The 69,887-nt window shown below is 56.1% G+C and overlaps 2 protein-coding genes across 2 annotated transcripts; both read right to left on the reverse strand.

Annotated features, from left to right (window-relative positions):
* Window positions 1–15,647: 15,647 nt before the first annotated feature.
* AAR2 (AAR2 splicing factor) lies at window positions 15,648–22,450 on the reverse strand. The gene is made up of 3 exons (XM_050907151.1): window positions 21,675–22,450; window positions 19,938–20,167; window positions 15,648–16,862 (listed from the first exon to the last, which is right to left on the reverse strand). Exons 1-3 carry the CDS (start codon window positions 22,429–22,431, stop codon window positions 16,695–16,697), a joined length of 1,155 nt encoding a protein of 384 aa, XP_050763108.1. The 5' UTR covers window positions 22,432–22,450; the 3' UTR covers window positions 15,648–16,694.
* A 3,200-nt stretch (window positions 22,451–25,650) lies between these two features.
* On the reverse strand, window positions 25,651–55,484 carry EPB41L1 (erythrocyte membrane protein band 4.1 like 1). Its single transcript, XM_050907150.1, is given in 22 exon segments — window positions 25,651–26,498; window positions 27,729–27,845; window positions 28,812–28,892; window positions 29,970–30,065; window positions 30,987–31,049; window positions 31,242–31,322; window positions 31,758–31,844; window positions 33,246–33,644; window positions 44,802–44,828; window positions 44,831–44,992; window positions 47,627–47,775; window positions 48,232–48,407; window positions 48,556–48,653; window positions 49,441–49,593; window positions 49,919–50,006; window positions 50,112–50,330; window positions 50,639–50,714; window positions 51,390–51,432; window positions 51,510–51,614; window positions 54,528–54,550; window positions 54,553–54,691; window positions 55,405–55,484. Coding segments are annotated over 22 exon segments (2,400 nt in total). The 5' UTR covers window positions 55,414–55,484; the 3' UTR covers window positions 25,651–26,489.
* Window positions 55,485–69,887: the final 14,403 nt, after the last annotated feature.

Below are 69,887 nucleotides of genomic sequence, written 5' to 3' on the forward strand. Positions count from 1 at the left end.
ACTTGCACCCTTAGCCGCTTGCCTAGCCCATCCAAGGGGCACACATGTCATCGCTGGCGCTGCGTCCCCGTGGGGCAGCCCTCAGCACCTGCAGGCAGTGCCTCTGCAAAGCTGCTGTCACCAGGCACCACAGCACAGCCGCACGGGGCTGCGATTGCTGCGTGGGGAGGGAAGGGTGACCTTGTCCTATATTTTAAAGGCCACTTTTCATCTACAAAAAGCAGCCAAATGAGGGCAGCAGCAGGGAGGAGGAGAGAAGAGCAATGCAATGCGGCCGTGAGGCAGAGACAATGCCTCCGTGCTCAGCAGCGCTCGCTCCCCTTCCTGACACAGCGGGTGGCTAGAAAGGGGGTGCCCTGCTGACCCCATCTCTGCTCCCCCTCCTGCTCTGCTCTGTCACAGCGAGGGATGTGTGGGGAACGGGAGCTGTGGGGTGCATGGAGAAGGGCAGCAGGGCTGTGCCCGAAGGGGCAGAGCAAGGATGTTTGAGCGCAGACCCACGGCTCTGAGTCAGGGTCCCTGAGTCGCTTCAGGCAGGGATCGGTGCAGCCCCCCGGCACCCCAGCACACCCTGCCAGCAGCCACAGCCCCGCCAGGTCCCGTGCCAGTGTGCCAGCCCTGCACTGTGTCTCTGACACCTAGGGAGTTTCAAACACCAGCAGAAATGTGAACCAGGACCCCAGCACATCCCATACATGTCCTGCATGTGGCAGTCTTTATTTTCTCAATGGAAGGTAAGAATTCTCTGCAAGATCACCTAGTTGGACCATCACAGTCCAAATGTGTCCCCCACCCTGGTTCAAAACATCAGGAGATAAATGGAGAAACCCAAGTGCATGGTCAGCTTTGCCAGGGAAATACAAACCTGACTGCAACACACAGACACCTCCCCACTCACTTCCCAAGGCTCCTCCAGGGACACGTCCTGTCCCCGTGAGCAGCACAAGCCCGAGGGAAGGGGCTGGACTTTGGCCGTGGCTGTCCAGGGCCTGGAGAGGAGGCATCCCGGCTGTCCCATCTGCTGGCACAGAGCTGGGGCAGGAGAGCTCCTCCAAGCATCTGGTGGGGCTCAGCCTTGTGCTGCAGCTGTGAGATTTCACTCCAGGCTCTGGAAAGCACTTCAAAGATATTCTTAAGCATTTTGCTGCTTCAGAGCTTTAACGATAGTGCATCACTTGGTTGGCAGGACCTGAGAGCTTCCCTCCTTACTAGCGACCAAGCATTAGCAGAACAAAAGAAGGTGGCATTATGGGTTGATGCTCTCCGTTCAGTCTCCCATTTTCTGGGAGGAAAGATTGCTCAAGTGCAGCCATTAAAGAAGGCGGCAGTTCCTGCATTCCAACCCCAAAACTGGAAGGCTTACTCAGGTTTAAACAATTCAAGAGTTTCTAGAAAAAAAGGCCAAGGTATCTGCAGAGAGGAAAGGACAGGGAAGGTCAGAGCAGGAGTGCCGAGGGGACACGACTGCTTCACCTTTAATCCCTCTGACAGAGGCAAAACGTTGCGCTGTGCACAGGGGCCTGCTAACGCCCAACCTCACGCACTGCAGAGCCCTCTCCGTGCCTTTCTACCACCTTACGTGCAGGTACATAAGTACATTGGAAGCGGCATCTGAGCATCAGTCTGGGCTGGCCTCCTGCCTTCTTGGTGTGAGGGCAGGCTGGAAAGAAGCTGGTGCATTATCCTTCCCTCAATCCCTCCCTCCCATCCATCTCCTTCCACACTGCCAACCTCTCCTAAACTTTGATGGTGCCACAACTTGAGACATCTTCTCCCAGGCTGCTGGGAGCCCCCGTCACTGGATGAGGGAGCCAGAACTGGGGGAATGTTTCCAAAACACCAGGCTGCTGCTCAGCAGGCACAGGCAGGGAGGTCAGCCCATGAGGCTGTGGCTATTCAGTGGACCAGGCTCCCTGGAGATGCTCTCAGAGAAGTTCTCAGATGCTTTTGCCTCCAGAAGGGGCCACGATTTGAAACAATTTCCAAAAGGGTATTGTCCCCTTGGTGGCACAGCCACTGGCTCTGGGGTCAGACCTGGGCTCCACTTCCTTGGAACCAGCTCCTTTGGGATGGACTCAGGGCAGCAACCCACGAAGGTCTGAATGGAGCTGAACATGGGAATGGAGGTTCATTACAGGAGACATCAACCTGCTCTTAGTGCCACAGCATTGACTCACATACTGTACTGTGCCAGCTGAGACAGTTTGAATGGTGACTATAAAGTAATATACAGCTGCTACACAGCAGCAGGGTGGCAAAGAGGCATCAGGATAAGCTGGGCCCAAGAGGGAGGAAAAAAAAAAAGAAACTTAGTCACAAAGCCACTTCTGCGAAAATCTACCCCATGTCTGGAAGGAAAGGTAGGGCAAGGAGTCCTGAGGCTGCGCTGAGCATCAGAGGTACAGGACAAGCTACTGTATGGCCCTGGAGAGCAGCAAGGAGCCGTGAAAAGCTGCCTTTCATCGCCTCACCCGGCACTGAGGGAGGAGCTGGGAACCCGAGCGAGTGCGAGACAGAAGCAGGAAGAAAGCCCCGCTGCTGCCGGTGGAAAAATGAGCCCTCCATACAGCTGCAGGAGCAGTTTGGTTGCTGATTGTTTTTACAAGGGGTTAGGCTAGGTTGGTCATTAATATTAATGTCTTGGTAAATTATGCATATTATGCATTTGCATGAAGCATCCCCCAGTGATGCTTCCTGCATTGTTAGCCAGCCTCCCCCTGAGCACCAGCAGCCTGCTCACAGAATCGGTGGCTGCGTGTCGAAATGTTTTATTCTATTAAGAAAACAAAACTCAAAGCAAAAATGAAAACAGCCTGGCACGGGGAGCCCACCCCTTCCTGCCAACAGAGAGCAGACTTCAGACAAGAGGGGCAAACCGACACCGTCACCTTCCTGCATGTGTGACAGAGTAGCCAAAGGTAGGATCCCTCTACCAGGTGGAGGGTAAAGGAAAGGGCCATCTTCTGCCCACTCATCCTCTCCCCAGGATGGACAGATTGTAGCCCCAAGCTACAGGCAACAATCCTATCGCAGCCTAGATCTAGTCTTCCCTATCTGCTTCCCACTTCTCTCTAGTCCTTTTCTCACAAGATGCTTTGCTTCCTGAATTCTGCTCCTGTCTCTTGTTACTGCTTGTATGAGCCCAAATTGTATCATCATATCATTATCAAGCCATGCACCTGATTTTCTGGTACACTGTGTCCTCAACAGGAGGCAGCTCCTTGCAGCTCAGTGCTTCATTCGGTACAAGCCAGACAAATTGTGTTGCAACGAGCAAAGCAACACTGACTCTTACCTGTCATCTGCCATGTGCTTTCCAACACCCTGCACAGCACCACGCACGTGTGTGGACGGCTGTCTGCACTGGCCACTTTGAGCCTTCACTCTCAAGCCACAAACAGAGATTTACTGCTGTTAGGAGCTCCGGGTGAGCTGCCGGGCGCTGCTCCTCTGCTGCATGTCCCACACACCACCGCAAAGCCTCATCCTGAGCTACCAGGGCTGGGCTGCTGAGCTTGCTGAGCAGCTGGGAGCAGCAAAGGGAACTCCGCTCCTTCCCCTTCCCATTATCGCTGTGACTGTGTCCCTGAGGGGCACCTGCGAGGGACCAGAACCAGGACACACTATATGGAGAGCAAAACACCTCTGGGGTACCCCGTTGGCCCCCTGCCCACGTGGGGCCACCCTGCCCCACACTGGATGTGGTCAGGAGGCCACATCAGGGCCCTGGAGCTCCCTCCTTGCTTGACCTGCAAGGAGGATGCAGGCATAGACCTCACGGTTGAGGAGGAGCAGCCTCTCATGGGCTGTGTCAGCGCTGAGTGGGGAGGGACTGCGCCGAGAGCCACAGCTTGTCTTCCACCACTCACCCCAAATCCCCGAGTCAGTGCCAAGTGCCATGCTTTGAGCACAAGCCCTTTAGCCAAAAGTCAGTCTCCAACCTCAGCGCCATGTTTCCAGATGCTTCACGCAGGTGGAAGGATGTGGCGAAGGGTATCGACAGATGATTAAGAAGCAGAAAATGCAGAGGAAAGAGAAGATACTTGTGTGGGACTGAGGCATCTAGAAGAACCTGCTTAGTCCATAGTGGACAAAGCCACCTTTCAGAAACAGCCCTCCTGTTCCACCAGCTCCCATGAGCACACCTAATAGGGAGGGACACGGACTTATCACTGTCTCCTGCCAACCCCACAGACTCCTCTCCACCAGGGCCCATAGCACGGGAATGAGACACGTTACACTCTCCCTGGCCAGCCACATTTGGGGTGTTTCTTCAGTCAGAGGTTGCAGATATTTGCCCAATTCTCTTTCAAATATCTTTTCATAGTTCTGGTCTTTACAACACCCTGTGAGAAACCGCTTCACAAGCAAATCGGGTGCTGGGTGGAAGGATGCTTTCAAGGTCATCAGGCACTTCCCAGCAGCTCTATGGAAGCCGTCCCAGATCCCACCTCTCCTCCACACCTCTCCGGTTTCTCAGAGAGGGTGTTCGGCAGTGGCTGTTGTACCTGAGACACAGACACACCCCCACCATCCCCAAACATCATCCCTTCACCACCCACAGCCCCACCACAGCCCTGTGTCACCGCAGAGCGGGTGCACGGACACTGACACCCATTGGGTCCCCTGGGATCACAAGGACGTGCTGGCTGAGTAGGAGACAGACCGACTGACAGCACAGAGCGAGGGGGACGCATTGGCAGGGCCATGTGGGTTGCATGGTCAGATGCGGTCATGAGAGCTCCTGGAGGACCACAGTCACCCAGAGCTGAAATCCTCGAAGCACTGAGGTCCCTGGAAGGCCCCGCGGAGGACAGCTGTCCCAGCTGCCCAGCCCTGGCAGCCCAGCACAGGGATAAGAGGGGCAGAGAGCCCTGGTCCTGCCCCACGGTGGAAAGGCCAGCAGAGCCCCCCCAGCAGCGGGCCCAGACAGCCCTGCCCACGGTCACTGGAAAGGAAGGGATGAGTCAGTGCATGAAGGCCACTCATGCATGGTGTGGGTGGAGCAGAACAGCAATTTCTTCCCCAGGAGATTATATTCTTTGCAGAAGTCCTTTTTATTTATTTCTTCTTATGGAGCACAGCAATTAGCTGCTCCTCAACTCCTCCGTACCTGGGGCTGCTACACGTGGGAAGGGGACACTCGCTGTTCCTCCCGCTGTGCCAGGCAGGCAGGCACGGATGACAGCACAACACACACCCAGGGCCAGGAGCTCCTCTCGGGACCGATGTGACACTGAGGGGGGTCAGGGCTCGACCACCCAGCCTCACCCCTCGGCCACAAGCCGCTCCCCTCTGCGCCCCCAATGCCACCAGAGTCCTGAGTGCACGTGGGTGCTGTCACTGTGCCTGTGCCGCATATCTCGGCACTCTCAACCACCACACCGGCTGTGGCAGACAGCCAGGTACCAGTGTTGCCTCAATAGTCAGATGCAGCTTTGGCTAGGGCGTATGGTGGCGGAGAAGCAGGAGAAGCCGAGAAGATGTTTGAAGAAGCCTTAGGTCTCCTCCTGGCTCTGTCGTACTCTCGCTGTGCAAGCTGAGATCACGCCACCCAGTTTCCCTGGGTGAAATGCAAGCATAACTCTTTGCCAGCTACAGACAAACAGTACTTTTAGTGCTTGGGTCACTTCAAAACACTTTCCAGGACAGCTGTGAACTCCATCCACCTAACAGAGCCCACCGCAGCTGGTGCCAGCTCATTGGATCTACCTGTGGCCCGTAAAGGGGAGCAGCCCTCACCAGGCTCTGCAGTCCTACCCATGCGGACGTGGCCACCATCTCCTTCCAGCTCTGCCAGGCCTCACGTGTGCTGGATGCTGCCTTGCCTGGTACCAGGGTTCAGGGACAGATAAACAAACGAACACGTTGTGAAGGCGCTTGCTGAAAAGGCTGTCAGAAGCGGCACTGTTCACAAGCTGTGCTGTCCTTTGGGAAGGGGACCAGGCTGAGTAGAGCACCCAACTCACGCTGTGCCTTACACCGCACTAAAATATTAGAGCTGGCTCCGATCAGCATCACAACAAGAGAATGCAGCTCTCCTCCAGTGAGTATTTTCACGCCCTGTCTCTGCTGCGAGAGAACAGACAATCTGACAGATGTTGCCCAGGCAGGATCAGAAGGAAAACAGAACTGTTCCAGGAAAGGTGACCTCAAGGAAAAGCTCCTCCTGTTGTCCTCCACACTAGCTCTCCTTGCCTGGAAGGACACAGGGAGAAGGATTATTTCCTGAAGCCTTCATAGCACACGTCAACTGCATGGGGAACTGACGGGCAGAGCACTGCCCGGGGGGGACTTTGCTACCCAGCAAAAGGGTGATCCAACCGACAGAAGGCACAGGGAAGCATCGATGCCCCCCATATGCTAACAGGAGGTGCTCACCCCATGGAAGACTGCACGCCTCAGACCCAGCACAGCCATCAGCCTGCAGGACAGATGGGGTGTTCTTGCTTTTGCATCCATCTCCTCCACAGCATATAGTGGAGTTCAGGACAATACCGAGGTGCCTGGTGCTGCCCCTGGGCAGGTCACTCCTTACGCACACGTTACTCTCCAGCCAGGCAGCTCAGGAGCACATCAAGCTGCCAGGGCTGGAAGAGGGATGTCCCTGCAGCTCTGCCCCAGCTCTGGGCAGGGCTGCACACACAGCAGCGCAGGTTCCCAGCCACCCCTCATCCTGCTGTCCTTCAGGGGGAAATCCTGCTACTGAAAGTCATCTTCCCACCAGCACATTTCCAACCCATGTCAAGTAGTGACTGCCAGATGCTGGTTGGGTCACTTGCTGTAGAACTGGGACCTCCCACAGACACCCACACGTGTCCCTGCTGTGAGTTGCAGACACCTTTCCCTGGCCCCCACTGAGGTCCCCCCAGGGAAGTCCTACTGCTGGGGCCCTGCCCGAGGCACGGGCATCAGCGCTGCCGGCAGCCCCCAGCGCCCGGGGCCGGTGCCCACGGGCAGGGTGTGCTGCCATCTGCCTGCACTTCTCCACAGCCATGCACGGGCCAAGCAGCAGAGGAGCACTCGCAGCCCTGGGGCTGAGCTCTTCACTGCTTGCACCCCTAGCCCAGCACATCACAGGGAGGAAGAGCTGCGGTGTGGGGGGGAGCGGGGGGCAGAGGTCTTCTTCCTCTGTCCCATCTCCCCAACCCTCCAGCTCTGTCAGATTTTGCTGTCATTCCTCATCATACCAGAGGCAACCTGCCTCGCTTCCCCCAAATCCCATGGTCAGCTACCCATCCTACCTGCAGCACCCCTCATCTTATTCAAACGTCTCCCAAAACTGTGCTCCTAGTGTCTTCCCGCCAAATCCAAGCAAGCATTCAAATGTCCATCTCCTAAAACCCACTACTGACTCATCTCCTGATGACACAGGCCACCATCCACACAGGGGAAGGTCTTCAGAGCAAACCACTGCTCTGCTCCCTAAAATCTGCAGGGGTTCAACCAACACAGTGCTCTCATGGAGATCCCACCGTGTGTTTTCTTGGACCCAGCAGAGCTGCTGGTGCCACACAGGGACTCCAAAGCTGGGAGGGAGCTGGATACTTCCAGCACCTTCTCAGCCCAGCCCGTGGCCCCTCCAGTCCTCAGCCCCACACACTTCGCCTGACCAGCAGCCTGCTCAGCATCTCCACACCTTCTTCACACCTCCAATGAGCCACGTCTTGCCAGATCTAACTGGTGCCCTCATCACTAGCAAAACAGCTCAGGCACAGCCTCCATTCCTGCCTTTGACTCTGCTGGTTTTTCAGGGCAAAGAGCTCTTCCACCGTACGCTGTGTCATTGTAGGAGCAGCCCCACCATCCTGGGCACTTCGCTTACACATCTGATGTCCAGGCATACAGGACACGTTCCTGTCGAGTCTCGCGTTACAGGTCTGGACAGCCACCACACAGCCAGAGGAAGGGCTGCCCTGCTGCTGGTGCAGGCAGCCAGTGGTCGAGGGCAGGTGCCTCGGGCACTCATCCACCCACTCATCCCCATTCCCTTCGGGAAGCGACCAGGTCAGGGAGGCAGGAAAGGCATGCAGAGCTCTCCTCCACTGCATTTTCCCATCGATTCACAGTAGAATCAGGAGAGGCCAGGACAAGCAGCAAAGGGGAAAATCAGTGGGGTGGGGAGGAGGAGAAACAGCTTTGAAACCCAGGGCACAGACACAGGACTATTGGTGAATAGCAGTCGTCAGGCAGCAGCCGAGCAGGAGATCCTGCTCCTCGGCTCTTCCCTCACCTCCACTAACTGCAGAACAAGCATAGATGCTGCTGGCTTAATTTCATGAACACAAGCCTTTGACATGGGCAGCGCAGTCAAGGCTCTATGGGTCCTGTCCCGGCAGCCAGGTTGGACGCAGCAACCCTCTGCTCACATGCCAAACAAACCGATCTCATTGCCTTGCAACAGCGCTTTGATTACCAAGACATCCTCAGGACATCCCAGGCCTCAGTCTCACTTGCTCCTTACTCCACGGAGCACTTTACACCTGCTTTGCACCAGCGCACGCTCAGCACGTTTGGTGTGCATTCAGAGGACCAAGGGCTGGCTGCAGACCGAGAGCCCTTTCCTAGGCATGCCTCTCTTCAGCACCTCCCATCCTGCACTGCAAGAGCAGAAACAACACAGGCTTGAGCCCTCCCGTCACCTGCTACGTGACAAGAAGGAGAGAGAAGGTTTTAAGAGGCATTGGCAGTAACCAGGGGAAGAAGCAGAGCCATTACTCGAGGGCCCAAACCCACCCAGCTGCTCGGTAACTTCAGCTGCACGATGCACACACTGGTAGCTCAGCTCCGCGTGCACCCACACATCTACAACTTCGCGTACACGAGCTGGTCATCCAGCTCTGAGGGACCCTACCTGGTGGCACTGGTAAAGCCAGCCAAAAGATGCTTTTACTGAGTGGTGACCTGAGAGGAACATGGAAAAAAAATTGGTTTACTGCTGGCACAAGACAAAAACTGCTGTTTCCTTTCAGGACTGAAGCATGGGAAGACTGATGGAGTTAAGTCGCGTTAGAATTGGACTAGGACCCCTGGCGCAACAGGAGAAGTTGTCTGGTGTTTTGAAGTAGCAATAAAGTTTTGTCACTGAAGAAGCAAAAGAAGAGGGAGAAAAAATGTAAATCAAAGGTAACATTTTATTTGGGAGTTTAAAAGAATCTTTGCAGGGAACAGTGGATAATAAGGAAGGTGGAACATCTCCTTGCTAATGCGGGAGAGCTCTTGACCTGCCTGCTTCTGCTGAGGAATGAAGTGAATGAGAGCCCCAGAAGGAACATTAGATCACACTGGTTATTGGTCTTGTTAAGAAAATAAGTCCATTAAATGAACACACTTGGGCAGTGTGAACTTCAAGCAACGATGAACATGCACAGCCCTCCCCAGTGAACTCTTGCTAATGAAATAAAGCCATCAGAGGCCCCGAGTGACCACACACCAGAGCTGGGTGATGTGTTTAACAGGTCCCTGCTGGATTGCACATGGAAGGTCTCTCACAAGTCTCACAGCAACGATCAGCAGACTCTCAAGTGATGCTTTTTAAATCCTGAAGTGGCTGTTTGAAAAACAAAACAAAAATACCACCAGACAAGAGGCCGTGCTTAGCACAAATGGAAGAATTGAGCCCAAGGGGCCACCCAGCACTTCTCCTGCCTGAATCGTCTCCTCTCCCCAGTTGCTGCGAGGTTTGCCAGCTCATCTCTGCTCCATCACCTCCTGCCCAGACGCCAGGAATTCACTTCAGCAAGATTTGTGAACCTCACAGACGCGGTCAGGCGTGCATGATGCGAACAGGAGGTCCTGCGGCAGGAGCCGGGCTGTACCCCGTGTCACTGCTCTGCTCTGGACCTGCTAACCACAGGTCTCCCTGGAGAGAGCCATCCCCATCCGCAGAGCAGCCGACTGCACCCCAGCTCAGGGTCCCCTCGGCGCACACATGGGTTCGGGTGACCCACCATTTAACGTGTTTGAGCAGCTCACAGCAGTCTGAAGGGCACAAGAACTTAGACAGAGAAGGAACAAGCAGCATTGAGTGAGTAATTATTAATGTAGCTACATAAAATCCTCCAGCAAACCTTATTAAAAGAACAACTCACCTTCCTGTTGCTGGGAACAGTTCCCTTGGAGGGAACAACCGCAGAAATCACAATATCCAATGCCAAACCTGTGAAGATGGAGCCACCCAGAGGTCCCTCTCCTTCACTGAAAACCCCTTCTCTGCAAAGGAGCCGCTTTCTCGAGCCAAACGAATTTTAATGCTAAAATTTGTTTTAAAACACATGATGAAGCCTGTGCTCCTGCCAGTGATGCTCTCCTCATAGGAGCCTTCACAGAAAGGGCAGAGCAAGTGGCCCCTCCCTCCCAGAACACAAGTAAAGATATTTTGGGGGGAAGCTGTAAAAACTCACATCATTAACAGGACTGCTCCTGGAACATAACTCACAAGCTTCTTACCAGTTCAGTAAAGTTATGAGCAACTTTCACAGTAAGGGAAGAGTCCCACAGGTAACTTGTGCCACTGCTAACCTTCCAGCTATAGAATTAGCTTGGGGTACCCAACATAGGCTCCTGAAAAACAATTAACAGGAACTCCCACTGTTTAAACAAAGATAGCGTCATTAAAAAAAAACCAACCAAACCAAACAAACACAAACCCACAGGATGAAACAGGTCAGATTCTCAAGGAAATTCATGTCCCTTGGAGATCCTTTCCCAACAGACATGGCCACCTCTTTGCTTGCTCAAGTGCAAGAAGAATCCCAAATTGTCCAGTCAAAAGAAACAGCTCTTGTTTCATGCAACATCCGATACCTCCAAAGCAAGGACAAAACCATGCCTACTTCAACGCTGAGAGGGAAGGTCTTTTCCAAACCTAGCTTTTTCAATAACAACATCCTTGATGTCCCTCATTTCCAAACCTCAGCAGCCTCCTGTGAGACCACAGCTACCCCTGGGTTAAGCCTTCCTGGATGCCAGCTGCTCTTCCTCACACTTCCACCTGCTCCCCAGCTGAGGGAGAAATCAGGGATTTTTGAATATAAAACAATGACCATTTCCTTTTAATTCTTTTTTTTTTTTTTTTTAGAAATACCTTTAAACTTGAAACTTGCCATCTGTATTAGGGTTTAAATTTACTGTAATGTATAAAAATCATAGTAATGACTTCTATGCTGCCTTCTTATCCTAATGAATGCAGGCACAGTGATCAGAGCTGGAGGGGAGAAGCAACTTTTGCTTTTAAAAATCAGCTTCTGCTGAAATAAATCAAATGTGGCTAAACCTGCCTTTGGGAAACAAACAAAAAAAAGTGCTGAAACCTGCAGCACAGGATAAAACCAACTCCCCTTCCTGTGAGTCCTGCACATGCCCCAGGCAAACACTGGCCCCAGACCTCCAGCCCAACCCAGGAGCTTTGAGCAGCTCCAGCGGCCAGTGCAGCCGAGAGCTGCTCTGCCTTCTGCTCCCTGCCCACCATCTCCCCGCTCCCTGCTCACCACCTGCATTTTTCACCACTCTTACTTGACAAATACCAGTTGATTTCCTGAATTATTTAATGACTATAGTGGGAAGAGACATAATTTTTACAGGCAAAGGGACACTGCAGGAGCACTCCTGGTTGCTGGCACCTTTCTCTTACCAGGTCAGCCTTGCACGGCATCTGTAAGATAGCAACTGAGCTGCAAACTCCCTCGCAGAGGGGCAAAACATTTGAGTCTTATGGCTTCAGGGACCTGAAGTCTGGAAAACTTCTCTGCACTTCAGCTAAGCATCCCGTTTGATCCCATGCAGGACACGGGAGTCACCACCTGCCAGCCAGGCCACTGACACAGCCCTCGTGATGGCTGCATGAGATGAGAAGTTAACCCTCTCGTCGTTTCCTTCTCCCTCTCGCTTCTTGCCTGCCCAAAGCTGAGACCTGGCAGGGGCTGCCTCGGCTTGCAACCATGCCGGGACGAGCACGAGCACAGCCTTTTTGTTTCAAATCCGTGGAGCCCCTCAAGCTGAGGTGGACAAGCGCCGCTGGAGCACGAGCTCAGCTCTGCTGGAAGCGGGCAAGGTGCAGACCTGGCACCTCACCGGCCAGGCTGCAGCGGCGTGGCCCACTTCTACTGCGCCCTGACAGCAGCTCCTTCCTCATGAAAACACAAAGCCCTCCGAGCAAGCTGAAACAGAGCCACGGAGGCAAGCGGGGCAGGGAGTTGGAGCAACGCACCCAAAGCAGCGGCTCTGACAGTCTGTGTCTATGGATTTTTCCTCCTATTGATTAACCCATTTGGAGTTTGTTTATTTGTATTAAGGCTGCCTTGCAGCTCATTTACGCTCTCTTAATGAGGCCCCTGCAGAGTTGCTGCATCCTGTGCCTTAATTACAGGCTCCAGCACAGCCCATGCTTTACAGAGCATCCTCCCACCCATGCTCCAGCTCCACTCTGTGGTTTGTACAACACTTGCCGTCCGTGGGACAGACTCCTGCACTGCCAAATCCAGCCCTGGTCTGCCCAGCGGGACAGGAGGTGCACGTTCTCGGAGGGGGAGCAGAAATAGCTATGAAATAGCTGACCACATTGGGAAGGAATGACCATTCACAGCACATCCCTTTTATAGTAACAGGGCTGCAGCAGAAGCCACTGGCATAGCTTCGTTCGACAATGAACAGCAATATCAGGGGAAAATTATTTCCTTTTGCAGAGAAAGGAATCAAGATGTTCCATATCATCTTTTTCCATATTCCAGGAACTCAGTGCCAGCCACTCCATCTGCAGCAGCTGGCATAGTCTATGTCCAGCTGTCAAAGCAGTAGCAGAAATAAATGTTGCTCCAAACAAAGGTGGTATATGTCTTAAGAGACCCTGAAAAATCCTGTTAGTTATTAGAGGCACAAATGCCAAATGGAAATCTATCATTTGTTATTTCTGGATTAGAAAAATAAGGGTACTGTGCTGGTTTTGGCTGGGATAGTGAGCGAGCGGCTGTGCAGTGCTTAATTGCTGGCTGGGGTTAAACCATGACAGTACAATACTAACAAGCACTAGAAAAGCCTAATAAAAATAGAAAAAGACTTGAACTGAAACAAGACACACACAGAAAGGCTAGGGTTACTGTAAGAAAACATTGAGCAAATAACCAAAAATTCAACTTACCGTTAAGCAGTAAAAGTGAAAGCACCAAGGAAGAGTTGCTGGTTCAAATAATAATTAACCCTGAGCTCACTTCAGATTTAAAAGCACAGCACTAACAAGCTACACAGAGTGACTGATCGCTTTCTACAGCTCCCCCACCTCCTCCCTTTCATCTTTAGTTTGCATTTAAAGGACAAGAGCTGTAGGACAAGAACACCTCTACATGTCTGGGTAACATCTAACACTATACGAACTTGGTGCAAGCATTGCTGTCACAGGAGTTAAAGCATTGCTGAGAGAGCTGCCACACAAAACCAATTTGAACTGCAAAACTACCCTGTGGATGTTCATCAGTGACATGATGAAGTCATCGGCAGCAATCCACCTGAAAAAAAGACAGAACTGGTCGGTCTGCTTTTTTGGCAGCTGGGGAGAAGGTGGTGGAAATCGCAAAGGAAGCCGCATGAACTGGCAGAGCAAGACGTGCCATTTCTCTTCCCAATAAAAAAAGGCTGTACTACAATAGCGGGACAGGAAGGCAGCTTTCTACAGCCTCAGGCGGCACATTCCACATCTCTGAATTTGCACGGTCGATGAAACAAGAAGCGACTCTCTTCGGTGTCGTGCAGGACAACACGGAGGCCCCACACAAGATAAATATCACTGAGTCTCAAAACTCTGGTTTGGCTAACGTTACCGAGCCTATGGGGAAAGTGAAAAAAAATGGAACAGCAGCTCTCAGGGTTGAATACAGTCACACTGGGCTTTACATTGTAAAAGTAGCGTGCAGTGCATCTTTGGGGGTATCCAGTGGTCAGCTCATGCCACTGCTGATTCACAAATGATTAGCCTCACCTAGGGCTAAGCAGGGCCCATGCTCCAACACGATTTGCAGTGAAAGCACATGTCACAGGACAGGAATGATGCCAATTTGCCTCACTTGCACAACTCTGGCAGCTGGACAACTCTCCACATAAGCAGGAGGCCAATGTACCTCATGCTTCAGTGCCACTGTACAACGCACCGAAAGCTGCTTGTCCTGACCCTAATTCATTGCTGAATCAGTGTTGCAAACACATCACATATGACACTTCATTAGCTTGCAGTAATGTGTATTTACACACACAATCCCTCTTTCGCTTTCAGATCATTATATTCACCTTAGCTGGAAGAAGGGGCAGTGTTATCATAGCCGTAGCTGGCCTAAGGCTATATAAGGGCAAGAAAATACTCCTTCTATTATGTGTTACCACTTTCCTTTTATATCCTCCTTCCTGCTGACTTCAACGGGAATAACAACACTCTTTTCCCCCCCAAATTTATAACGCCTCCCTTGCAAACACCCAACGTATGTTCCTTCGTATGGGCCAACTTCCCTTTTCCCTCAAAGTGTGCAATTGAGTCATATAATGGGGTTGAATTCTGAACACCTCCACCTGTATTTAGTTGAAAGTTTGCTGCTTCTGTTTCATGTCTAACAAAGGGACTGTGTCCCCAAAGGCCTGTTTCTTCCCCACCTATTTTGTGGGTCTAATAAGAGATATTACCTCTCCCTATTACAACCTTGCAAAAAGAAAAAAAGCACAATGGAAGTACAATTATATTCTCTTTTCTCAGTTGCTAAAAGTGTAGTTCATTATGGGAACCTGACTATCACACACTTCTGAAGTTAATTTTCAGTTATTGTTTTTGAGATTTAACAAAGACACGCTCAAATTAACCTATCCATCAAACAAGCGGGAGCATTGCCAGGACAGCCTGCAAGGCACTGACACTGCCTGGCCAGCCTGGACCGCAGCCACAGAGCACTGTTCCTCTATCCCTTCCAGACAGGCAGGTCCCCAGGCTCCGTGCTACCTTCGCTACTTACTACTTACATCAGTGATTGGTGTTCTGCTCCAAAGCAACAGAACCAGCCACCAGGTTGGTGCAAAGAGCCAACAAACTGAAAAGGCATCTTGCATCAAAGCTGGGACCATTCATTACAAATGATTTGTCCAACCGGCAACTGGAAAGACAGCACTGCCTGTGGGTACAAAGGGCAAGAAGACAAGAGGAGAGCACAGTCACACTACCGTACAAAAGATCTCAAGGGTGTTAAGGACAAGAAAGCATGGAAAGATTTAAGAACAAAACACTTGCCAAATCGGAGTAACCTCCCCTAAGGGCCTGTGGTCAATACGGAGTCCATTTAAAATGGACAAACCAAGATACCAGAGTAAGGGAGCACAGAGCCCTTGAGGAAAGGGAGAAAACAGCACCGAGCAGTAGACGAGGGCTTCTGACAGCTGATTCCTGTGGTAAGTTCCTGATTATCTGGAAACACGTCACCACATACCTTCTTCCCAGAACATGCTGCGCTGCCATGCCGTGTACCGTTTTACTATGAGTTGTCCTTGGATGTCACAGATACCATTGTGAGGTTACTTCTGGGGACACTGGACATCCCGATGAGAAAGAGAAGGCAGTGTCACTGTTACCATAAGCTTTGGCTAAATAACTAAAAAACATTCGTACAGACGTTTTCTGTAGGCAAGGCTCTCTTGAGATTTATTTTGAACTATAAAAGACTAACAAACAGCATTATCTTGTTAGACATGCATACAGACAAATTCCTGAAGGAGTCTAACAGCCGAGAAAGTAACAAGCGAGTGGCAGGACTAAGTCCCTGTGCAGCTCTGAGCGAGCACCGCAAGTTTCCTTACAGCCTACCTGTGGGAAATGGGCAGAAAGAAGAGACTGTCGCCAGTGAAAACATGTAAGATTTCCCATTATAACAAAACAGAGGATCCAGTTCACATGGAAGTCTGACCTTTTATCTCATGCTGGCTCCCTTCTTCAAGACCTGGGTGACTACTGTCCAATAACTCTGTTTCTTGTTACCAAACTGTTAACATTCTTTTATATCACGCTAAACAGAGTGTCAGCAGTAAATACAAAAGGCTTTAACAGAATGGAAGGAATAAGATACCTCAGTATTAGGGGTATGAAATAGGAGGAATTTTGCCGTGGTTTTGAGTCCTCCTCCACAACAGATCATTGCAATAAATCACAGTAAGCAGCATAAGCATCCAACACAGTTTTGAAACAGTTGTGGTTACATCCCTGTAATGCAAACCTAGGAAGAGCAGAACTTCTCAGTTCACAGCCTGGGTTCGGGCTGTCAAAAGCTGCAATGACCAGTCACGTGGGCTTACACTCCTCGCTCAGGAAGCATCAAATCAGAGCAGCAAAAGCTTCAAGTGTAAACCACAGATGCTCTCCAAACAGGGTGTCACCTCCAGCCCAGGAGGACAGAAGGGACCAGGGATCTAGAGGTCAGCTGAGTACAGAGTGAGGAGATGCTGCAGAAGAGCTCGGGGGGCGCGGGGAAAAAAGGCGTCCAAAGCAGCCACGTGACACTACTCAAACTCCTCCAATAGTTCTGGTCTCCTCGCAAAGTTAGGAATCCTCCTGGGTTTTCCACATCTGCTTCTACAGCAGAAAGAGGAGTCAGCTTCAGAAACAGACTTTAGGAAGCTGGCAAGGTTGGAGAAGATGTTCTTTTAAAAAGCTGTTTGTTTCTCAGCGAGCATTTTGCTTAGTCCACCTGCACGCCGTCAGGAAGTTCTACCACTACAGGAGCACAGTCATCAGGCTCTGCCTCAAAGTCCCATTTAAATTTCTTCGTTAGGTGAGCCTTGAATTTTTCAGCCTTTTTCCTCAGGGTCCCATCAACAGCAGCACTGCACGTGCAGGAAAAAAACACCTAAAAGAACAGAGTAGAGGTCAGTAAGAATTCAGCCATGGCACAAGCTGTGCATTTCTTTCCTACAAAGACGTCATCAACAGGGTGCATCAGGAAAAGTTTCAGGTTAGGCCACTGGTAAGGCATCTACCACCCTGGAAACCACCCCAGCTTTGGGGCTACCAAAACAAAGCCTACACTTCTGCTCTCATCCCACAGCCAAGACAGACATCCTGCCTTCACTCCACTGAGTCAGCATTAGAAATATTTGCACTGAAGTAATAACTTTGTTTCAAGCAGGAGTATATAGGTAATAAAATATGTACTATGGAATTCTGAAATACGCTTAAGTGTGAGCAAAGAAAAATGTCTGAGCAGAAGGGGGGGGGGGGAAGGACTATCAGTTGTCATTTGCCACATAGCCAGTTTTACAGCATGTGTCAAAAAGGCCAACAGGTAACTATACCCATCTTTTTCATGGCTGGATGGACCAGGAGATTCCCCAAAGTATTTTTGTAATATGGTATCACCAACACCTTAGGATACAGAGGAAACTTAATAGAATTACCTTGAAGGTAAGAGAGGAATGGGAGCTCTCTGGAAAAAGTCCAGTTATCCCCAGCACAGCCATTCCCTTGAGCACAGGGCACTGAATCCGGACTAACCTCTAAGGGTGGCTCCCCTCCATCATCCAAACATGCACAAATCTATTAACTTTTCACAAATTCACAGCTCCTGTTAGCACTTTGAGAGTTAAAGCGCCTGTGTATGATTAAACAGGGCATTTAGCCTCACAGCCCATCTCTCATCGGTCTGCTTCTGCTCCTCTTCTGAACTCGTGATCCAGAATTCATTTCCATAGGAAGAAACTTATATTTCAAAGCCAAAAAAAAAAAAAAATCATTGCACGATGGAAGTGAAGGGAAAGCCCTCTGGGGAAAAAGCATGCTCTTATTTGGGAGAGACCTACTGACAGCTGGATAAAACACTGACAATGAGCAACAAAGTTCTTTGCTTTGTTTATTATCATTTGCCTTTTCCCTGTTCATTCTACCATGAAACTGCCTCTTTATAACAGAACTCTCTTACACAGCAAGGCTGCTATTAAAAAAAAAAAAAAAAGATTAAAAGATTATACTTCCCACTTCTCCTCAATGAATTGCACATTAGTTATTTCATCTTTTTTTTTCTTCCTTTAACCATTGTGAGGGCTGCATATTCAGTGGAGGTTATGCTGTACTCTTCTTGCCTTGGATCAAACTCCACAAATAAAGTTGCTGCATTCAACGCTGAGCAAAAGCTAACACAGATAATACACTCCCCCCCACACACACACCATTTTGCACCTGCCCACATCCAGTTGAGACTGTTAACTCTGATGGCTGTGTACCTAAAGTGACTGGGTAAGGCAAGTCCCAGAGGTTCCCTGGCACTATTTCAGCACAGCAGGGAAATCCCACAGGAGCAGAGAAACGGAGAACTTTTAGCAAGGAGAGGCTCAGTTCAACCATAAGGCAAATTTCTTCTTTGTTACTAGGAATGTAGTGAGCCCTGCTAGGGCTTAACAGTGATCGCTGAAGCCAGCACAGCCATCTAAAGGCATCAGCTTGTACTGCTTAAGTAAAAAACACACTGATGAAATCCAAGGGCGTACAAGACTCAGGTATCCAAAAAGGAAAGATAACCAGCAGGACAGGGTGCTTCCAAAATTCCTATCAGATGGAAAGAATGGCTGGTTGACGCATTCTGTGTACTGTTGTAAATTGACAGCGCAAAGTGTTGCCCTGCGAGTGTGCTGCAAATACATCTAGCTTTTCCAGTCCTGTAATGGGATGGAAAAAAAAACACCAACAAAAATAAAATAAATTTTTTTAAAAAAATTGAGACTTTTATGAATCCAAATTCTGAAAAAGTGAAGAAAGTCACTTGATTAAAGCAATGCTTCCCATAACATTTTACCCAGCAAATTAAAACCAAACACCTCCACCCTCCCCAAATCTACAGCAAGAACTTGGAGAAATGCAACCACTCCCTGAGAAAGGAGAAGGCACTACCAATTTGCATCAAGCACCTGCAACATAACTTACTACTGTTTCTGCTGGGATTAAGTTTCCATTCCTGAGCTTCACCAGTGTATCTGGTTCTGGCTTTTTTTTTTCTCTCCTTTCTTTTTAAACCAAGTTTTGCTTAGTCTGTTTGCTGAACTGTTAGCACGGTTACAATCAGTGGGAGTAACTGGTTTTACTAGTCCTGAATTACAGATTTGCCCATGCCTGTTTCAGCAGAAGCAGTGTTTTCTGCATTTTGGACTAACCATAAATTCCTTCTGGATAAGAACTCGATTATAGGAAATGTTCAGCTTTGCTTAAGGCTAACAGGAATGGAAAAGCTTCTTAAATACTATCAATGCCCTAAGCTTAATAAGGTTTCACTGCAACTTCTCTGCGTACTAAGCATACCTTTCAAGCCGACCAAAACTCAGCATCAGCCTTTTATGCCAAAGTTTCAGGGTTTTTTTTTTTTAAAAGAATGAATGGCATTTGGGAAAAAAATAAACAAACAGACATCATCTTGCACTTGCTCAGCCTCTCTCATCGCTGTTTAGCTCAATGTAGTTGAACACCTTAAAAATTTTTTGAAAAAATACGCTGGTACAGTCCAGTCGCATGAGACGCGCCACTCCAGAACTCTAAAGCCATGCCAACGTAGCAGGCTGCTTTCAGCACTATTTGCAAGGAAAACATAATAAAAAAGACACAGTCCCCATTCTCTGTTGCAGCCATCTTCATTAGCCTTTCCTCTTGTTGCCTCACTTTGCTGGCCTCTCTGCATGCGGACTAACTCAATTTTATACTGCATTAGACTCTTCTAGGCATAGCTTGAGCAGATCAGACTCTGAGATGACAAGCAAATGACATTCCTTTGTAAATAACACAGGGAAAAAATATAAGAAAATATGCGTGTGCTTAGATAGGCTCACTATCTCCCATGCAGCTCAAGAGTAGCTTAATTCCTTTTGCAGCCTCTCCCCAAATCTGATGTCCTGTATGCCCTCTCCTCCCACTCCCATTTTTCAAGAGATAGCCAAAAACGTACCTGTAAGGTGCTGGTTAAAAAGTTGTCCTGGGAGACAATGTCCACAAAAAAATCAGCTGGGATTTCACTGAGCTGGTGATACAGCACAGAAATTAGATTGATGTAAAGGTCTTGATACTTCCCTATAGCATCTTCAGATCGGCACAGGATGTTTAAGAGTCTTTTCCAGTGCTCAAATGCATCATATACATTCCCGATCAGGAAGCAGATGAAAGCAAACTGCAGCTCAGCTGTGCATATTCAGCAAAGGAAAACAAAACAAAATATACATAAGACTAAAAGCATATCCAAGGTATGCGTCCTCTCAAAAACTCTGCAAATGATTGCATAAAACTCTGGGCTTGCCTTTTGCACATGCATTCTGCCCTTCCAGCAATTCTGCTAATAGCAATCAATACTCCAAACTGACTATTTCCTAATGCGCTGCTCTTCAGCTGGAGAAAAAGCAAAGCATAATCGGGCAGGTCCACCTGTAACTGTAATTATCATCTTTGGAGAGTGACTTTACAGGCAGAGTGAAGAGCCACCTAAGGACTTCCACTGTCATCCATATTCTCAAAATGACGCCCAAATAAGTCAGACATTGCTGTTATTCTGCAAGCATTCAGTCCGCCTGTGCCTGGGTTTCCAGAGCCACACAGGAGCGCAAATGCTACTGCCCTTGAACGCAAGGGCTGTGGGAACATTGGGAGAGGTGAGCAGCACATTAACAGATGTTTTTTCCTCGTTGAATTAAGAGCCAGGGTTCGTCTCACCGGACACTTAACATCAGCTACTTTGCCAGAATGATGGCGTCACCATTTCCTAAGGTCACCTGTTCTTCATATATCCTAAGGCTGTCTTTGATAACTTTGATAAAGAGTAAATTGTATAACATTAATATAGAAAAAATGGAAGAAGGGAAAAACTTATTCCAGGCTTATTCCAAACCTCAGTAGCCTCGAGGCTCCAGCTCGGCTGGGTTCCCAAGCCCTCCCCCCATCCTGCCACAAAACAAAACTACGCTCCAGGACCTCCACAGATTTGATATTTATTCATATCACAAGTTGTCAAAAAAGGCTGGCAAGTAATCGAGACCCTGCGACCGGGAGCCGCAGCCCTTGCTGTGGATGTCTCCTGCAGCAGGGCTGGCAAACCCCAAATGCTGCCACAGAGAGTCGCCAGCAGCACACAGCGGAGCTGCCACCGCTCCAGCCAGGGAGGGGACCGGCCACTGCCTGGGGAACTGCCTGCTGGGAGACCCGATACCACCTCACCACCGACACGGGGACAAGAATCTGGAAATTACGATGTTCAGCCCCATTCAATGCTCCCAGGAGTCCATGAGCTCTGTCCTCAAGAGATCCATTTAGGCAAATTGCCAGGCTGGTGCCAGACGACAGGCCCCCTTTGCACGAGATGCAGCTCGCGGCCACCTGCAATTGCTGCTTTTGACTTAATTTGAGGCAATCTGGGCTCCAGGCGCAGCACCCAGGAGCGAGAGAGGCAAACGTGGCAGGCTGGCAGCTCCGGACACCGAGCACCATGTCCTCACATCAGTGCAACTGGAACAGGCCCTATAGCTGTTAAGAAATCCACAAACTTCTGGCCGGCAATTAAGAGAGATGCCTCAGGGTGCCAGGGAATGGGGCCCACTGGACAGCTGCAGGTTTCATCCCGGGGCTCTCGTTTTACAGAGAAATGACTTTATTCTCCCAAAGCACCCGAGGACTCTACCGGGCGATACGCGGCACTCACCGAGCAGATCCAGAGGCTGGCTGGCGTATCGCTGGTTGATCACCTTCTCTAGAGCGTAGCTGAGGTCCATGCTGTGCCTGGTTATCTCCTCCGGAGTAGCACCATCGGGGTACATCTGCTTCGGCAGCTCCGTGAACCTGATCTCGGTGCCGGCTTTCGGCTTCATCTGGGGCAGCCGCGCCATGCCTTCGGCGTAGCTCTGGCACTCGGCGTCGAAGGGCGGCAAGCGCTGCTCGGCCCGGTCTCTGGTGTGCCTCCCGGCCACGACCGGCAGCACCTCCGAGAAGGCGCAGATCTGCCCGCTCTCCGGCTGCAGCTTCTTCATCGCCGCTTCGCTGATGAAGCTGGTGAGGGAGACCCACTTCTTCAGGGTCTCGTAGGGGTAGGGCCCGAGGAACTGGTCCAGCTCCGGCAGGTTCTCTCTGAAGGCCTCGGCCTCCCCCGCGGCCCCGGGCGCCAGGCCCACCGCCTCGCTGGCGGGGTCCCACCGCAGCACCCGCACCTCCCGCCGCTGCAGGCTGAGGAAGAAGCCGGTGCGCGGGCCCGTCTCCCGGCCGCCGGCCGCCCGCCCCGCGCTGCAGTGCAGGAAGTGGACGCCCGGCGGGATCATCTTGACGCCGCGGAACCTGGGGCCCACGGCCCAGGTGCTGTAGTCGATGCCGAACTCGGTGCCCTCGGGCACATCCAGCACCACGACCGCGGCCCCCTCGAAGAAGAGCTGCCTGGCCAGCTCGGGCTCCAGCCGCGGGCCCGCCATGGCCCGGCCGCGGGCAGGGCAGGGCAGGGCAGGCCGCTACCGGCACAGCCGGCGCCTCCGGCCCGTTCCTCACCGCCCGGAACCGCCGCGCCGCCGCCGAGGCCGCCCGGTCCTCCCCGAAAAGCGCCCGGGCGGCACAGCCGTTCCGGGCACGGTGGTTCCGGGCGCGGTCACCTCCCGCCCGCGGCCAGCGGGGGGAGCTGCCGGCACTGCCCGGCCGCGCCCAGGGCCCGAGGTGGGAGCCCCGGGGCCCGGGTCCTCGCTGCAGGCGGTCGTGGCCACGGCCCCCAGCGGGCAGGGGTCCCCGCCCCCCCCCCCCCCCCGCCACCCCCCTGGCTCCCAAGACCCCAAACCCGGCAGTTGTTCCCCTTTGCCCTGCCGGGGTCTGCCATGGCTGGCGGCTGCTCCACTCCGACCCAACGTCCCCCAAAGCCGGTCTCACTCCCCCAGACCCCCCCAGCTGGCAGCCATTCCCCTGGGCCCCCAGTCCTCCCAGTCAGGGACTGAGAGCCCTGCAAGCGGGACAGACGGACAAGAGCCCTGCCGTGGGACAGATGGACCCAGAGCCCCACAAGCAGGACAGACACACGGAGACCCCCGCAGCGAGACAGATACACGAGACCCTGCAGTGGGACAGATGCCCTCACAGCACCACGTCCTCCCTCCCAGGACAACAGACAGAGTCAGGCCCCTCAGGGACAGCTGCCGCCTCCTCTCTCTGCGTTTTGAGCATCCTCACAACCGCCTTCGCTGCCCCACGCATGCGTACGAGGGTCGGCAGCCACCGCGTGAAGCTGCTCCCAGCTCCACCAGCCGCTATACCCAACCCGGCGGCATCTTCGCTTTAGACAGAGCAGAGTCCAGTACTTCCACGTGCAGAGACCCTGGTTGCAAGGTCTCCGCTTCTCCATCTGCTTGGTAGGAAAGAGTCCACTGAGGCCTCAAGCTGATTTAGCATCAAACACATTTATTTCACTTTTATTGAATACAAGAACAGTGAGCACACACGCATACACCACCGAGCACTGAAAAGGAGTATGACCAAAAGGGGGAGAGGGAGAACAAGGGAAGAGAAAAGGAGAGTTAGTGAAGGAACAACAGAGCATTGCAGTTGGTTGGTAAGGTGCTTCTCAAATAAAAATAAATATTATTATTATTATTGTTACTGTTATTATTACTCATGCAATCGCAGGCCAGGTTGGAATGAATTTGTGGGATCAGGTAAAAACAGGCACTCGTGTCTCCCACCCCTTTCAACAGAAAGGCCCCTGGAAGAAAACAAGCAGTGATCAGCTATCTGAAACGGAGCACGGTGATGGGCAGGCTGGGGGAGCTGAGCCCGTGGGGGCCTCAGTTGTTGCTGAGCAGCAGAAACCCACACCTCGCCAGGTGAACAAGCAGTGAGCTTTTTTCTTTCCTTTTTTCTTTTTTTTTTTTTTTTTTTAACATTTTTAAACACTGCCACCCATTAAACACGCTGCGGAAGCCAGGGACTGGATCTGCTCACTCCAAACGTAACTCATTTCAGTCCAAGCGCACATCAAGTCTAACTCTGTAAGGCCACTAATTTTAACAGTAACCTTCAATTTTATAACTGTACACAATGTCGAAAGCAAGTACGTAGTTTCACAGTAGCCTCGGGTGGGTTGTAAAGGTGTCAAAGCCAGGTGGGCTCCTCTGAGTACGAAACACGCAGTGTGCTGATGAACACCAGCACTGTGTGCAGACCGCAAGTCCTCCGCCACCCCACCTCTCTCTCTGAAAGTGCCACTGCTGATTACAGCTGGTTTGGGTGTATTGAAAAAAAGAAAAAGAGAGAAAAGTGGCCTCTTTGCAACTGCCTTAACTCTTTTTTCGGTTGGAGGTCCGGTCTCTAAAGGTAGCTGAAGGCGCTCAGATGGAAGCTGGGGAGACCCTCACAACCTGGCAGCACTGGCGCCAGCTAGCAGCTCTGTTCGTTTCCCAAGCAGCCTGTGCTCATGCCTGTCACGCTTGCAGGAGAAACCTCTCTGCTAGAAGGAGAACAGACTTCACGGGGACATACTAGAAGCAACCAGTGAACCACAGCTGCCAGGGAGCAGGCTCTCTCCTAGGACAGCAAAGGCGGTGAGCGGGGTCTGCCCACAACATCCTTGCGGCGCAGGCTCTCCTGCTCGCTGTCATCCTCCAAGCCATTGCAGGACCTGGCAAAACGCACCTATTTCTGGGCACAGTCTGTGTGAGGGGTGGGAGACTAAAGGCAAAATGGTGCAGAATCGTGGGCCCTTCTGTTTCCGCAGGAGCTAGAGATGATTCCAAGAAGGAAACCCGCTTACTTCCCTTCCTTTCCGATTTTGGTTCCAAGTCTACCCTAACTGCCTGGTTCACAGTGTACGAGGCCCTGGGCTTGGCCCATGATCCCCTTCCAAAGGCAGCTGTAGAGGAAGCCTGTGGCTAAAGGCCGAGCTGGGATGAGTTGGGGGAAGGCAGCTCCACTGACATCTCCTCGACATGCGCCTTCTTATGCAGAGGGCCTGGGCTCTCTCATCCAGCCTGGGATGCTGGGGACGCTCTGCGGTGACGGAGACAGCACGGTCTCTCCACTGCCCATCCCTAGGCAGGTCGGGGGAAGGACTGCCATGGCCCCACCATCACCGTCACCAGCCCGCAGCGCCTCGGGCAGCCCTTGCCATCACACCCCAGGCAGCGGGGGAGGCAGGGCAGAAACAACCCCTCTGCCTTCGACCCTACAAAGCTCAAGTAACTTCATTACTGGGATCCAGAAACAAAGCAAAACCACCCCAACCACCGGCACGGCTCAGTGGGCTGGAGAGGAGCGATGAACGCAGTCCTGCGGCTGGCACCTTGCTCCCAGCTGACTCCCGTGGCTCTGGGTGGGGGCCGGGGAGACGATCCTGCCTACAGCTGCCGGAGCCGCAGCCTCAACTTCCTTCCCTGCCCCTCCAAGTCACCACTGACCCTCCAAATCCAACCACCGTACACTGCAGATCAGCCGGCGGGACATCTCCCGTCTCTCGCCCTCTCCACCTCCCCCCAAAAAGAGCAGCGGCTGAAACCTTCCCCGTTCTCTTCTTGCAGGACTGAGAGTCCCACGTGTGATCTAAGAGTCTCAAAATACACCAACCACAGTCAATCAAAGAGTTAATAATTTAAAAATGTCATCATCATATGTACCAGCACTGTTGAATTATTTCAGTATTGTTCCCTCCCTCCCCCCTCGTTATATATAATAATATACATAACTTAAATGCACATCCATATGAAACCCCTACAGGCTGCTTTTTTATAAATGAGAAACCATATACATATCATTTGTTTTGTTTGAAATGAAATCCATTCTTAAATACCTTCAGAGAACAAGAGGTTGGACAAGTGCACAGAGAAGAAGATAAGGAACGGAAGGGGAAGAGTTAACAGAACCCCAAAAGATGCAAAAGAACCAGCATGGAATGAGGAGAAGGGCGAAACGACACTTGCAAATCGGAAAATAACTCTAAGGTAATAAATTCAATGTTTTTCTCTCTTCTTTCCAGAGGTGGGGAATGGTTTTGCTTCTGCTTGTGGTTTTTTAATTTCAGTTTGCTTATTTCTTGCTTTGTTGCAAAGCAGTTTTCCTTTCCATTCAGTGTGCAACAAATGAACTCATGATTGTGTATCCTTTAATGTAACATGCAAGATGGTGGCTTATTGTATTGTTAACAATATTATTGTTATTATTAGGATTTTTTAAATCTTATTTTATCACCAATCCAGTAAATTCTTCAATTTATCTGCAGAGGGTTGGCTTTGTTTGTTGGTGGTGTTGTTTGCTATTCATTTCCAGCATATAGCAGCAGTGCAAGGATGCATTTTGTTTCCTGTTTTTATATATATATATATATGTATGTATGTATATATATATATAATATATTTGCTATTCCTTTTTTAAAAATTTTTGTCTCTCGCCATGAACATTGCAGCCAGGATGTCTATGTCTTGCTGACAAATCCAGCACGAAGGCTCCTTTTCCGCTGTTCTCCAGGTTTGAATACAGATGCCGACTTCCATGAACATGTTGGTCAAGATTCCTGTACAAGGCAGACGGAAACGACCAGTCATGGGGTGCTGACTTCTTCAGCTGCAAAAGGGCTCCTCTTTGTATGAGGGCACTGGACAGTAAATTTGCAAACACTTGGGGCCACAGTTTGCACTTAATTACCAGGACCTCTGGTAATTAGCAGGAACTCTTAATTCACTGGGCTGGTGTTGGTGTATGGGGGAGATAACAGTGAGTCACTGCTCCCTTACTTTAAGCCATTCAATTAAAATTGGGTGGCTCCCTAAGTGATGCAGAAGTGTCTGGGCTTGCTTGTTTGTACTGTGCGATAGGAGGTAAGATTAGGCAGATGCAAGAGCCTCTTCTGACCTTCCAAGCTGCAACGGAGCTGGTCGCTTTTCCAAGCTTAAAAGCTGCCAATCAAAATCTTCATATGATAAAGAAACACAAAATCACGTTTCCAAAGAGGTCTCTCGAAATGCACCTGCAGCCTGGCTGGTGACAGAGCTCCTCATACATTTTTCAGCAGTGAAGCTGCCTTCGGAAGCTCCCCCTCTCCTTTCCACCACGCTCCTCTGCCCCTCAGCTGCTCTGACACACAGGTCTTGGGCTGTGCCACCATCGAAGAGCTGCAGCAACGCGGCTGATGGGGGAGCAACGGGGTCAGAGTAGGGGGGTAAGAGTGGGGCAGGACTTCTCAAGGCAGCTTTGCCCTGAAGAAAAATGTCTGGGGCTGTGACTGCTTTGGGGCATCTGCGGGGAAGTGCAAACCTCGTGTACTGCTGCCTGCACCTGCGTGTGTATAAAAAGACAACCTGGAGATCTGAACGGGACTAAAGAAACCTCTTTTTTTGCAAACACTGGCTGATACTTTGGACTGGCTTTGCAGAACCTGTAGCCAAGTTTCTCAGCCCATCCACAAAACTCGGATCACCTCCTTCCCTCCCCGCCCCGGGGGACAAGTAGGTCCTTTCTTCTTTACATGCCAATGACTCTGACCCCTCTGCTGAGCAGGACAGCAAGGTGACATCTGCAGAATTGCTTTTGGTGGCATGGCACTGGCTTTCTAACCACAACCAGGTGGCCATGCCCGGAGCCACCATCACACTGGAACTGCTGGCCGACAGCTGCCTCCTCTCAGCGCCGAGGAGCAGCAATACCTACCAGCAGCTGCCGCTGGTGGGGACCAGCGACGCTTGCCCAGTGACATCCACCCCTTACACAGCAGGTATAAATCCTACCTGGTCCCTCCTCCACCTACCTGAGGTTTCTTGTCCCTTTCCTCTGGAGAAGGTTCTGTTTCTCTGTATACCACAGCTTTGGTTACCAGCATGTCGGGATGCTGTAGTTTTGCCTCTTTGATTGCTAAAGCCAGTGCCTAGAAACCAGAAGGATGAAAGCATTTATCGTCACTTCCCTGAAATGTGGCACGTTGCTCTCAGCCAGAACCAGCGGCCAGAAAGCAGCTGGAGCTGAGTGGGATTCCAGGAGGACACGGACGCAGAGGTTCAAAGCTGAACCCACAGTAGCCTGGCAGAAGAGGCTGGAGCCCACCACCGATCGGGGATTCGTACACCATTGGGATGCCTCACGCACTGCCTTTCTCTTGCTGTTTTCTTCTGCAGAGATGTGCTATGTTCCAGGCTCCCTACTGAAACCCAAGGAAAGGAACAGCAGCAATTCTCTCTGCAGCAAAACCCTAGAAAAATCTACAATAACAATCATCTAATTAAATTTTTTATTATAATTCTAAAAAAATCTAAAAATTATTTTAGAGCCTTTTAAATACTTTAGGCCTTTAATTTTCCTCTTAAGCAACAAATCCCAAAGGGTTAGGCCACAGGAAAATGACCCTGTGGCCCTAGAGATTTGTGTCAATCATCTCTGTTATTTCATCATAAAAGTCTGTCACTTTTTGTTCCTCTGTCACGGAGGCAGATGCAAAACACCATCACTTGGAGTGAGTCAACCTGTAGTGAGACTGTGCTGGAAAGAGAGGAAGAACCTGGGTCACTTTGGAGTATTTCAACAGAGAAAGGGCAACTGGAAACATGTTTTAAGAAAATAAAAAGGTGATCTCATCACTGGGCTCTGTGCTGAGATGTAACCTTTACTGCTGCTTCACTGCTGCAGCAGGCACTGATGGGAGCTGGGCTGGGGCTTCATGTGGGTGCCACTGCACCCCGTGGGGACCTGCACTGCCGGACAGAGCTGGTAGGTTTGGGGCCTCAGGGGTCAGGTTTTGGAGAGAAGGAGTAAAAAGGTACGAGCCAGAACCAGAAGCATGCAGTGCTGCAGCCAGGGGCAGCCACAGCCGGGCAAAGCCAGGGTGTCCTGCTCCTACCTGGTCCTGGTCCACGTCTTCATCTCCTGTGATAATGATGCGCTTCTCTATTCGGGTCTCGGAAAACCCTCCTTTCACAGTCTGCACAACAAGAAGGAAAGCAGTCACCCACAGCTGTCTGACAAGCCAGCTCCTGGCGGATGTAGCTCTGCCCATGGGAGGAGGGATGACGCCAGCATCACCTTAGGAACTCCCCTCGTAATTTAGCGTATCACCCACTACCCTTGACTCGGCGCATGGTTAGAACTGGCAAAACACAGGTGGCCACAGGTGGGGAGGAAAGGAAAAGGGCCGGGTAGCAGGTACCGAGCACCCCTCCTTCCTGCTCAAGTCCCTCACTGAGCTTCTGCTTTCATTTATGTGCACTTAATTTGGGAATGAAATGGCCATGGGCGAGGGCCTCTGATGCAGCCTCGTCTCTTTTTTTTCCTACTGTCACTCGCCCTTGCCTGCACCACTCCAGCTCTAATAAACCCAATACACCCCACGCTAACACAGCTCCCATAGCTGTCACAAGGCGAGATGCTCCAGTACTGGTGCTGTGGGCTTCTTGGGCCAGGGGGACCTGGGGTCTGGCTCTAGGTACACCAAGGAACACCCACCCCAGTTGCATGGGCAGGGACTCGCATGCGTGCTGCTGGCAGCCTAATTCAGAGTCCCTTCCACCCCTGCAGTTGGCTTCAGGAGGTCAGCAACACTGCGCGCTGCTCTTCCTTCTCGCCCCGACGACTCCATGCCCTCCCAATCTACCAACGAGGAGCGGTGGGCACAGCATGTGTTCACAGTCCCCGTAGGTGCTACGCAGGTGATGAACACCCGATGCCCGGCTGTCCTTGCTTGCAGACCCCAGCGGTCATGCCTGGCTGGATGGGACAGGCAGCGCAGCAGGGCTGAACCGGGCACGGGGCGCTCAGAGCGGGGCACAGGGCGCTCAGAGCAGGGCATGGGGCTCTCAGAGCGGGGCACGGAGCCCTCAGAGCGGGGCACGGGGCACCGTGCTGGCTCGCCATCCCCCATGGGACAGCATACACTTTTTCAGCTTGTAAGGAGGAGAGGGGCATTTTCTGCTGTACCAACCACAATATAAATCCACCCATCCTCAAATTCCAGGGGCTTCATCAGGAACCCCCCGGCTGCCCCCTCTGGAGCTGCTCTTACCTTGGTAACGTGGGTAGTGGTGGAAGTGGAGAGGGTTTCTGCAGTGGCACTGAATATGCTGGTGAGCACTTCCTTCCCAGTGGAGCCGCTGGTGATCTGCAGGACACAGAGCAGTGGCATCAGCGGGGCTACCACAAGGGAGTCCCCAGTGCTGGCTCCCAAAGAGCTGGGACCTTCCCACCGGGATGCACCTACTCAGCCAAGCATGGGAGGGGAGAGAGCAGCAAGGGAAAAAAAGACACTGCACTGTGCTTCCAAGTGGACCTATGTCTTTTGGGGGGGCCAGGGAGAGGTTTCCACAGCTACCCCAAGCCCAGAGCTGCAGGAAAGGGCCTCTGCAGCAGGAAGATGATTTCATGGCTGCGTTTTCGCCCTTCCCCATCCATCCTCAGGGCCACCCCCAGTGCAGAGCTGCCAGGCTACCTCTAGCTTTGTCCGTCCCGCTTTGCGTGGCGAGGGCTGGGAAGGCTGCGCTGGTGCCTCAGCCACACAGTGCCGGGTACGTTCTCCCTGCTGCACAAAGTGATGAGCCTGGGGCAGCACGTGGCGTTTGGCCAGGCGTGACTCCATCGAAATGAGGCAATCGAGTAGGAAAACACTTTACACAGGAAGGCCTGCGGCTGGGCAGGGCTGTTGATGGCCATTACCTCCACTGGGAGTCAGAAGACTTTGTGTGTGGCCTTGGGTGGCCAGGCAGGACACCCAGGGCTAAAGATATCTCAGCCCGCTACGGGACTGGGCTACTTTTTAGGAATTATCCCCCTCCAGCAGATGCTCAAGGTGCGTATCTGGCACAGGAGAAAGGCCACGGGCAGGGGGTCCCCTGCCATCTCGCTCCCCAACCTTCTGAGCATCCTTCTGCTCTTCCCAGTACCAACACACCAGCCAAGGGTACCAGTACTGGGAACATGGGAGGGGGCCTTGTGGGACCAACCCCAGCCCACCCCCAGCCCCGCAGGCTGCCTCCCTCCCTCCCCACCACTTGGCCTGGCTGGTGGTGCCACGTCCCCCCCTCACCGGTGAGAGGGAGCGAAAGTCTGTCGTGGGAACAGCCCCTTTCCCAGCCTTGGTGCTGTGATCCTGAAAGAAGAGCAGATGGGCGCGTTGGCTCAGGCGCAATGCAGGGGCAAACACGGCAGGTCGCCCTCCACAGACATCCCCGGTGGGGCAGGGTCCCTCCCCAGCACAGCCAGCCCCAGTCACCCTTGTCGGAGCAGAGGGACCGCAGGGGACAGCGGCTCCCCCATCTCTCAAAGGGCCAGCCCCACTTACTGAGGTCACCAGTGCCATCTCTGCGGTGCCAGCGTGAGCAGTGGCTGTGGTGTCCCTGCTGCCCGGGGTGCCTCCTTCCACCTGCCGGGGCAAAGGAAACCTGGTGAGCCTGGAGGTGCCAGGGAGGGGGTGACACTCACAGGGACGGTGTGGCCGTCCTTGCTGCCAGAGGAAGCTGGGGAGGGCCGTGAGGCCACGGACATGCACGGTGCAGCATGTATGGTGGCTGTCACCCTCTGGAGACGTCTCCATGTGCCAGCGCTGCCCAGCGGCATGGCAGATGGGGCCAGGGACGCACACAGAATATCTCTAGGTGGGCTTTGCTTTGATGTTTTGGGGACTCCAGCAAGACAACGGTGAGCAGAGGCCCCGACTGCCCCACGCAGCCACCCGCCCTCCCAGTGCTGCTGCCTGGGGACAGGTTTTGCCGGACTGAGGCTCGGCTGAGCCATTGGGGACCAGGGCCACACAAGGACGGAGCCACCATGTCACCTGGGCTGCGTCTCTGATGCCGACCTGGTGGGGAGCGGAGCCATCTGCTTCAGGCTTCTTCATGCCCGGCCCCAGGCTGACGGTCACAGCATCCATTTTCGGGGCTGATGACTGCAGAAGAAACATAGCAAGTCAGGCACTGGGACACGATGCCAACAGCCCTGAGTGCTCCTTGTGCACCAGCCCCCACGAGCAGAGCATCCCTGCCCCACTCCTCTGCAAGTGCCACACACGTATGACGTCCTTCAAGCGTCATGCCGAGCTCTACCTGGGCAAAGAGCAGAGGCCAGGCTGCTGCCCTGGGCAGACGGCCACCATGCAAAGCGTCCTGTGTGACTGACATACCCCAAATCAGACCTGATGCTCTGTCCCTGGGGTTTTCAGGGATTTTTTGGATAGATTTATAGACACCATGGGTTAGGTCAAACTGGTCTTCAGAGGGTGGGCAAGACCCACCAAATCCATTTCACTTGTGCCCCACAGCAGGTTTATGATCTGCACCAGCTCCCGGCGGCTGTAGTTACACCCCGGGTGTCAGAACCTCGGGGGAATGGAGACAGGTTTCCAGCACTCCCCCGCTACAGGCAACTGGAGCTGCCAAGGGCTCCTGCACAGGGGATGCTTAGCCTGTGCTCAGCATTCCCGAGCCAACGGCCTCTCCTGCCCAGTGCTGGCCATGGGGCACCACAGAGCTGACCACCCATGCCCACGGTCCTGCTGTGACTCTGGAGCCCACGGCGTTGGATGCTCTGCACAAGGGTTTCCAGGCTGGCTCAGAGAAAGCTCCCTCTAATTCTGCAGCTTTTTCCTGGCTCGAGGTCTGGACTCACCCCAGCAGCTCCAGGCAGCATTGGGGACTTACCTGCCAGGGCTGGAGGGCTGCCCCGGTGCTGACCGGGCAGGAGATGGCCCTCATCCGAGCTGGGACTGGCTCTACTGTCCTCTCCCTGTGGTGTACACTCAACTTCCATACGCATGCCGCATGCATTTTTCTTAGCCCCGTTATAATCCCTCCCGGCATAAGAGTGACCCTCCACGAGCTTTGGAGCGGCTCCCACAAGCTACTCCGTAAATCCCTCCCAGCCCCGGCACGACCAGAGAGGTTAGTTGGCAGCACATTTCTCTTCACTACACAAACTGGTCACTGACTTCATGCAAAACACAAGGACAGAGCCGTTGGTTAGCGACACGTGCCCTTCCCAGCTGCTGACATGCTGTAGTGGTGCGAGGGCCAGGGTAGGCAGCCAAACGCCGGGGATTAAGAGATGACGATGACTTCTCCTGGTTAGCAGACGCACGAAACACACGACAGAGCCATGCAACACAGACGACAGCGTGCATCGGGGGAAAACAGCTACACTGGACAGGAACTTGGGGATGTTTGAAAGCTAGCATGCTCTTCCAAACCAATGTGGGAGTGCACACCAGCGAGGCAATACCGGGCACCAGGACAAGGAACGTGGATGCGTGATGGCACTGAGACAGTCTCGGTGGAATGGCGTCCCTGTGTACCTCTAGCTGGGAGACATCTGGGCTGGGCTGGGAGACCTTCTCCCCGCCTTTGACATCCTCTTCCAATCCGGGAACTACTTTGTCAGTGTGCTGGAAGGAAACCAGGCCTTCGTCTTCCGTTTCACTCTTGTCCTTGTCCAGCTCGGGCAGGCTCCGGGAGATGTCCTCAAAAGCTGTGCCGTGGAAGTCACCGATCACTGTGAAGTCCACCTCTGCTTCCAGGCTGGAGGTTGAACTGACCGTGATGCTGGAGCACTTGCGCTCGATGGCCAGGTGGTTGTCCTTCAGAAAGACTGAGTCCTTCTCCTGGTCCTGCTCCTCATCGCCGGTGTCACTCTCGGGAGCCCTGTGCCGAGGCGGCTTAGCTTTCTCCTCGGCGCCCTCCCTCAAGCCCGCTCTCTGAATGAGACACAATGGCGGAGAGAGACGGACACAGTGAGCACCGCATGGCGCGGCAGCGCTGGCAGTGCTGACGGGGGAGAGGGGAGGAGGAGGAGGAGAAAGAAGGCTGCAGCAAACATCACAGAGTAGAGTCAAACACAACTCAAGCATGGAGACTGAAACCTTTCTGACAGCAGCGACTTTGCAGGGGTGGGGTGGAGGGAGAAGGGTTATTCAATCTGATTTTGCCAAAAGTCTATTGCTAATTAACCATCTCAAAAAAGGGTCAGTCACACAGAAAAGCTTGGCCAGCTTGGAGGCACGTCAGTGCACCCGGTGGAAGCAGATGTATGCAAAACAACAGGTCTGTTAAGAGACATTCAGAAACAGCTCAGACGCCAGTGCTATCGTATGTCAGTAAGGTTGGGCACTCAAAAAAAAAAAACAAACAAAGGGAAAGAAAGAGAGAAGAGTTTGAAAGAAAAGGGCCCCATCAGCCACGCACGGTGAAGGAGAAGTGAAGGAGCGTGCCAATTCCACTGAGCATCCGCATGGGCCCTGCTGAGCATCACCCCAGAGGGAGGAGGACCAGCCCCGCCGGGGCCACCCACCAGCCCTCCTTGCCGGGGCGGCTGCCTGCGCCGGGGGAGGAATCTGCCCCACCAACACAACGCTCCCCCTCCAGAGGCCTCAGGCAGCCAGGGGCGAGTCTTAGGGATGACCTGGTTGAGTGTTTGGTCAGTGTAATTGACAGCACGATCAGAGCCAGGGGATGACCTCCCTCCGTTAGCTCTTCTCCAGACATGGACATACCTCTCAACTCCGCCATCGGAGGGTACATTTCCCCTCGCCACACTTTGCCATGAAACCATGGGAAATCTAGACCCATTGCTGGACTTTGGGAAATCTAGACCATTGCTGGACTTTGCATGTCGCTCTAGGCAGTTCTCCCTTAGGAACAGCTCTAAGCCAGAGGAAACCCACCTCCTGGACTCTGGTCCAAGTGTTTGCAGCCAGAGCCATCCCCTCAACGGGCCAGGCTGTGCCGGCACAACCTTCCCTTGGCACTGCTGGGAGGTTGAGAGGTATGAGAAACAGGGTGCCAAACAAACTCAAGAGGAACACACCTGCATACATGTTTTCGTGTGTGTGTATGTATAAATATATACATAACAACTCTGCAATGGGGAGAGGAGCTGGAAGCACACAGCCCTCAGCTGGTTAAGGTGAGCTTTCATACTACTGTAAGAAGCAGTTAGTAAAACAGCACTGAGACCTGGAAGACCACTGGAACAGCAGTCTTTAAATTCTCTTCTTTCAGGCTGGATTTTACTGACGGGTCAGATAAATCCTTTTCTTCCCCACTTGGTTCCTGAGATTTGCTCTGGATTAGAGAAAATGGTTAGTTGTAAGGAAATGAACTCTACAGGAGCTGATCTAGTGCTTACAAGAGCGAAGAAAGCTATTTCATCATCCAGCCACCAGCTTGCCGAAGACAGGGGAGGGTGGGTGAGGCCGGCGAGCTAAGCAAGAAGGGATATCAACGTAAGAAATGCAAGGGTGAAGCTGGAAGCGTGGGCACGCTGCTGCTAGGTGTGTGTGCGTGTCCGTGACAGAGTCGCAGCTCCTTCAGCCACCCCCCGTCTCCCTTTCTTGCTCCTGGACATGAAGCTTGGGTGCCCGCTCTCGGGTTTAGCGAGCGGCATTCTCCAGGGAGCCAAAATGTCGTGGGGGGTCACAAAACAGAAGCTGATGAACCAACTGGCCAGCGGGTCTGCATTCAGCAAATAAGCCTGACCACACACACATACATAAAAGGACAGGGGATGCAAAGCGACTGCTGTCAGTCAATGGATGTGGGAAGAGCCACTGAACATGATAATAAAGAGCCACACAACATGCGCATGAACTTTCCGTCCGGACAGTTCATCGGAGGAGTTACCACGGCTTCTGCGAGTGTGAGTTCGCAGCCAGAGTCGGGGGAGGCCAGGTCAGCACTGTCTTCTCCTTCATGCTCCAGGTCAACAGAAACATCTTCCTTCAGAGAGGGAGGCTGGGAGGCGCCTCCTGAACCAGCCCCTCGCCCAAGGGCCAAGGAGCCCACACTGGACGCAGGTCCCACCGGAGTGACCGGCACCGCCGGCGGTGAGGCGAGGCCCGTGTTCAAAAGCACGTCCTGTGCCAGACCCGTCTTCCCCTTTGCTTTTGCTGATGTCTCAGCTTCAGGCACACGCTCTTGCCCATCCTGGGCTGCCCTTTGCTCCACTTTGCTTTGCTCAAACATCTTAATCTTAGAGGCCACTGAGGTTTTCCTGTAGCTCTCGCTGTCCTGCCAGCTACCTGGGGCCACAGCGACATTTCCATGCTCCTGGGACACGGCTCCTGTCCTCCCAGCCATGCACACCAACAACCCAGACTCTATTTGATGTGTCCCACTGCTCGCTTGCAGCTCTTCCCCGCCTTCATAGATCAAGGTAGAGAGCCGGTATGTCTTGCTTCCTTGATACAATCCTTCTACGGGGAGTGGGAGTGTGGGACATCAGCAGCTTCTTTGGGAGGAGACTTATCCTGCGGTGGCTGCTCCGGAGCAAGGTCACTGTCCCTGGCGGTTTCTCCTACTGTAGGGCTCCTGCCCTGCAGATCTTGTCCCACATTAAACTCCAAGTCCCAGGGTGGCTCTTGTGCTTTGGAATCTGCAGTGTGGAGCAGCCCTTCAGCCACGGGACCCTCTTGGGGCAGGTCTCTTGTTATGGCCTCAGTCTGTTGTTCTGGTTCTTCTGCCTTGGGAGGCAGCTCTTCCATGCCAGGGCTTTTGTCATGGGACAATTCTTCCATCCCACAGCCTTCATCTCTGGTCAGCTTCCCTGATGTGGGCCCTATGTCCTGGGAGAGCTCTTTTATTATGAGCTTCTCCTCCTGGAGCGGCTCTTCTGTGGCAGGGACTTTGCTCTGGGTTGCCCTCACTGTGACAGGGCCCATGTCCTGGGCCACCTCCCCTGTGGCCAGGTCTCTGACCTGGATCGGCTCTGCTGCAGCGTCTGTGTTTTCGGGTGGTCCTCCTGCAACAGGACTTGCACCTTGGTGTGGTTTACATGTAGCAAAGCCCATGTCTTGGGGTTGTTCTTCAGATTCAGGATTGGTGCCCCTGGGTATTGCCACCTCTGCTACAAGGCTCACGTCCTTGGGTGCTCCTTTGCCTACTACAGGGCTTGCCTCCTTGCGTGCCACCTCTGCTGCGGGGTTCACATCCTTGGGTATGCCCACACCTCTTACAGGACTGGTGCCCTGGGACAGGTCTCTGCCCTCCGGCTCAGTGCCTGGGGCTGGCTCTGCAGGGACAGGGCTGGATTGCTGGGGAAAGGGCGTAGGGGCAGGAGTGCTGGGTTTATCCCCCTCCGACCCTGCGGTGGTGTGAGGGTGGCCCTGCCAAGGCAAAGCTAACGGAGGTGATTTGGTCTCTATCTCTTCCATCTGAAGAACCACTCTGGCACTTTCCTCCTTGTCGCCGTCGGCTCCTATCCTTCCTGAGAGCCCCTCCACTGCCATGCAGATGTCCGGGCTCTGTGCTGGGCTCCCTCTGTGTTCCTCAGCCCCGTGGCCATCCCCTGCCAGGCCGCACGGCTTCAAGCCTCCCACTGGGCTTTGCAGATCCGTCTCCTGTGGTCCCACCTCTTGGGAACATGGTAGGGCTTCACCTCCCTCGGGTGCTTCGCAGCCTGTCAGCCCAGCAGATGCTTTCTCTTGCTGTAGGGGCAGCCCTTCCTCCCGCCCCGAGGTGGGATGTCCCACCAGGCTGGTCCCATCACAGCCTGTCCCAGGCTGCTCCGGTGCTTCAGCAGGTTTTCCAGACACTGCCCTGTGTTGCTGACTTGCTGAAGAAGGGGGTTGGAACCCTTCTGCCGCAGGTGTCGTGTGCCCGGATCCCTCCCTGGACGTGTTCACAGTGGCTTCTGGTCTCTCCTCCAAGCCAAGCCGTCCACCAGTCTCCGAGAGCAGGTGTGTTTTACTGTCCTTCTCCTCTCCCTCTGGATCTCCTAAGTAGATGATCCTCTGGGTCGCAGAAGTCTCCAAGCTGTCGTCACTAGCCTTCACTTTAATTTTAACGAGCTCTGTGGCTGCGGCCGGCACTCTGGCCTCCTGCTTCCTGGGGGCTGCAGAAGCATGCTCCTTGGAGACCACCTCGCTTTCTCCCTGGGGAGGCTCTGGCCCCAAAATCTTGGCCCTTTGCCTCTCTTCAGGCTGCTGACATGGCTTGGGCAGACCTGGCTCACTGGTGGTTGCTTCCTCGCCCTGCTCTTGGGGCTCCTCCTCTGTGCTCTCAGCTGGCAGGCGCTCTGCCTCCTGGCTGGGCTCCTCCCTGGTTTCCTTCTCATAGATCTCATCCTCCCAGACAGACTCAAAATCCTCTGGACTAGCGATCATTTTTGCTCTCGTCCGGGTATCCAGGGCTGCATCTGCTGGCTCTTCCTGGCCTGCCACGTCCTTGGCTTTCCCTACTGCCATCTCCACTTTTGATACGCTCACGCTCATTTTCACCTCTGAGGTACCTGCATGTGCTTCTTCTTTCTTGACTCCCAGAGCTTTCTTTAGAGCTACCGCTTCCAGCCTAGGAGTTTCTCTCTCTATAAATACCCAATGCTCCGAGCCCTGCATTGCAATTGGAGCAAGAAGAGTTAGCATCAAACATACTTTACCTAACTGCTGATGACTGCTGTCATGAGTAACAGAAAGCTGATCTGCCTCAGACAGGGCTCACTAAATTATTATTATTATTATTATTATTACTATTCATGCAAGAGTTGAGGCAGGGTCTATACATAGAGCCTAGCAACTCACTGATGGAGAGAAGGGACTGAAAGTAAGGGGGCTGATGCCGTGACAGGGACTGAGCCCCTCTATCCTCTCCAGGGACCATGTTTTGCTCTGGGCGGTGGCTCACTGATATACCTGCAACATCTGCAGCTTTGGTGGAAGTAGAGAAGTGGGAGCAATGCTCCCAGCAGACACATTAACAGCCATCGGGGCATCTCTCATGAGGCAGGGGAACACAGCTGGCCAGTTAAACCCAACTGGGACTCCCCATCTGACTCCTGTTTTCAGCTGGCTGTGCTGTGAGCAAAGGGTGAGATTTCATTGTAGGCAACAGTCTGTGTTCTGAGTAGCTTCACTCTCAGCTTCATCCACATGCCCTAAGACTATGTCAGACTGCCAGAAGCATGAGCAAGAAAAGAAACCACCTTTAGGCATCAGAAAGGCCCTTTCCCCTTCCTACCAGATGCTGCAGCTCAGATTCACTCCAAAGTCCATCCTTCTTTTCCAGCTCTCCAGGGAAATCTCATCAGAAACAATTATTTAGCAAAGGTTTCTAGCAATGCTGAAACCAAACGGTTCAGAAAATATAACCTGTAAAAGGTTACCTATGATATGTAAAAGAAGACCACGGGCTTGGCAGCTGAGACAGCTACGGGTACTGCAGCAAGGACCAAGTAAAGGTTGTGGAGCATCCTGCAGCAAGGACACAGTGGGTAGGTGATATACCACCCAGTGTATCTGTGCTGCTGCGCAGGGGAGGATGCTAGATTACTGTTACTACGTACACTTTGTACATTCACATGTTCATCCTGCAAGACAGCTGAAGACTTCACAAGTGCCAAGAACAAAGCATTGCTAAAATTCAACCACTTCTGGAACAGAAGGTAGAAAATAACCCACAAGAAGACAGCAGCAGGAAAACATGTACACAGATGAGGAAGCCCAGCAGCCTCCCCAGCCATCCTAGCGTAGGCAGCACACGCGCGAAGGGCAACGCTGTGGGCACGGTCCTGCGGAGTTCACCATGGGGCTGGCTCTGCCCGTGACACAGGCTGCCTGGGCACCAGCCTGCGGGCAGAGCCAGCGTCACTTCTGCAGGCTGGGCAAGACTGACCCTCTGCGGCACCAGGGTGTGGGAGGGCTGCCTGCCCGCTCCCCGCTCAAACTAGGAAAAATAATCCAGGAAAATATGAACCATACCCCACGCAGGGGTGTCAGGGCGAATGTTTGGAGCAGTTGCACCCAAAATGGAAACCTTACATTGAATAAGGGGAAACAGAGGGGCAGAGGGAAGCAGAGCGAGACGGAAGGGAAAAGAAGATGAGATTAGAGAGAAAGAAAGGAGGAAAACCAATTACTAGTGGAAGGGCTTCCACAAGGAGGGGAATCCGAAATTGGTGAAAGCCCCCGGCAGAAAAATGCCACCTCCCAGCTCCTGCCTTCTTTACCAGGTGCCAAAGAAAGCAAAGCTCCCTAGGCGAAGTGCCCCAGGCCTTGCCCTGGCAGCACCCCGGCAAGCAGCAGACCTCACGCCTGCCCCGCCGCCCCGGGCTCTCGCAAGAGCGTGGCTGCCCCCTGAAAATCCCCCCCGAGCGCCAGCAGGGCTGTGCCTGGGCGGGAGGCACCACGGGGGCTGCGCGCGGGTACGGCCTGCCGCTGGCCCCCTGCAAGAACCCCGAGCCACCCGAGGGCAGAGGCGGGTGCTGGCTCTTCGCACTGCCAGGACAGCCGCTGGGACGGCACACGTGCATTGCAAGCCATGCCACACACACGGCAGTAAGGGCACCCTCCTCTGCAGATGGAAGACGGATCCTTGCCAGGGACTCTGCCATGGCACCTGCACCCTGCCGCAGCCAGGCAGCCCTGCGCACCTGTGCTGGAGGAGCCAGGTCTTCAGGAGACCTGTCCCATGCCAGTTCTCTAGAGCATCGCTTGCACAAGCCTCTCCGATACGCCTTTACCCTGCACTCACAAGCACCGTTGGCTCTCCAGGTCCCTTCCTCCATACCCGCCTCCAATGCAGGTTTTATTTCTTCCTAGTCCATGGAAGTTGCAACAGAGACAGTCGGTGACTGCCAGGAGCACCAGGTTGCACCGAGGTCTTTCACAGTTGGGTTTGACCTATGAAAGCAACATTATCACTAACTCAGCAGCTGTGTTGGGCCTGCCGGGAAGCCCAGGTTGGTCTCTGGGATTTCCTCAGCACCAGGCTTCCTGTTCAGTAGCAATGCTCGTGGGCGATTCCACCAGAAGACTGCTTACTTTCCTGAGGGTACAGCAGCTTCTCTTCTGCTCCTGCACTGCGGTCTCATTGCTGAGCCCTTTCCGCAGCCAAGGCAAGGATGGACAGGTTGTGAGCACATGTACAAATCTCTTCAGTGAAGCCCTCTCGTCCCCCTTCTCTGGCTGCAAACCAGAGTCCTTTGGAGGAGACCTTCTCTGGACAAAGACGATGAGTTTCTTCAGGCTCCTTCTCTGAGTTAAGGCTTGAGATATATGTTGTAGCTCAAAAAGCCTTAAGACAAGTCTTCTGAAGCCTGGAACAATGTGTTCATCCATGGCAGCACCTCTTAGCCAGTAAGGAAAACCCAAAAGCTCCGGATTTATTTCCAAACCAGCTTCCTTCTCCTCAAACTTTGTTGGGATGAGCACAGTCCACTCCAAGGGAACAGCCAACTACTCTGTGGTGTGATCTGAACTCTGCTCTGGAGGGCTCAATGCCAGCTCCGGCCACAGCTCTGGTTGCACAGCTCATGGCAGCCCTTGTGTCTCCAGAGCTTGAGGACTCTCAGGGATGTTCGGAGCAAATACCTGGATAGTTGAGTATGTCCTCCAGTAAAGAAGAGAACTTCTGGAGCTTTGGAGGTCAGTAGGTTGTCAGGACAGAGTGTGTGCCAAGGCAGGAGCTGAGTCTAAGAAGTGATGATGCTGGGAAGGGTCTGTCCCAAGGCTGTCAAGCAACCTTGACTTCCCAAGGGATAATTTACTTTCACACTTCCCCCCCTCCCCTTCCCAATGCATCTGCTCTAGGAACAGGAGCACTTGGGAAGGCCATTCTCACTGTGGCCTACACATCACAAGAGAGAGGAAGCTGGTAGGAAGGAAAGAAACGATGACATGGAGCAGAGACAGCCTTCTGCCCCTGCCAACAAGGCCCATAACCTCGGCAGAGCCCAGGGCAGGCAGGAGGCTTCTCCCTTTGGCATCCTTCAATGTCCCTGCCATCTTTCGTTGCTCCTCAGGGATACCCAGCTCACCTGAGAGGAAAGCACGAGCCTCACGACAAGGAGAGAATGAGTGAATCTGAGATGTTGAGACAACACACTGGGTTGCTTTGTCACCCGAAGCTGAAGAGACTCGCAGCACCTCCCAGCCCAGCATTCTGGTCCTCCAGCAGGAGTGAGGACTGAGGGATGGAGGGGAGGGTGGAGATGTGTGTAGCTGGGGGTGACAGATAACCCAGCCTCAGCGGGTCTGAAGCCCGCAGGCACTGAGGGACTTTCTGGCTGAGCGTGATGACAGCTCCAAGCTCTGCAGATGTGCTGTCCTCATGTCGTTACCCTCTCGGGGCCACGAATTCCTCATGGTGACCACAGGCCAGGAGAGGACAAGTTCCCACATATCAACTGCTGAGTCTCAGCCACTAACACCTGGACAGAAATTACTGGTGACGCCACCTCGGCACCTGCACTCCAGCGCAGCCCTGGCACCCCGAGGGTCTCTGGAGGGCGGAAGGGAAGACTCTCTGAATCAAGAGATGTGTGCGCACCTCACTTCTACTATTTCTGTCCACCAGCTCCTAAATACTGGTACGTAGAGGGTCCCAGTGTGGACCAGGAGATGCTGCTGCAGAGCCCAAGCTTCGCTGAAGGTGCCTGTATCCTTGTTGAAGCCTGAGGCTGTGCCCAAGCCCTCACTCAGGCCCATGCTGTCTCCTGGGGACATGTGCTCCAGCCAGCCCAGGTTCAGGCTCCAGCTGTGCTGGTAGGGCACGGCCTGCCGACGCTGGCAACTTCTGCGCTAAGGGAGATGACAGGGAGTGAGAGTGGGACCCGCCTCGCCCCTGCCCCTGCCCCTGCCTCGTCTGCCCCCTTGCCCGACACTGCTCCTGCTCTGCTGTCTTCCCTGGGGGCACTCAGGCAGGACATGCACCCCAGCACCGCTGGGCACCACACTGCACTGCAGCATGGCTGGGTCCAACCACACCAGAACCAAGTTTCAAGGACCAGTTTTCTCCTGCTCAGTGGTATCTTCTCTTGGCTGTCCTGGGAAACAACCACCATCACGTGAGATAAACCCTGCATGCAAGCAGTGTCGAGAGCTCACATTCCTCACCCGTGGGCACTGCACGAGGACATCGAAGGCAGCGTCACCCTGCTTTGCACATGCCTAAGTGCCAACACTTCTGATGCCTCCAGAGATGCCCTATTTCAGGGTGCCTGGGCCCGGGGAACTGTAACTGTAGCCCAAGTGAAAGGGAAGCACAAGGGGTTGCTAAAGACAGCTTGTAGCTGCCTGCCTGCTTGCACCTGGAGCGGACACCCGCAGAGTGCCTGTGCCATAGGGTCAGCACTGCCTCGGGACCCCCAGCGCTGGCCTCCAGCACGGCCCCCTCACCCAGAGCACAGCCAGCCCTGGGGGTGCACAGCGGGGCTCCACTGGAAGGTCTCTCCCAGGACCCTGTCTCACAGCCCAGAAGAAACACTCAGGGGAGCAGATTTCACCAATAGCCCTGTCCTGGCGAGGGATCCTGCCCATCGCTGGAGAGGGGACCCACCCAGGGGGGCAAGCTCTGCTCAGAGGGCAGGAGCCACCTCGGCAGGCCGGAGGGCCCCACGGGGGGGTAAACTGTGAGAGCGAGGGGTGGGGAGAGAAGGAGGATGGTGACAACCTCAGGAGAGGAGACAAGGCTTTTCTGCGTGAAAGACTCCATGCTTAGGGAAGCTCCGTGCTCAGATGCAAAATCGTCTAGGGTGTCCTCTTCCATCGTCTGTGCCAGCACGGAAACCCCAGCACCCATGGGGAAAGAGAGAGAGAGACAGACAGAGAGACACAGAGAGAGAGAAAGAAAGAGAGCACATGAGAAAGAATGAAGGAACAAATGGTGGGTAGGTGGGTGGGTGGATGGATGGATGGATGGATGGATGAACAGAGGTCACAGCTATGCCAGCTCTACATGCTCCATTTACATCTCTGCACTTTATTATTTGCTTGTAAAAGAGATGCGGGGTGAAGTCCCTCTTCCTCTTCCAAGCTCAGTGCTTTGATGAGGGGCTGTGAGCTCACCTCTGCCCGGGTCACCCTGCAGCCCCAGGTCTCCTGTCAGTGCTGGGGACCAGCAGGCGCACATGCAGATCACGAATCCCCCGCAGACAGCCCCTGGCCCAGCCACCCCGCAGCGCCCCGTACCCTCCTCGCAGCCCAGCCCCACGTCCTCACTTGCTCTGCAAGACCGTCCCAGGAGGGACCCAGGGCAAAACGGCCCCTGCGTGTGGCGTCCACCCTGCCCAGAGCCATGGCCACTGGTGTGGGCACAGGACTGGCTCCAGAGCCCCCATCAGGGAGAGAATACCATGGAGGGGAGAGCAAGCAGGGAGAGCCCCTGGCAGGGAGAGGGCATCCAGGCTGCAGTGGGGATGCCCTTGCCACACGCTGCCTGTACCGAGCCAACCAGGAACCCGGTGCCACAGAGCACCCAGCTGCGCCACATCCGCGCCCCTCATGCAGCACCGGGGGCTCTGCAAGTCCTGGCACCCCCAATTCCAGCTCCCCAGGCGCCTTCCTTTCACACTGACGGTCCCACCGCAAAGCCAGCAGGCAAAAGGCCAGGAGGGGAGGACGTGCGTGCAGGATGCCAGCGAGGCACCGCTCACCCCTCTGCCTACTCCCACCACCCACGTCCCGGCTGGTGAGAGCACCATGGGGCACCTCTGTGCAGGCGCCCGGTCCTGCTCTGCTGAGGACACCCCTCGGGCAAGAGCTGCACCGGGCACTGCCATGCAGCAGCCCTGCTGGTAAGAGGGGTGAGGAAAGCCCCATCTCATGGGCAAACAAAGCCGCAGCCCAACTCTCAGGTACCCCCAAAACACAGCCCTCCAGAGAAGGATGACAAGTTCAACCCCATACAGTGCCTGGGGACAAGGGGAGATCACTACCAGCAGTGTGAAAACGGTTAGCTCATTACAAAACTTAGAGACAACAGCCTGGCCAAAGGCCCCCTCGCCCCACCCCATGTCCCCACCACGTAATTCCACCATGCACCCCCCAGGTAGCACAGGAGGCAGAGACCCAGAGCCCAACAGCTGAGGAACACCTCCCCGTGAACAACTTGATCCCCTCCATAAGAGAAGCAGCGGAACAAACCTCGCTGGCCTTTTCTGGGTTCCCTTTGGTGTTTCATCCTCATGCTTGGGTGAGGAAGAGGCTGGTGAGGAAGGCAGCCTCCTGTCCCGGTCCCTGTGAACTAGCTTGCTGTTGGGCTCCTTCAGGGTCCGCTTCAGCTCATTGATGCTGGCCTGATGCTTCAGCAAAACATCTTCTGGCTTGTCTAAAAACTTGGGGAAGGAGAGAGGAAGAGAACTATGATTAAAGCACCAGCCAAGGCAAAAGAGATGAGCAGGGCACTGGGAGGGTTTGCTTCACACTGGGCTTGAATTTAGGGTCTCAAGAGCCAAATGAACAGCGTGTCAGAGCACCCTGGTCTGCAGTTCTCACTAAGACCATTGCAGGGAGCAGCAAAAAGGCAGCAAGCACGTGGCTGAACGTGCGTGGCAGGCTTCCCTCCCTGAAGGGTACAGCATGCCCCTTCGGCATCTCCAGCACGGCCTGTTGAGGACAAGCTAAGCCACCTGAGGAAGAGAGTGGGCTCTCCCTTGGGGTCAGCAAGGGATCGGGCCCTATTGGAAATACCAGCAGCCTCCTCTGCTGCTCTCTCGTGCCAGGCACAAAGGGAGCCTGAGCCTCTGTCCCAGCAGGGCAGGAAACTGGCATTTCCAACGGAGCTCCTTTGAAGTGGGCTTCTGCCAAAGGGCAGGAGGTCAAGGGCTGGTCAGAGATGTCCAGCATGAATCCAAGCCTGGATCACCATGGACCAGCCTGGGCCCATCGGCAGCCTGGGGTGGGGTGGGGTCTGGCCTGCTGTGGAGAGAGGACAGCTCAGAGCGCTCAAGTGCAAGGTGGGGTTTAGGTGTTAGAGCATCGTTTTGTGATGGTACAGGCACCAGGGTGGCTCCCCTCATCCTGCCACAGAGGTGGGCAAACTGGCTCAGAGCAAGAACCAGCAAGAGCAAGAACCCTGGCTTCTGCTTCAAATTCCAACTCAAACCTCTTTTGAGGTTCGAAAGGAGTCACCTAAAATACCTCCCTGGTATTTCTCCTCAGCAAAAGCCCAGAGACCCAAGACAGTCCCATGAAAAACCCTACTAAATTTTCCAGATCCTGAAGGCTCAGTGCAACTCATGAGAAAACTGCCCCCGTGGACCCGCGTGTCTGAGCCATGGAGAAGTGCTTCACGGTTTGCCCACCTCTGGGCTCGGGGTGCGCCGGGGGCCGGGGGAGCAGCACATGCACATGCAGCGGGGTAAGCAATGAGGCGGGCAGGGGAGGGACTGGGACCGGTGTCCACCGCCCCAGCGGGGTCTGCCCTGCGGTGCCGAGCGGGACGATGAGGGCTGTGTGGTGCCAGTGCCGCAAACCCCATTGCCTGGTCGCGTTTGCCCTCGTCAACAGCTCCAGCGAGGATCTACGTCCCACTGCGAGCGGAGGGGAAACCCCTGGGGAGCAACTGTGGATTTTAGGCTGGGATGAATCGTTCCTGATGGGGGGCCGCCGCGGACATGGGAGTCTGTGCAGGGGAGTGCACAGCCTCCCTCTTCTCTGCGACAGCCCGCTCTCAGGCCGGGCAGATGCAGGCAGCTGCCCTCTGGCACAGGGGGTGGGTGCCAGTGCCTGTCCCCACAGGCAGCTGAGCGGGCGCTGAAGGCAGCTCAGAGACTCATTTGCCCCCGGCGGGGCGGGATGGCAGCCGCAGCGCTGCGAGGAGCTCCGGCCCGGCTCTCTGTGGAGGGGAGCCACGCTGGGGGAGTCGGGGGGCTGCGGGAGAGCAGAGGTGCCGGACAGGGCAGGTGACGGAGGCAGTTCGGGTCAGGCAAAAGCAGAACGTGGGTCAGGGTGCCAGCGGGAGCGATGGGACCAGCCTCCACAGGAGAGCTAGGGCCGCAGGGCTGGACGGAGAGGAGACACGAGGTGAAGACATGGCGGAGTCAGTAACACGAGCAGAAGCCAGGTCTTCCCAACGGGCCAAGGACTCGGCATGGGGGCCTGGCCATTGCGCCTTGGGAGGGCTCTTGCTCACACGTACGATTAGGACTACCTTACTTAGTGGGATAGAAGATGCCGTGTGCGTGCTGGGGCAGATCCCCAGCTGTCTGCTCATCGGGCTTCTCTAGCATCCAACCCCCCGCCCCGGTGCATCTTGTATTCCAGTAAATAGGGTGACACACAGTGTTGCTTTGGAAAGGATGGACAATATGATGCACCGATGAGGACTAAGATACTCCAGAGAGAGAATACCTCCTGTTTGTGCCTGGGGGTTGTTTCGTGCTCCGGCTGGCAGCAAAGAGAGGGTTAAAAGTAACCAGCAGGGTCAGTTGCGGGAACTTGTCACAAACATCACAGTTAAGTTGATGGGCTCATAGGGCGCAGAAGGACTGGACCCCCCCTCCCCTCGCAGCGTGGGGATGAAATGGGCTGGGGTGTCCCTGGGCCAGCCCAGGGGCCGGGGCAGGGAGTGGGTGGGCTGTGCCCAGGCAGTGGCGGGCACAAGTGGGCACCGGTGTGCCTGGCCTGTCCCCATCCCCATCCCTGTTCCGGAGCGGGGCTGCTCCCAGGTCCAGCCCTGCCTGGGGACAAGCCTTGAGACCACCTGAAGGGCGCTGGGGAATCAGAGGGGAGCCGAGCCCCTGTGACAGCCCCATTTCCACCGGTGAGGCCACGAGCCATGTCCCAAGGGTCCCACCAGCCTGGGGCACAGCTGGCGGAGAAAGGGCTGCAGGGAACCGTGCCCCGAGGCGACCCTTCCTGCCTGCAGCCCAGCCCTGCTGCCTGTGCCCGGTCCCCTGCCTGCCCTCTCCAGGAGTGAGCCGGCCTACCCCTCCACCTCCATCCTCCTCTGCCCGCCTCGCCTGTACCTTCAGCTCCTTGATTTTCGTTGGGGTGGTCACCTCCTCGTCCTCCGTCTCGGACCTTCTCCTGCTGCCAAACTCACCGTCCTCATCCCGCTTCTCGCCCTCCGCCCCAGCGTCGTGGTTCTCGCTGACGGAGGCTGGGCGCGAGAACTCTGCCCGTGGGGGAGAGCCCGGGTCACCCCAGCCCTGCCACTCCCAAACCCCACCCCAGCCCCCCAGCCCCTGCCCCCCACCCTGCCAGCTCAGACCTGGGGGCCGAGGAGCCCCGAACGCCCTGCAGCAGGGACGGCTGGTCCCAGGGGTCCCAGGGATTCCTGGCAGCCCCAGGGGTCCCAGGACACAGGGAGCCGCGGGGAGCCCCGTCCCCAAGTTGCTCGACCCCAGCCCTGCCACGTCCCCCTGCTCATGCGCGCTCTGAGCTATCACTTGGGGTGGGGACAGACCCTCTGCCATGGGGACGCGGCTGGGGACAGCCTCCGGAAGGAAGCTTGATGCCTGCTGTAACCCTGCCAAATGAGCCAAACAGCTCGCAGAGACGAGCCGAACAGCATCCCCCTCGCTCCCGCCAGCGGACCAATCTCCCTCCCCCTCCCCAATTTGGGGCATACCTCCGTCAAGGCTGCGAGACATGGTGTACCGTTTGCTGGAGGAGCGCTCGAAGAAGGGAGCCGGGCGGTCGATGAGGGCGCTGGCCTGCCGTGTCTGCGCCTGCGTCCGCCCGCTGTAGCGAAACTTGGAGCCCATCACCAGGAAGCCCTTGGGGGGTGGCTCCGGGGACACCAGCCTAGGGGTGAGAGAGGTGGAGTGCCGTCAGCGGGCCCCAGCCATGCCCCCCGGCACTGCCCCCCACATGTACCCACTGCAGCAGAGGCAGGAGCATGTCTGCCTCCAAGCAGGGAGGCCTGGAGAAGGTCTGGAGAAGGTCTCCTCACCTGAAGAAGGTGTGATGCTCTATGCAGACCTTCCAGAGACGCTTGGCGGAGCGGTGGTTGGGCAGCTTGAAGCCAATGGTGCTCTCAAACTGTTCGTACTTGGGGGAGACAGAGACATGCCGTTACAGGCAGATCCTGCCCTAGAGGACGTGATGGGATGGACCTGCCTTGCCAAGGCCCTCAGGTTCCCCTGGCAGGAGCCATGACCATGCAAAAAAAAGTCTTCTTCAAAGCAGTGCTGGAAAGCTCCATGCCCAGCCCCACTGGGTGGTGGGATCGTGCCCCGACACTTTTGGCCTAAGCACTTTCCTCAACTGTAAATGGCTTTTCAGTGCAAGATAAATTCCCTCAAGAAACAAAAATCTTTTAAAGCTCATTTTGGTGAGAGGGCATCACCTTCCATTTTAGATGCACTGTCCTTGCCCTCCTGCCTGCTGGAAAACGTGGGTGGAAATACATTCTCCCATCAGTGCACACAGAAGTGAAAAGAGCGCAAATAAAGTCGGAAAACAAACAAAAAAGCCTCCTGATGGTTTTTTGTGAAGCATGGAAGACACATCAAAAATGGCCCTCAACCCCCCTTCCTGGGCAACCTCCCTACACCAGCGGGGTCACGGCGTCTAGCTGGTGGGAAAGGAGCCTGGGGTGCCCTCAGCCTGCTGAAATCACTTTGCCAGTGAGAAAATGAGAGCACGAACAAGAAAGCACTTGCTGAAAGCCTCCATACGCCACAGGAGATGTGCTCTCTTGGCCAGCGTGGTCATTAACTTGGGACCCTTGGGGCAGAGGCTGGAGCCCAGTGAGGACCTCCCCACCAGGCAGCCCCAGTTCAGCAGAGCAGGCAGCCTGCCGTGCCCCAGGGCCGCGCTGGCGCATGGCACCCACCTCACCCGGGCGGATCTTGATGTAGAAGTTGCTCCTCTTGTAAGAAATTTTGAGGATCTTGGGCCAGGCGAAGCGGTTGATCCTCAGCCGGTCCCTGTAGATGAGGAGGCCGTTGGCGCAGACACCCAGCATGATGTCGATGCCCTCTGAGTCCTGAAGGAGGCAAGAGGGACAGGAGGGGACTGCTCAGCTGCCCAGTAAGAACCAGTCCGGCCAGCAGTGCCATGCTTCCTCCTGCTCAGTGCTCTGCTACAGGGGACCGGCTGACAGAGAGGTCACTGAATCACAGACTGCTTGAGGTTGGATCTCTGGGGTTCCTCCGGTCCAATGCAGGGCCACCCAGAGCCGGCTGCCCAGGACCGTGTCCTTGTTGAACCTTCATGGTGGGAGGAAGGGGCTGGGCAGGAAGGGGTGTGCAGGCAGCAGGGCAGGATGGGGTGGCACTGGCCATCGCTCTGGCAGCCCCACGGCCCCGTACCTTGGCGTGGTGCAGGTCCACCCCGTACATGGAGAGCTTCTTGGCGTTCTCCAGGAAATGGATCTCCGCTTCCCCAGGGGTCATTCCCCTGCAGGGAGACAGAGAGGGGGACACATGGCCGGGCGCCCCACCGGGCATGGGCCAGCTGCCTGGTGCCTTCCTCGCCATCAGCCCGTCCTCTCCTGGGGCTCACCGGTAGGTCTTGTGCAACTCCATGATGCGCTCCTCCAGCTCCCGCGTCTGGTTGGGGGCGAAGCGGAGCTCGCTGACGTAGTTGCCCACGTGCTCCTCAGCATCATAGTCGCCCAGCTCGGCCTGCACGGCGTAGGAGCCCAGCAGGGCATGCGTGACAAAGGAGCAGGGCAGGCGCCCCGTGATGATGTCCGCACGGAGCTGCAGGCACAGGTAGTATCTGCAGGAGGGGGCAGAGGATGAGAGCGGGGCAGAGGCACGTGCCCTCCGGAGCAGGCTGGGGCTCCCCAGGAAGCAGCAGTGTGCACCCCACCTTGCACTGCTCTCCGTGGGGACTGCCACCTCCCACAGCCACCTTCCTGGCCCCACTCTGTGTGATTTAGACATACCACATGCAGTGGGAGGGCAGTGAGCCCCCAGACATGCCCCGGCTGCCCATGTCCTGCCTGAGCCCTGCCCCTCCACACGCTCCCACTGGTCCCCTGGGAGCTGCCCCACCAGCTGTGTCCATGGAGGGGTGGTCCTCACCTTGTGATGTCCTCCGTGAGCTGGGCAGGGTCTGGAGGGTAAAACTTCACAGTGAAGGCGAAGTTCCAGGGCCCGCCTAGGGAGGGGAGAGAGCAGTAAGGGCAGCACCCATGCTGGCTGCACACAGGCGTGCAGGAGCATCCGGGCATCCACTAAGGGTCCCGCTACTCTCCCCAAGTCCGGCACAGGGCAGGGACAAGGGGGCTCCAGAAGCTGCCAGGAGAACAGCCATCAGGACACCAGCACGACTTGGTTAATCTTCCCCAAACAGCTGGGGAGAGAAAAGCATCACAACTTCAGGAGCCATCAGCTCAGCGTGACTACCAATGTCACAGCAAAAGCCTCATATGTCCCACAAGGTGACACCTTGGGCAACAGCCCTTCTGCCACCCCAGCAAGGCAACACCATGGGCAAAGGCACCCCAGGACCTGTCCCAGCAAGCCCCCTACTCTTCCCCCCATCCCTTGTCCTCCCTGCTCAGGGCAGGTGGGGGTGGTGCCCAGAGTCTCAGACAGCTCTCCGGTGGCATGGACGGGGTGCCTTGCCCCCGACGCCTGTCATCAGTAAGAGGAGAGGTGGGTAACAGGCAGCCGAATGAGCAACAGCATCCCTGTCCCCAGGCCAGCTGCCAAAGGTCCCCTCCAGGGCAGGTAGGCAGGGGACCCACTGGAGGACGGCCACAGCCGAGCCATCCGGGAGCCCTGTGGGATGCCCCAGGGCTGGGGAGGAGGACCCTACCCGAGCACTTACTGCGGATCTGCTTCTTGATCTCCTTGGAGGGGTCCAGCCAGTTCTGCAATGAGGACACAGCAGGTCAGGGGGGCCCCCCACCACGGAGGGGGCAGCCACAGAGGGACCCCCTGTGCTCACCTTCTGGCTGTCCGAGTCGCAGAAGGTGAGGCCGAAGTAGTCCTTCTCCAGGAGGTTGAGGTGCTCACACACCATGTCAAAGAGGACCTGGCCTCGGGCGTGCTTCTGTTGAGACATGGAGAGGCTGATGGTGAGCCAGCTCCCTTGTGCTCCTGGAGACCCGGCAGGCGCAGACAGCACCCGCTGGGTGCAGGCAGGGAGCACTGGGGAGGGTCAGGGCAGCCCTGGCCCTCCAGGCGACCACCAAAAGGTGCTGGGCTGCCTTTGAGAGCAGCCCTCTCACCCAGCAGCACCGCTTTGGGGACACCCAGGCGGTCCTGGGGCTGCAGGGATGGAGCATGGTGGAATCCAGCCAGTGCGATGCAGGCAGCAGGTCCCACAGGCCAGGGGGACCCGGTGCCCACCCGGCTCATCCCCCATCACACCAGGAGACAGTGATGCCAAACCAGAGAAGGGTCCAGCCAGCCCAGGCACCTCCGCTCCAGACCAGCAAGCTGGGACAAATACGCCCCAGAGCTTGCGGCAGCCAGTGCTGCCCGTGGGACAAGCTCCTTCCCAACACCCTCCCTGCCGGTGACGGTGGCAGCTGGGTCCCGAAGCACAACATGACAAACGAGAGCCACGAAGAGCCCGAGCCGTGCGCAGGGATGGAGAGCACCCTCGTTATCTGGTCCTTTGAGTTCCCCTGAAGTTCCCTTTGTTACCGGTGGCAGCGAGGCCCAGGCTTGTTCATGGAGATGGAAGAACAACCCCTCCCATGTCTGTTTCTCCTCTATTTACAGCCTTCCAGCCTGGCAGCTCCCATCTCCCCTCTCCAAGGCATCCGTTTACCGGAGCACCTTCACCACGCGCCCCAGGGACGGCAGCTCAGGGCACCAAGCGTCACAGCCCCAGTGGCTCACTGCCCCCAACTGCAACCCTGGGCTCCTGCTGCCCTGCAAAGCTTTTCCAGCAGTTGCAGTCACCCTTTTTAGGTCTCCTCCCTCCTGCTGACCCGGGTTTTGAAGGCAGGGGCTCACCCGTGGCACTTGCCGGGTGTCACACTGAATGGTTTGACTCCCCTTTTTGATTTTTTACTGAATTAAGCCTTAATTAAGCATGCGGGCAAGGCACAACTATTCCCATGGGGCCTGCGAGAAAGAAAGAAGAAATGCAGCACCAGCCTTTCTATGCTAAACCCTGTCCCCTATGCCTCAGGTGGCTTTTTTAGAGAGCAGCAGCTCTCTAAAAGTCAACCCCATCCTCTGCACTGCAACAGCAGAGAGCTTGTCCTTACCCATGCCCGGCGAGGGGCATTGCTCTGTTCACGAAGCTGCCAGCGAGCCTGCAACCCGGGTTTCTGCTTGCATGCCGGTCTTGTTTGGCCAATGCTACGGGGAGAGCCAGGGGAAGGACGACCCCGCCGGGGCCCCCATGAACCCCCGGCAGTCCCTGAGGTGCTCCACTCCTTTTCTTCTTCAGGAGGGCTTTCATCTTCGTGACAACCCATCTTTCCACAGCTTTGTGACAAATTTTACCGTGAAAGCGACGGTCAGGGCTGCTGGAGTGCAGAGATCAAAGGCCCTGCTGCCTGTGCCACGGGCAGGGGCCAGACCCCCCCACCGCTGGCTGCCTCGGGGTGCTCACTCATCCCAGGCAGCCACAGCGAGCAGGCAGTCACGCTCCTTATGTTCATCAATCCTGCGCAGCCGACACCCGAGGGAGGCAGGACCTGCATACAGATGCAGGTCCGCTCTGCGCAGTCAGCTCCGAGCTGCTGCCAACAAAAACCCGTCTGCCCACTCGCCAGCAGCAAGTGCAAAGGTCTCCCTGGCAAAGGCTCCGGGATTTCTGCTCCTGAACAACCTCAGCTTTTGCATTTTTAAGCAAAGTTGCCAGTCCTTAAGAATGTCCCTCCCACCGGGATGATGCCGCAGGTCAGAGCAGCACCACCTTCCCCAACCTGCAGGCAGGAGACAGCAGCGAGCGCTGGGGACAGAAACAGGCACTCCGGGCAAGCACTTCTCCTCCCAGCTGCCTTTGCCCCTGCAGCAGGGCCACAGGACCCTTCCACAAAAGCCAGCCCCAACTCCTGATTTAATCCTCGGCGTCCCCCAGCCTGTCCTAGAAGGGAGAGGTCCCCGTGCTGACAGCGGCTGAAGCAGCCCTGCAGCTCTCCCAATGCCAAGGCAGCGCCTGGCAGGCGCCAGTCCTCTCTGTCCCTCCCTGCAGTGACAGCCACTACCAGGGAAACGCGCTCCCTGGCGCACACCCGCGTGCACTTGTGCACGCCCACGCCACACGTTTGCGACGCTGCACAAATAGCGGGTGACCCACACACCCAGAGCAGGGTGCTGGACCGCCCGCCCAGGCACACCGCCCTGCCTGCACACACACGAGGATGCAGCTACAAGGATGTGCACGTGTATCACCCTTACGTACGCATGCACACACACACGCACGACGCTGCCAGGCTCTGACACACCTCCCCGTACGGTCTCTGGCCTGCAAGCTTTATGGGGATGGACAGCAAGGGATGAGACGATGAACACAGAGAGGACGGACACAAACCCGCCTGGGGCAGCCATGAGGGTCCACGCGTGTCAGCCTCTTTGCACCAACACAGGCACACACATCCTTCGCCTTAGCATGCGGGACAGCCAACACACTGCGCTCTCGAGGTGTTGGCAGACAGGCTGGCACATGGATGTGTCGTGCACATATTGTCAGGCAGAGCTCTATCCCCCATCTATTAAGCTTCTGCTTTTTAGATGCTGTTTTCTACTGTGAGTAGCTGCCAAATTTGGATTCACTGGGCTGAAATTCCCTGCTAGAGTCTGTCTTTCCAGATTTTTTCCTTATTTTGAAATTTCAACTTAAACGGCTGTTTCTGTGGATCCTTTTCCCTAGGAGAGAGGTACTACAAAGCTGTCCTTGGAAGAGCCCTGACACTGGGGACTCGCTGGGCTGGGCAGGGTCCCCGGGCTGAGACGTGTCCCCTCCTTGGTGCCAGCGCAGCCCCCTGAAGCTGGGACTCACCTCCACCTCGCATTCATACTCGAGGCATCGAGCAGAGTCACTCTGCAGAGGGCACTCTTCACTTTCTTGGTGGTTTTCTGGGGTGACTTCTGGGTCTTGCTGGGGGTTGTTTTGTCAGAGAGCCCGTCCGTCTCGCTGTAGTCCTTCTCCTCCATCTCTGTGCCCTGGAGTGGGGAGACGCAGAGGGTTACCTGGCACCACTGCCAGGATGGACGGACAGACAGATGGGGAAAGCCCTCCAACAGCAGGCAGAAGAGGGCAGCTGACGGCGGGGAGGCTGATGACCTCTTGGGAGTCCACAGCCAAGCCCAGTTCCCCCACCCCACACTGCAGGCACAACCAGGGTCCCGGGAATATGGAGGCCCATGAGCCCGGGGTCAGTTCAGCACCCAAAACCTCCCTGCCCAACTGCCCGGTGCAGCAGGCAGGGCCAGGGCGCACCGGGCCTGCTGGCAGCAGCACAGCTCCCCGGCGGCTCCATGGCTGACATCGGGGTGCAGCCGCCGCTCCCAGCCCTGCCAGGAGCAGCTCAGTCCTGGGACACGGGGCCACCCACTTCCTCCCCCAGCCCTGGCCGGCAGCCGCGGCAGTGCCATTTCCAGCACAGTCAGCACTTTGGGCTGCCGTACTGCTCCTTCTGCCTGTCCTGCCTGCGAGGACCCGTGCAGGCAGCTGGGAGGCAGCCAGCAGAGCCCGTCCACTGCCCCCTCTCCAGAATGTTCCCCCGGGGCCAACAGCACAGGGGAGGTGCCCACCTCACTGGGCTCCCTGCAGCCCCCACGCTGCAGCGAGGACACGGTGATGGGCAGCAGAGAGCGGTGGCATGTCCCCTTCCTCTGCTGTGCCTTCTCAGGGCACCCGGCCGTCATTCACTCACCGGCTCCATATTTCGGGCATCGGACTGTGCCCCGGGCTTCTCGTTGGCCTCAGCATCCCGGCCGGCGGGGTTGGCGGCTGCGGCGGTAGGGCCGTGCGCAGCCGCCTCCAGCTGCTGCTGCGGAGCCTCCTCCTGCGCGTTCTTCACCTCCGAACCGGGGCCCGTCTCCGTCGTCATGGCCGCTGGTCACCCTGCTCTGCCACTGCCACCCACAAGGAGAGACAGGAGGTGTCACCCGGGCGCACAGGGATGGAGGATGCCGGCTGGGCAGCCAGCAGCCCAGGATGCCCTGGCCGCATGGGCAGGTGTGGGACCTGCCTGTCTCTGCCCGCTGCCTGCACACACAGATCCACTGCCAGACACCCAGCTCCCGTCCTGCCAGGAGGTGGCTTTGCAAAGGGCCGGTGGCAGCAGCACAGGATGTCAGGATTTCATACTCAGTTGAGCTGGAGGAGAAGAGCCAGAGGTGTGGGGAGGGACACCAGTGGCAGGGACTCACCGTGGTCAGGGCACGGGGCTCACGCCCCATCCCCACGCTCACAGCAGGGAGCGGGGCTGGCCATAACTCCCTGCTCCCCCCAGCCCCGGCGCCTTCGGTACCTTCGCTAGTATTTTTTATGAGTTGAAGGGTTTATTCTGGGAGGAAAAAACAGGCTGTGAGTCAGGTTAAAGGCTGCACTGACACAGGAAATGGTAAACATGGACAACTCCACATACTGCATCCAGGAAGGCTGGTTTTTTCCCCTGTGGACTTCCCAGCAGCAGCAGCACGCTGGGTTCCCACGGCCGGCGTGGCCAGACCCTGGGCGGCAGCGGGACAAAACCTGCCTCCAGCTCCAGCTGCCTGTCCCGTGCAAGATGCAAAAACAAACCCAGGGCCAGGAACAGGGGAGGGGAAGGCACTTTCCGTGTTGGGGTGCTCAGTAACACGTTTTTGCAACCTTTATGTTTTTAAAACCTTTATGCAAATGCAGCATGGGGCTGGTGAGAGCTCCTGGGACGGTCCATGCATGCACAGGTCATCAAGCACCCTTTGTGACTGTCACCCATCTGCCTCTCGGGCTGCTCAGGCCCCACCAGCTCCCCGTCGCTGGGCTCCCCAGGCCGTGTCCAGCCGCGCAGGACCAGCTGGGATCGCTGCCACCAGAGTGCCTGAGGGCTGTGGCTGGATGAGCTGGCTCCGCCGGCAGCATCTGCCTGCAGTCACATCACCCACCTTGCCCACAGAGCTGCCACACGAGCAGCCCTGAGTAATGCCTGCAACACCAGAAAAACTGCACTTTTTTGGAGTGTGGAAGCCCATACGGGATATTTCTGATCCCCGTTTCTGGAATGACAGCCCACATGGCATGGGCAGGGAGCCAGCTTCTCCCTGAGCTGCCAAACCCAAGGCTTTGCCCCAGCCCCAGCAGCACTAACGCAGGGATGAGGTCCCAGCGCAGTTCCAGGCCATGGACCCAGCCACCCTGGGGCTGGAGGAGTTGCTTGGTGACATGACATCCCACCACCATCACCTCCTGTAAGTCCCAGCTACCTAAACGCTGTTCTGGCAGGTATGGGAGAGCAAGAGCCCGGTCAGGACCACAACCTAAGGCAGGCAGGGAAAGATCACTTTTAGAATCACAGAATGGTTTGGGTTGGAAGGGACCTTCAAAGACCATCTAGTCCAACCCCCCTGCCCTGGGCAGGGACATCTTTCACTAGATGAGGTTGCTCAAAGCCCCATCCAACCTGACCTTGAACACTTCCAATGATGGGGCATCCACAGCTTCTCTGGGCAACCTGGTCCACTGTCTCGCCACCCTCATTGTAAAACATTTCTTCCTTATGCCAGCCTAACCCTACCCTCTCTCAGTTTCAAACTGCTGCCCCTTGTCCTGTCACTACAGGCCCTGGTAAAAAGTCTGTCTTTCTTATGAGCCCCCTTTAAGTACTGAAAGGCCGCAATAAGGTCTCCCTGGGGCCTTCTCTTCTCCAGGCTGAACAACCCCAACTCTCTCAGCCTGTCCTCATAGGAGAGGGTGTTCCATCCCTCTGATCATGTTTGTGGCCTCCTCTGGACCCACTCCAACAGGTCCATGTCCGTCTTGCACTGGGGACCCCAGAGCTGGACGCAGTACTGCAGGTGGGGCCTCACGATGGTGGAGCAGAAGGGGAGAATCACCTCCCTTGACCTGCTGGCCACGCTGCCTGTGATGCAGCCCAGGATTCCGTTGGCTTTCTGGGCTGCGAGCGCACATTGCCGGCACACATCCAATTTGTCACCCACCAGTACCCCCAAGTCCTTCTCCGCAGGGCTGCTCTCAACCCATCCAGCCCCCGGTCTGTGCTGGTACTGGGGATTGCCCCGACCCAGGTGCAGGACCTTGCACTTGGCCTGGTTGAACTTCATGAGGTTCACATGAGCCCACTTCTCCAGCCTGCCAAGGTCCCTCTGGATGGCATCCCATCCCTCTGGTGATCAGCTGCACCGCTCAGCTTGGTGTCATCTGCAAACTTGCTGACTTTCTTTTACAAAGAAAACACATCTCACACCACAGCTCATGTCCCACCTCTGCCTTTCAGGTGTCCTCAGCACAATGGGGAGATGTGAAACCTTACCCAGAAAAACTGCTAAAACTGGCTCCCGGGGGTGGGAGGGGACAGACAGGAGGCAAGGGAAGGGACGGGCAGAGAAGACACAGCGAGTCAGCCTGCGCCTCCCGCAGCCGGGCTCAGCCTGCCCAGGAGCAGCCCTCTCCGGCGGCCCGGCAATGATGCTGCTACTGCCTGCGCTGGCTGTGTAAGCGCTGTGCGCTCACCACAGAGGGATTTGGTTCACACCAAAAGAGCCAGGATTTCACCCCCCCTGCCCCGAGGCCACGCTGTCCTGGGCAGAACAGGCAGGACAACCTGCCACCGGCCCCTGAGACACATCAGCTCAGCTTCTTCTAACAGACCCCAGGGCTCGGCCAAGGGCACGAGAAGATTTCAAAGGTCACCAGTGGTTCATTTTTTTCACAGAGGAAACAGGGCTGCTATTTTTCCACTGCAAATTCAAGCAGTTGCACGCTCCAGGCTCCAATCCCTGTGGATCATTCCCAACCACTTCCGTTTGGATCTCAGCACGTGAATTTTTTAATCGACGTGAAATCTCTAAAATGACAACCATCACTTTGGGCCAAAAACACGCTGAGTTTTTCACTCGAGGTTTCTAAACTTTCTTCCAAACTATTTTTTCCCTGCACTGCGAAGCACCGATCCCTGAGGAAATGATGTTTAAGGTTAAGGGTGGCAGGCTGGGAATTCATCCCACCTCTCCCAGCCAGCCCTACTTTTGCATATAAGCTCCAGTTCAAACCTTCTGCTGATGGGCAAGGAGCCCGATCCAGGGACCCTAACCTTCAGCTGAAGCAGGTGAGAGCATGACACAGGAGTGCCGGGGTGGCGGAGCCCTGGCAAAGGGGTCTGGCAAGCCCCCAGGGACCGTCTCCCTGCTCCCATCGTGGCCTGGCTTCTCCTGCCACCCTGCTTTGGGATCCCGGCCACTGCCCCCTTTCCCCGGTCCCAGCACGACTCAGCCCCGCCGCACGCTCTCCCTCCTGCCCCACCGGCCGCAGGTGCCAACGGGCTCCCCGGCACCACCCGTCCCCGCACCCCAGCAGGGAGACAAGGCTCAGCACAGGCGCAGGGGAAACCCGAGCACCGATGGGCCCCGTCCCAGCAAGGGCCCGCTGAGCCCATCCCCGTGGCATTGCTCCTGCCCCAGCAGCGTGGAACACAGAGGAGGGAGGAACGAGCCCCTCCATGCTCCCAGGGCAGGACAGGCTCGGGGAGGAGCAGGAAACCCCTCGGTCTCTCGGCTTGCAGCCATGCTGGGAAGGCTCCAGTCCCCTACACGGGGCTGCAACCTTGTTGCTGGGGTAAAAGGGTCTGGAGATGCCCTGAGGGAGACGGGGCTGGCAGGGAAGCCAGCGATGGCGGGGGCACAGCACCGCTGCAGCTGAGCCCTGCAGATGCGCACAGTCCCGGCACAGGCAGTGCAGGCTGGGGGGGGGCCGCGCTGGCACCGCCACGCTCCCAGGCACAGCCACAACGGCCGCATTCAGGAGCCGGTGGGCGTTGGTGCCATGTCCATGTGGGCAGTGCTGCTGCCTGGGGTTCTCTGCCCACTCTCTTCCTGCCCACAGTGGAGCTCAGCAGAGAGGCCGGGAGCATGGAGCCAGGGCTGCCTGCAGCACTGCCGCTTGCCCCAAGGCTGCTCGCAGCAGTGTGGGCAGCAGGGCTGGGGGGCTCAGGGCTGGCTGGGCACCCAGGGTCAGCCTCAGCCTGGCAGCACCAAGCCCCTGGAGACAGTGGCACCCAGCCCCCCAGGGCTCGGGCCAGCAGTAGGATGCTGCCACCCTCCACCACAGCCTGGTCACCTGCGTCCGGGGCTGCCGCAGACCCAACCGTGGGAGAAGGCCACCAAGGCCGGCATGACCGCCAGCACCCCGACCGTTCCCTCCACCAGGCCGGGGGTGCTCAGCACCCTGGGGACACCTGAAGGACTCCGTAGGGACCTGAGCAGCACTCACGGTGAGGCAGCCGGTGCGACCTGTCCCCGCCCCTTCTCCCTGCCAGGGAGCTAGATTTTTTCCCCATGGACTTTCCTACAGCACTCAAGAGCTTCAAAAGCAGAAGATGTTTATTATGGGAGCATCTCTGCGCCTTAAGCAGGAACTAGCCCTGATTTAAAGGCGGAAAGCACACTTTCAGACAGCAAGAAGCTGGTCGTGCGGAGCACTTGCCATCACACAGCACTTTCCGGATGCAAAACTCAGCTCCTGCTGCCCCACTTTGCAGGACAGCCCCCCAGGAGACCCCGATGGGGGGGCCCATGGGTCGAGAAAGTACACGGGTCCCAGAATGCTGCCAAAGGGACAATTTAACTGACATATTTGCCATCACAAACCTTTAGAAGAGGTTTAGACCACAACTGCAGCAAACTTGATTGAGACCAGTGGAAATGCTGTCCCAAATCATTTAATTTGTTTCTAAACATTACCCACAGCAGCAGCAGGACCCAATCCCGCAGGGCAGGCAGCCTACCCGGGCTGTCCCAGCCCTTCCCAGCACCTAGCCTTACTCCTGCATGTTCCCTTGGGAGCAAAGCCACGGCCAGAGCAGCTCCTGCGCTAAGGCTGCCCACTGCCCGGGCAGCGGCTGGCAGAGGCAGGAGGCAGTGGGTGCCATCTCCCCAGACCCTTTCTCTGTGCTGGGCGCTGGCTGAAGGACTCCTCTGCACCCACAGTCCCTGGTGCGAAGTGCCAAGCACAACTCCGATTTTCAGCAAGGGCTGGCTCGCTTCTGCTGCAGCTGGACCCAAAATGGGCTGGGGGATATTCTCCTCAGGGCAAACATCAGGTGAAATGGCTGGAGCCGGCTGGAGCTCCAGGCTACTGAAACAGGCACGTGGGAACGGTGACTGCAAAGAAAGCCTTAGCAAGATCATAGGTAGACCTGCTTGTCATGCCTACAATCTCCTCCCATCATCTCCCTGCCTGCTCCTCCTTCCCTTGGTGTTTTCCTCTCCCCCCCCTTCAAGCTGGAGTGTGGATTCACGGCTTTCCCAGACGCTCTGCCCCCGCACTTCCCCAGCATATCCCAGCTCCAGCCTCCGCAGCATTCCCCTCCCAGAGCCTTTCCTTCCCTGCCACCTCCAAACGGGGTTTCGCCGGAGCCTACTTTCCCCTTCCCCCTGCTCATTCACTCCTTGCTGCTGGGCTGGTTTTCAAGGCTGAGCAAACCCCCTTCACTCCTGGGCTCTGCTTTCCCCGCTCCTCGCTCCCTCCTGAGGATGCTGCCCATCCATGATGCTTCACTTCCGAAGCATCACGGACACGGGCAGGCACGAGCCTCTGTGCAAAGCCCCATACTGAGTGCCCGAACAGGTCTCCATGGGCTCGAGCGCAACTGGGGTGCACGGAGCTGGGTAACAACCAAGCGCCCTCCGCCCTTGCCACTGCGTTCGGCAGCTGCCGAGGGCCCCGTGGGGCTGATCCTGGCAGCAAAGCCCACCACCACGCTGCGGGACAGACGGCTGCTGCGGGACAGTCGGCTGCTGCGGGACAGTCGGCTGCTGCGGAGACAGCCAGAGATGGGGAGCAAGTTGGGCACAGGGAGCACCCTGTGGGGGTGGCAGTGGCTGCATGACACTGAGCAGGGGGTCCAGGTACTTGCCAGCCCCCAAAATCAATGGAGGAGCTCACCAGGGCTGCGGCACCCAGCACCCCTGCCATGGGGCAGAGGCTGAGCTGGCAGGGGACAGGCAGGATGAGAGCACAGGCAGCATGGACAGTGCCTCGCAGCCCTCCTGGAGACATGAGAGGAGCCTCGGCAGGGAGTCCTGGGTATCCTCCAGGGACACACAAAAAGTGAACAAGGAAAGTGATCCCCGAAGCCCCGGCAACATGCGGCACCCCTGAGCCCCACTGTCACCCAGCCCTTACCCCCTGGCACTGGGGGATGTGCAAATCCCCAAGCCGCTCCGCAGTGCAGCGGGCAGCCCGGAGAGCTCTCCCGTGCTGCTCTGCAGCAAGGCCAAAAAAAATCATACGAGCTGCCCTGTTTATGGTGAAGGGGGGGGATCAGAAATGCAGGGTGTCCCCAGCTCCTGGAGACTGCGCACCGCTCCTCCTCATGCAGGACTGGCAGGGGCAGAGATCTGCACTGCCCCGACCCGTTCCCCAGCTGGAAAAGTGCCCCGTCCCCCCCACCCCGGGCTCCAGGACCCACAGCCCACCCAGGCTGGGGCTCCCCATGCTGAGCACCCACTGCCGGCTAAAAGCCCAGAGCGTCCCGCGGGCAGCCAGCAGCACCGCAGAGCATCCCACCTAGTCGCCTTCTCCCTGGCGGGGCCAGCCCTACCTTGGTGCCAGCTCCCCATGCCTCCAGCACAGCTTGTCGCTGCCAGGCTGCCGCCGCGTCCGAGGCAGCGCTTTCTGCAGAGCCGCCTCTTCCCCAACCCCAACACCCCCGCACAGTGATTGATGTGTACCGCAGCCGCAGCCGAGCTGGGAACTGGGCTGCCTTCCCATCCCACCGCCGGGCTCCCCCCTCGCCAGGAGCTCTGTGCCCGCACCGCAGCCCCTTGGCGTGGCCGGAGGGTCCCACGTGGATGCTGGTGCCAGCCCCACCCGCCCCCCTTGCCTGCAAACACCTGACTCATCCCGGGCCAGGCACCAGAGAGCCGGCGCAGGCTGCAATCCTGCCAGGATCCTTCTCCGTGCATGCACCGGCAGGGAAGGAGAGCTCAGCTCCTGCACTGGCTGCTCAGCAAGGAGCTGGACTCACTATACATCTTCATCACAAGTTAATCTAGCACTTTCCTGCATCGCCGCCCCCATCTCTTACATGGGTCCTAGGGCAGCAAACGCTGCGCCGCCTCCAAAACACGTACCCAAGCACCCCACTTGCACTAGTCAGCTTGGAGATGTACCAGCAGCGAGAGCTGAACAGAAGCTCTTTCATCGCCCCTGTCCACAGTGAGGTGCAGAGCGTGACACCCAGCACATCCCTGCCTACAGGGCACACGGCTCCGTGTCCCCGTCCTTCTCCCCTGGGAGGGACACCACCACAGAGCAAGCACTGGGGCTAGGTACCGCACCCCAGAGGTGCCTCGTACCCCTGTAACGCGACAGCACGAAGTGCCCATAAAGCACAGCGCTGCCACTGCTGCAGCAGAGGGACGGATCCTGCCTTCAGTGAGCAGTGGGAAACCCCAGAGCACAGGCAGGGGCACTGGCAGAGCAGCTGCAGGGTGGCAGCGGGTGCTGCCCAGCACCCCATACCCGGGCAGCCCCGGGGTGGGCCGGCAGGGCTGGCTGTGGCTACGGCCAGGCTGTAGGTCAGGCAGGCAGCCTGCAGGCAGGGCTAGGTAATATTTACCAGGTGTAGGCAGCCTGCTGGGAGGAGCAGCGCTCAGGTAGCACCCACGGGTTTGGACACATGCTGATGAAAACTCCAGAGCACACCAAGCCATCAGGAGCCCCAGGGGAAGAAGCACAAGCCAGGCAAAGTCTGGCGACTTCGTGACAGACTCCTGGCAGGCTCCTGCTATCGGGGTGCAGGCACCCACCCGTGTGGTCTGGCCATGCAGAGCCTGACCACGCCGGATGCAGAGGGAGAAAACCACGCTCAGCCCCAGCTGCCCAGCTGCACCAGTATGACTTCTCCAAATGGTACCCGTGGGTTGGGATGCTCACGGACCATCCCCCCACCCATGAACATCAGCCCTGGAGGAACCGGCAGGGCAGGGACCAGGTCACGGCCCTGACACCCCTCCCCACGAGGCCCCTGCGGAGCCGGGCACCGCTCAGCCAGGCTGGCACACGGTGAGCTCAGCCTCGCACGGGACTCCTGAGTTGCTGGAGTGGGACAGCCTGGGGGGGATCTCGCTCGAGTGAAACGCAGAAGCCTGCAGCAAGGGAGGACCAGTCATCCCATACTTCCCAGCAAGCCCCCCTCTTCCGAAATCCTTGCCCGGTCCGTTTGCACCCTAACCCGACACTCCGACCTCAGCAGCGTAATCCCCACGAGTTTATCCGGGACGGGACCAGTCAGGCTCACAGCTTCCCCAGCTCCCAGTGGGGCAGCAGTGCAGGCACGGGCCCCCGCAGCTCCCACGGGAGCAGCACTCGGGCAGCCCCACGCGCAAGGGGGTCTCAGCCTGGGCAGCCTCAGCATCCTCAATGGCATTTCCAGCCTTGAACCCCTCCTCGCCCTCACCCCGGGGGGTTGCAGCCATGGGGGTGTGGGGCCAGGGGCCACCAGTTCTCAGCTGCTCTGCACCCCTCCCACTGTGGTCAGAGCTGGTGTCACCAATCTCCGAGCACCCACAACTGTAAAACCTCCTTGTCCGGAGCTGCCGCATGAACGAGGAGGAGGAGGAGACACTGAAAGCGGAGGGAAGAGTCAGCCCAGAGCCGAGAGAGGAGACGAAACACAGACAGGAAAAGGAGGGGGAAAGGGAGAGACAGATGGCACACGTGATGGGAAAGACCTAATTTATCATGTCGTGCACAACCTCCCCCGGCTCAGCCAAACTCCCCGGCTCTGGGGAGCGCTGCCCAAAGCAGGAGGGAGGCAGGAGGAGCTGCCGCCATCCCACGCCTGCTTGCCCCGCGGGAGCGAGCAAGCCAGCCTGGGGCGGGGGCAGGCAATGACCATGGGACATCTCCCCTCTCTGATCAGTGCCAAACCCCATGAAACATCCCTGTGCTGGCTCCATAAGGTAGCCTAGGGAAAACAAGAGCAGAAAGGGCCTTCCCTCCATCCCTGGCAAGAAGCAATGATGTACCCAGCCAGAGGCGCTCGGGCCCCAGGGTGCCGGCTGGAAGAGACCCACTGCACCCACTACCCACTAACAGGGATGGAGGTGCCTGTGGAAACGCTCCTCTCTCTGGCTCCAAAATCTGCCACTGGTGAGACCCACAGCATGCACAAGGCATTGGGGAGACCTAACAGCAACAGGTTTCAAATGGGGTCCTGCTGGCGCCTTGGTCCCTGTGGCATCAGTGCCTGCACTGCACCCCATCGAGGACCCCACTGCGCTCTGCTGAACCCCTTGCACGCTGCCCACCACACTGTGCTCGAGGACTGAATCACAGAATCACAGGCTGGTTGAGGTTGCAGGCACCTCTGGAGGTCACCTTGTCCAACCCCCTGCTCCATCAGGGCCACCCAGAGCCGGTTGCCCCGGACGGTGTCCAGGCGGCTTTTGAGTATCTCCATGGATGGAGACTCCACAACTGCCCTGTGCAACCTGTGCCAGTGCTCGGTCACCCTGACAGTGGAAAAGTGTTTCCTGATGTTCAGAGGGACCCTCCTGTGTGCCCGTTGGTGCCCACGGCCTCTGGTCCTGTCCCACCACTGAGAAGAGCCTGGCTCCCTCCTCTAGGCAGGAAGCCCCTGGCAGTGGCCGAGGATGGCACATGCTGCCGGGAGCAGGGGGAAGTTGCCCCATGGACGAGCTCCCCCACTTTTCACTCTAAGGAGAGGTAAATGAACCCCACGGGGTGGCACAGGCCAACTCGCGTAGTACATTTTTCCCTTTAAAAGGGAAGGGATGGCAGAGTCCTGGCAGAGCCCAAGAGATCTCCATGTGTGTTTCAGCACAGGGTTTGAGCCAGCAGAAAGACGTCAGCTGTGGTACCACCCCACAGAAGAGCACCCCTAACTGCCATGGTGCCACCGGGCTCAGCGAGGACCCAGCTAATGCCCAAGTTGTCCAATGCCCAAGTCGTCCCACGGAGATGTGACTCATGGGCTGGGCCTGATCCGGCACCTCCTCACCCACCAAAAAACCACACCAAGATCCCTCCCAGGGGAGGGAGCACCTTGGGGACCCACTCACCCCAGAGGTGCCCCCCCAAGCAAGCACTGAGCCATGCCACTGAGCCAAGCTCCTGCAAAGGCAGCGGTTGCTGGCGAGTCCCTCCTTGCTCCCACCACCCCTGCTGACCCCACGACATCGCTTCCTCATGTCCTTGCGATCCCACCCGGCACAGAAGGCGACCATTTGCATTCCCCACCGCCACCCGAAGCGCGATTTGGTGAATCAGGCACCAAAGCGGAGCCAGCTCCCTCTGACCACGGTGGGACACAGCTCAACTCTCAGAAGAGGTCAGGGCTAAGCTGGGCTTAGGTTTTAGTTCAGCATCACAGTAAGTCCTTAGATCCCAGCGGAGAATACTGTAGGGTGGAGGGGCACCAGCGTTATCCCCCCTCCACCAGCCTAGCAAAGCTGGCTGCCAACCATCGTTTTGGAGGCATTTGCAAACCCAGAGGAAGACAGGGAAGTGGGTGCTGCACAGAGCAGTTTATCTACAAGCTGATTCAAGGTTTCCTTCAATCCTAGATATAGCCTCTGATTTTGAGCATCAAAATGTTTCTGATTAATTTGGTAGAAATTAAACTTGGGGTGGGGGAGGAAGGGCTGGCAAAGTCAATCCCTGCCCTGGAAATGCTGGAAAATCCATTTAAAAACTTCACTCAAACTTGCATATTAAAAAAAAAAACCACCTTTTGATGATGGCCAGCACCAGGCACATCCCTCTCCTAAGGAAGGCTCGCAGAGGACAACCCTCCTCATATTCCGGCATACATGTGCCTGCCCACAGGGATGGAGAGGAGCGCTGGGGTGCAGCCGGGGTGCCCCAGGACCACTGTACCACCAGCCCACCTGACACCTCGCAGCCCCAGAGTTGAAGAAGGGCCAGCATAGCTTGGGGCCGGTGCGAAGGGCTGTCCAGAGCAGTGGGAGCATGGTGCTGGGCCCTGGGCTGCACCAAACCCACGCTCGTGGCTGGCTCTCCGGCCCGCGGGGGCACAATGGCTTTCCCTGCTCGGGAAGGGAACTGTGGGGCCAAGGGGCTGCAGGGATCAGGACACTTGCCAAGCGCTTCTACAGCGCCAGCCCTTTGCCTCGTGCTGGAGTGAAAGCACCTTCCTCCCTGTGCTGTGTCCCCCAGGGCTGCCCCGCCATGGGGTCTGTCCCCCCTCGCCCCAAGCCCGCACACCAGGAGCAGGGCAACATGGCGGCCATCACACTGGGAAGCTCAGGCAAGGAGGGAAGGGTGGCAGAGCTGTGCCACCGCCTTGCTGCTGGGTGTCATGCATGCACTGCCAGCACCCTCCACAGGCTGGGAGCTCACCCGGCTCCCGGCAGGGGAAACTGAGGCACACGGAGCTTGGTCACACAGCAGCCGCGGCAATGCCCTCTCCCTGCCTCCCACCCTGGTAGGGTCTGTAGGCATTTGGGACGGGCCTCATCCTGCAACCATTGCCCTGCCCAGAGCCTGCACCCAGCTGCCGACTCAGGCCTGCCACCCCCCCGAGAGGGGCAGAGAGGGGTAGGCATAGGAGAAAACACGACATTAATCCTCAGAGTGCTTTAAATCCAAACAAGGACTAATCATTACTTGTAACCTCCACCTATCAGGGGCACCCGCAGGCACCCTGCGGCTGGCCACCCTGTGCGGGGACACTGTGCCCATGCCCGCCCCTGCTGCCCTCCACAGCCCAAGCAGGAGGGAGGATTCGGGGGGCCATGGGCTGCGGTATGACACACCTGATCCATGCCCAAAACAGTCTTTTCCCAAAACAACCCACTTGAACCACTTGTCCCTGTCACTGTCTGTTCAGCTCTGTCCTCGCATTAGCAAAAAAGAGTTCGGCACCTCCCTCGGAGGTTCGCACAGGCTGAAGCGAGCACTGGAGGGGTTGTTATTAGAATATTTGTGGGTTCTAACCCCATTTCCCTGCTTTCGGGATGCCTGGCTCATGCTTTCTGAATGCCTAAAGACACCAGCGCAGGCTTCACTCTGGTTTCTCCCCATCTGACCCTCTCCCAACCACGAGGAATGTATATCCGGGAGAGGGGAGCAACGGCACCACTGTGGCTGTGCAGCCATGAACCACATCCCCACCAGTGACAACAGACTGAAGTAGGATCAGGACCCTCAGAAACCCCAGAGCATTGCCAAATAAGACTAAATAACAAGAGCATGCACAGCACGGCCCCCCTGCCCATCTCGGGGTTCAACATCCCGCTAATGAGCCGGGTCTGGGGCACCGACCCACCGGACAAGGCCAGCTCCACTGGGGTAGCGCAAGCAGCAGGGGCAGGAGCAAAACAGGGAGCAGCCTGTCCGCTGGTGAAGACCCGCAGCTCCAACGAGGAGCGGGAGGGCAGAAGAAGAGGAACTCTCTCCTATGCACAGAAATATCCCCTCCGGTCCCCACGGTGCAGCGGCTTCCCAGGCTGCTGCAGAGGACACGCACCCTCTGCGGGTGCCCAGGCACAGGAGAAAAGAGCTTTTTAGCTTTTTCCAAGGCAAGGACAGCTCTGAAACCTCAGAGATGTTCAAGCCTTGCAGGCAATTATCAGAGACAAATGTTTTAAAGGCCAGAAGGGACGGAAGAAGGATAACAGAGGGTGGGGAGAAGAAAAAGCAAGTCGGCTTGGAGCCGCAGCGGGGTGGGGAGCAGCACACGGGCTTCCTTCATCGCCTCTGACCTTCCACATAGAGGACACCATGGGACACAGCGGGGACTCGGGCCATGCGGGCAGATCTGGGGCTACTGTGGAGAAAAAAAAATGGTGCCGAGGAGAACGTACCTCGGTCCTGCCCCAGGACTGCAATTGCACTGCAGGGCGCACCCCAACCCAACGCAGACCCCCCACTAGTGCTGCCCACACCAGGGTCCTGCTGCCTCCCACTGCCCCAGAGGGTGGGACATGCTGCGCCGTGCCCCTGGGTCCCGCAGGACAGTGTGGTGCCCCCGCTCGTCTCCCACACTGGCCAGGCTCCCTCCCGCCTATCCTCACGTTTTCCAGTTTGCCTGGGACAGTGCCCCGGTGCCCAGGGTCCCCAAAGACCCCCCTGGGCACCCCCGGACCTGATGCAAAGCTCACCAGGAGATGTGTCGGCTGGATCCAGGGCTCTGGCAGGCACCCACTGGGGGGAGCACCCCACTTCACCGGACCGGGGCTCAGTTGTGTAGGGTAAGCCTCGAGGGCAAGGAGGAAAATGGCCCCCAGCCCTCCCCATCCACCACAGAGGAGATAGGGAGGGGACAGGCCATGCCATCAAGCCTGAAGGAGCAGGAGTGGAGCTGCCCCAGCCCCTGCGCTGCCCCATGCCCACCTTCACAAACCCCACGTGCTCCCGACTCCCCCTCTCCTCTCCCATCGGCTCCCCACCAGGTCGCATCCCCCAGGAGCTGGGCTGCCGTCTCCCCCCAGCTCTGCCCCAGCTTCGCTGCGGCACAACGCGAGAAGTGCCCGCACACCACACAACCAGTTTTTGGGAACAGATTTACTCCGATTCCCTCCTGCTTAATATCCTTTATCCGTCCCCTGTTTGTCTTTCAGCAGCAATTAGCTCTGCCCGGGCTGCTTTCCCTGCCTGTTTTACAATCAGGATGTATACATAATGTATGTATTATATACATTAATGCAGCATCATCACCACGCAGTCAAACGCACCATGCACCATCACTTCAGAAGGTCCGAGTCCTGAAGCCACCGTGACACCGGTCCCCAGCCGTGCCCGCAGCGACCGGCACTGCAGTGCCTGCTCCTACACCCGAGTCCTAAAATATACGTGCGGCATAGCTGGATTCCAGCTGCTGCGGGGAAAAACTGTAACTTGGAAATTTCCATGCTCTGAAGCATTTCACAGATACGCGAAAGGACCAACAAGGTGTCAAAGGAGCTTGAACAAGTCACAGGGCTGAGCAGGAGCCAGAAATAGCAACCGGGAGCCTGGGTTACAGGCGCTGGGAAGGCCCACGGCGTGGGCAGCCAGGCACCCACCCCATGAGGCCGCCCCATAGCAGGAAACAACCTTCCAATGGTTGCCTCAATGGAGATGGATGGCAAGAGGTTCACGGCCTTGAACAACCTTTCCTACCTGACTCCGACCCTACTTTGCTAAGAAAATACTTCACTAGTCTTA

The sequence above is a fragment of the Gymnogyps californianus genome, chromosome 17, assembly GCF_018139145.2.
Source record: "Gymnogyps californianus isolate 813 chromosome 17, ASM1813914v2, whole genome shotgun sequence".
NCBI classification, from domain to species: Eukaryota; Metazoa; Chordata; class Aves; order Accipitriformes; family Cathartidae; genus Gymnogyps; species Gymnogyps californianus.

What these genes read in the sequence shown, in the direction of transcription:
- AAR2 (XM_050907151.1), bottom strand. Translation starts at nt 22,431, where the DNA reads ATGGCGGGCCCGCGGCTGGAGCCCGAGCTGGCCAGGCAGCTCTTCTTC. An exon ending in CCAGCCTCTGGATCTGCTCG is followed by an intron (nt 20,168 to 21,674) that starts GTGAGTGCCGCG and finishes GAATATGCACAG; the next exon opens with CTGAGCTGCAGTTTGCTTTC. An exon ending in TTTTAACCAGCACCTTACAG is followed by an intron (nt 16,863 to 19,937) that starts GTACGTTTTTGG and finishes CTGTTCTTTTAG; the next exon opens with GTGTTTTTTTCCTGCACGTG.